Raw genomic sequence first — 72089 nt, 5'->3', positions numbered from 1 at the left:
CTCTTTTAGAATGCTTTCAACATATTTTCTTCTTTTCCTCCTTCAAAGGTCCAATTTAAGTCCCATTACTTCTTTGAAGATTTTTTTTTTCCTGCCAAAGAAGTTATTTATTTCTCCCACTTCTAATCTTCTTTTGCACTTACATGCTATTTGGAGATTGACGTTTATTGACTTACATGGTTATTTTAATGTGCATTTCAAAAGCACTGTATTTTGATGTTGAAAGGGGAATTAGATTTCATTTGGTCTACCACATTTCAGAAGATGAGCTTTCCTCCCAATCATTTCAACCCAATTGTCAAATAAATTTTGCTTTAACAGCTCTTCTGCCAGATGATTTGGTATCTTTTGATTAAGTATGTTTTACTTCTTGACATCCCTAAGAGAAAGTACTTTTTTTTAAGTTGAGAATAAATATGTCACATTACATTCATATATAGAAATTATCTCATGGTCCCCTCTGTTTGTCTTCCTTTTTCCTGGCAAAGCAAGATTTTAGGTACCTTAGTCACATTGATTCCTATTTTTGATGATATTTTAGTTTGTGCATGTGTGTATGTGTATGTACAAATACACATACAGTTGTATATGTATCTTACAATATTTAAAATGGAATATTTGAAATATTCCGAATTGAATGTGTTACTATTGTAACTTCAAGTTTGTACCCTGAAACCCATTTTATTTTTAATAATTATATTAAATTGAAGTTAATTTATAACAAATCCACATGTTGCCTTCACATGTAATTCTAGTAATTATATGTGCTCACTTAAAGATTAGTACAATATCTTTTAATACTTAATTTAAGGAATGCTAAATGATATCTTTTTATTTTTTGGTGACAGGTAGTAGGTAACAAACCAGAAAAACAAAGGAGAAAAAAGTCTCTCTTTTAAACATAATTTAAACTTTATACAATGAGAAACATAATTAATTTCTCATTTTAATTTTATATATATTTGTGATGAACTCCAAAGCAGATTTGTTGATATGCACTTTGTGTTCATATGTATGTGTGCAATTGAATTTTTGTTGCTGTAAAATTCCCAAGAAATACTCTAATACATCTAATAATCTAATTCCCAAGAAATAATCTAATGTTTCATTAGGGCTGATGGAATCAGTGTTAGAGTTCAGCAGGAAAGGAAGGAAATGGTAGCGCAAAGCCACTCACAACACGATGATCAGAAAATAGGGCAAGAGAATGTCTGTGCCTCTCAGCTCTTTTCCATTCACCTTTAATTCCAGTCAAGCACCAGTCTATGAAATGATGCTATCTTATAGAATAGGTTTGCCAACCTTTGGTCAATGTTCTCTTAAAGCTATCTCACAGACACAACCAGAGATATGTTTCCTTGATCTTGTAGACACTTTTCAATCCTACCAGTTTGATAATCCAAACTAATTATTATACTGAAAAATCTATTTGTGCATCTATTGTCAAAATGAATACTAGGCTAGGTGATTATTTTTTCAAGAATGTATGTATATATTATATATATGTATGTGTGTGTCTGCATATATAACATGTATATATTACATCAACATATACACACAAATCAATAATATACATGTTTGTATACATGTATTTATATGCATACAGATGTATAATGTGCTTGTGTTTATGTGTAAATATGTATATGAACATATATATATATATATCTGTCCATATGTATGTATACACATACACATTCACATATACATTCCTCTTTCTGTTTACAAATATGTTTACCTTTTGATCTGAACATTCACATTTAGGAAAAATCACATGACCTTCGTCCTTCTGATTATGGCTTACTTTTTTAAAACATGATCTTCTCCATTTTCCTACTTTTACTAGCAAAAAAACATGTTTTTATTCTTTTTTTTTTTTTTTCTGGCCAGTCCTGGGCCTTGGACTCAGGGCCTGAGCACTGTCCCTGGATTCTTTTTGCTCAAGGCTAGCACTCTGCCACTTGAGCCACAGCGCCACTTCTGGCCATTTTCTGTATATGTGGTGCTGGGGCATCGAACCCAGGGCCTCATGTATATGAGGCAGGCACTCTTGCCACTAGGCCATATCCCCAGCCCATGATTTTATTCTTTAAGGCTGATTAATACACCAGTGTGCACATATACCATATTTTCTTGATCCCTTCATCAGTGGAATACTTGTATTATTCCCTAGCTTGACTATTATGAGTAGCAACACAATGCACATGGGTGTGCAAGTGGTGTCTCCATTGTATCCTGACATCAAAAAAATGTAGATATTTATAGCTCTTTATTTGTGGATTATCTGTTTCATTAGTCTTTGTGCCTGTTTTGGTACCAGTACCAAGCTATTTTTTTTTAATTACTACAGCTCTTTATTATAATTTGAGGTCCAGTATTCTGATGCCATCAGCATTGCTTTGGCTATTCTGTGTATTTTATGCTTCTAAATAAAATATTTTTTTGAGTTTCCCTGTCTGACATTAGGATTTTTGATGAGTATTGAATTAAATCTGTAGATTACATCCCACAAATTAAAAACTTGATTTATTAAGCTTGTGTGTGTGTGCGCGCGCGTGTGTGTGCGCGCGCGCGCGCGTGTGTGTGTGTGTGTGTGTGTGTGTGTGTATACCAATATTAGATCTTGAATTTGAAGCATGAGCTCTGTACATGAGCTTTTTTCATTCACGGCCAGTACTCTACACCTACAGTTCCAATCTTATACGCATGTCCCCGTCCACTGGTTTGGGCTTTCTTTATTTCTAATATCTTTAGCATCTAATGCCATGGGCTTGTTGATTTTTAGAAGGATCATGGTGCCTTAATTTCTCATATTACCTGTATTCTTGCATTGAGATTTATGCATCTGAGATTGTAACACTTAGGCAGCATTGTGTAGTGGTAGGGTTGGAGTGTAATTTTCCCTATTATAGCTTAGTAACCAAATTTTTGCCCTTATGCTAAGGACATCAAACTTAGTCCCCTGTCTCTGAAACCCTGGAGCAGCAGGTGAACTGACCATTTAGATGTTCCCATAATGGGCCTAATAGTACTGAGAGTAATAACACCCTGGTTTATACCTGGTGGTAGAGATCTGAGGGACACAGGTGTTTGACCTGTAGGTCTCAATTCTTTCAGATCCAATCAAGTGTCATGTCATGTGGTAAGGCTGACCTTCCAGCTATCATCTACACTCCACACTCTATGCATAGAGCTCTCAATCCTGCCTGATAGCAAACCCCCAGAAACCCCAGCTGTAGAGTACACTGCCAGCATCCAACTTAGTGTTTTTTTCTGTAGAGTTCATTGGCCACTGGACATGTTCTAGCCAAGGAACTTGTGATCATTGGTCTGCATGCCCTTCATTGACAAAGATCCTGTTGCTGTTTGAATTCTCATCTTGCCTAAATCTAATATTCTTCCTCTCTAAGACATCTTCTCTGTCTGTCTCCAGGTTTTTCTCTAATCTCCTGGGTTATGGCTCCATTCTGGTCCTGCCTGGATGTAATGTGTTTTCAATGAGGTAATTCAGACTGATCTCCCTGGGAGTTCCTGAAATCTGACCTCTCAACCAGTATAAGGGAATAGCTGTTTTTTCTGGAGTGTCCTTCAGATAATGACACTGATTTCCCTAGCAGGGTAGGCCTGCCAACAACTCTGCTACATCTCACCAAGAGCCCTCAGCTTACTCAAATCAAAATTTCTTCTCTGTCTCAGCCTTGGATGGCAGTCATAAACCCAGATAACCTGGCTAGATGGCCCAGGAATTCCTAAACCCCAACTGTTTTCCAAACTCCAACTCCTCTGTTGTCAGTCCCAAAGCCGGTCTGGCCTAAGGCTGTTTCCCATCAGTCACTGTAATCTGATCATTCTATTGTCTGGGCACAGGCTAGATCTTTTTTTTTTTTTTTTTTTTTTTTAACTAAAATGGTCCTCAGGGAATGAAGTTGCTGGCTAGGGCTGCCCACTACTCCAAGTGAAGATTCTTCTAATCAGTGTCTGCTTCTGAGGAAGTCTGCCTCCTGGGCCCTGGGTTAATACACCAGAGCCATCACCAAAAGTTATTTTATTTCCAAACTCTACCAGGTTGTATCACAGTCACAAACCCCATCTATCCATAGTCAGCCAACCAGCAATCCATGTTAATTGTTCATTCTGTAATTGGAGCTCTCCACAGGCAGAAGCTAGAGTCTATATCCTTTCTTTTGTGAAATGGCTTGGCCTTAGACAATGAAGTTTCTCGTCACATGAGGAGGGGCCTAACTCTGCTGTGTCAACCTCCACCTCCTATGGTTGTCATTCCTCCTGACTGTGTGCCACAGAGCACACTGATCAAGAATTGTTTCTTTGTTTCTAAGTCTAGTTGGACCCAGGTTGTAGACTCTGGTTCATTGAAGGTAGTTTGTATTCAGTTAATGTGATCTGATGTCCTGAGTATATCACTCCAGAAGATGGTGCTGTGCATTCTATCTGATACGGTGTGTCACATTGAAAAAGTTTTATTTTTAGGTCATCAAACAAGGCTTGAAAGCCTCAAACAAGGCTTGAAAGCCTGCAGAAAGTGTGGTTAGACCCACAGCCAGGTCCCTGGTTTGTCTAGGAAGTCACCTCATTTACCTTGGGTTGGTGTCTTCAGTTTCCTCTCTCCAGGGGATATGAGGTATAGTTACAAATGGTTCCTAGTTTTCTCTCTTTCCTTTCTGCTTCACCGTATACTTCCATTACCCTGTCCCTTTCTTCTGGTCCTCTGTTAACTTCCTCGGTTTTGTTCTTCCAAACAGAATCTACTTCTTTCTCAGGCTTGTCTCATTTGTAGATTCTGGTGGAGAAAGCCTCTACAATAGCATTTTCCCCTTCTTCTCTTTCTTATAAATCAGAAAAGAATGAAAGAGGTTAAGTATCCATAGTCTCTTATAACTTGAGCCAATTAAATGAATTCGTGATGTCTCTTCTTTGATCTTGGTAGAAAACAAAGGTAAACAATGATGTTTTCTGAGCTGGTTATTCCCAAGTTCATCTCATACTCAGAACATAATGATTAAGTAATAATTTTGAAAGACAAACAATGCATGTTTTTGCACTTAACAAACACACCATTGCAAGAAGTGGTGTTACAGAGAACAAACTCTGTCCTAATTTAAAGAAAAAATAGATTACTCAGTAATAAATTAGTAAGATGTAAAATCAGAAGTTAACTATAAAATTGCAAAATTACCACTATATCTGCCATTCTAGATTTACACACTTCTGTCATAGTCGGCAGTAACAAAACCTACATTTTGTGTTCTGGCTGTAGTTCCAGGCAGAACAAACTATCTTCTACAGCACACAGAAAACAAACTTGGTAGGAGAAGTTTGGTATGGAAATTCAGCAAGCTAGTCTACATTACATATCACATTAAACACTTATCTTCATGTAGAATGATATTGAAAATAATCCTGAGTGTTAAGAAATGTCTATTAAAACTTAAATAATTATATCAAAAGTAAAGTGTTCAGCCTTTCTAAACTGTTTTGTTTCCAAGCATTGTTTTCTTCCTTATGGAAGGAAGAGACTGAGACTTTAAGGACAATGCCATTCTTCACAGGAGAGGTCAAAGAATGTGCTATAAATATGAAAAAAAAATGTAGAGTCAGTAGTCCAATGGCATCAGAGAAAATTGAATGAGTGAGAAGGAAATTAGGAAAAAATGAATCCGGAATGGAGTAGCAGATTAGGTTAAATTTAGATTAAGATTAAGTTAAGATTAGGTTAAATTAAGTTAAATTTAGATTGGGTTCATCATCTTTAAAGTTATATAGAAGAAAATATTTAAAAGAGGACAATTTTGTCATATAACACCAACAGTTATTATGAACTAAGGTTGAGATATAGCTTCTGGTTTTATGTATATGGAATATATTAATGAAAATAAATATAATAATTTCATTGGACTGTTTGAGACTAAAAATTTGCCTACATTATTTTGAATAGAGAGTGGGAAGGGGGAGTTAACATGAACATAGTAGCTGCTTTAAGAAGTTATCCTGGAAAATAAGTAAAAATGACATATGATATTTATAAGAGAAATAGCTCCATAAGATTTCTTCTTGTTTTGTTTTGTTTAGATTGGGTGTTATGCCAAGTCGCAGAACGACCACCAAGAAGGCCACCGAGACTCAGATGTTCCGAAATGCAAAAGCAAGGCAAGGCTTTATTCAAGCGAGCTGCAACTCGGGCCTGGTCCTACCCACTGATACAGCGGAGGTTAGGAGGAAACCTCGAGCTGTGATTACACAGGGCTTATAAAGACAAAAAACAAAGTTACAACAATCAGGTGTTCAAGCACGCAAGATTAGGACACAGGTACGAAAAATCTGATTGGGTCAGGGCTCGAGGCATTCTGGGGGCAGTTAGAGTTAAGCATTCCCAGTGGTTAGAGTTCTTGACCGACTGGGCCCTCATAAGCTTGTCCTGGGTTTGCTCACAGGGCCTGCTTATCTCAGGTTCACGTGGTAAAGTGGGGTTCGTGTGGTAAAGTGGGGCCTGACTTTAAAGTCTGGCACTTCATTTCCCCCTTTTCTCTTTGGTACCTTGGGAGCCAATCATGGCTCCATTCTGTCCATTTCAATGTCTTGCATGTCTAGGGTATGATATAGAAATAAGGCATGGGCCAATAGGGCCCAAAGTAGTAACCTAAAACAACTCTGGTCCCTTGGTTTTAAAGGGGAGCTGAGGGGTGAAGATCATCCATCTTCTGTAGCTACTTCAGGCTAACTGAGGGACGTTGACCTTACCTAGCCAGGAACCTATACTTTACCAAGGGACTGCAGGATCAGATGTCCATTAGGAGCTTTACTCCAAACTGGAAATTATACCTGTATTCCTGAGCAAGCCCCAAACTACCAATGCCTTCTTGCTTGCATGGGACTTTACAGGACTCCTGCTAGTTGCTAAAATAAGGGGGTCACCCCACTTTGGAGTGAGCTGCCAAAATAACATCAACATTAGCCAGGGTAGCAAGGAAAGAAGGCAAAAAGAAAATTGTAACAATATTCAGTATAACTTTCTTTTCTTGAGGTGAAGGTGAAGTGGCTGAGTCGGATGCTTGGAGACCTTCCATGTTCCACCATGGTAGTCGTCATCCAGGACAAAGGGGTCAGCTAGCCTGGCGTGGGATCAATGGACCCAAGTGGCGATGCCGTCTATCTTGAGGGCCGTGGGAGTAGTCAGTAGCACTATGTAGGGTCCCTTCCACCATGGTTCTAAGGATTTGGGGTTATGCCTCCGGACGAACACCCAGTCCCCTGGTCTGAATAAATGGGGGGTAGGGACAGAAACAGAATCATATAATGCCTTAAGTTGGGGCCACATATTCTTGTGCACGAGCTGCAAATAATCAAGTTTACACAAAAATTCAGCATCATCCAAATCAGCAAGCAATTCAGTCTGAAGGCTAGGGATAATGGGCGGGGGGTACCCGTACATTATTTCAAAAGGAGTAAAGCCAAGCTGATAGGGAGAATTTCTTACTCTAAGCAGAGCAAAAGGAAGGAGTGACACCCAATCTGCACCAGTCTCTAAGGCCAATTTAGTTAATGTCTCTTTTAGAGTCCGATTCATTCTCTTTACCTGTCCTGAACTCTGGGGTCTATAAGCACAATGCAATTTCCAATTCATCCCCAGTGCAGCGGCTATTCCCTGACTTACTTTTGAGATGAAGGCCGGTCTGTTGTCCAACCCAATAGTGGATGGGAAGCCACACCTGGGTAGGATTTCTTCCAGGATCTTCTTAGCCACTAAATTTGCGGTCTCATGCTTTGTTGGATAAGCTTCAACCCATTCTGAAAAGGTGTCTACAAAAACTAGCAAATATTTGTATCCAAATTTTCCAGGTTTAATTTCTGTGAAATCTACTTCCCAATACACGCCTGGCCTATCCCCTTGGAGGCAAGCTCCTTCAGTAACTGGTTGATTGGGGGCATTGGTGAGTTGACAGGCCTTACAATTTTTAACAATATTTTCAATAAGTTGATCTCCTTTCTAATTTTCACTTTGGAGTGTAGGAGCAAGTCCTGCATTCTTTGGGTTCCCATGTGAGAAGCTTGGTGGATTCTTTTAAGGATCCCCTTACCCAGCCCTTGTGGCAAGATAAGTTTCCCTTCACAAGTTTTCCACCAGTCATTGTTTCCTTCTCGGTCCAGGGGTTTGTGGGCCATGGGAATTTTCTTTATCCACTCCAAGTCTTCTTGGGAAAACTGGGGCACAGGAGGCAAAGCTCGTGGCTCTGGGTCTACTAGAGTCAATACTTCTCTGGGCTGAAGGGCTGCTTCCTTAGCTGCCTGGTCGGCCAGATTATTCCCTCTAGTCACCAAATCAACTCCCTTTTGATGACCCGGACAGTGCATAATGGCAATCTTTGCTGGTTCCCATAGGGCCCGGATGAGGCTTAAAATCTCCTGCTTGTTTCTAATGGCCTTTCCTTCGGCTGTCAGTAGGCCCCTCTCTTGGTATTCATGTCAAGTAGGCCTAAAGCAGGGGCTTCCAGAAGGCTTTTCTAGATTGCCTCAAAGGCTTTTTGCATATGCTCAGTCCAATGAAATTCTGGGAGGTTTTTGGTGGCTTCATATAGAAGCTTGGCCATCTGAGTGAACCCAGGTATCCACAGCTGGCAAAAACCTGCTGTTCCCAGGAACTCTGACTTGTCTGGCTGACTTAGGCACAGGGATTTTCAGCACAGTCTCTTTACGTGCATCTGATAACCAATGCTTGCCCTCTTTTAATATGAAGCCCAGATAGGTGACTTCAGGTTTACAAATTCGTGCATTTTAACATTCTAGTTTGTAAAAGCTTTTTCCTGACTGGCTGGGGAACTGATCTCTGATGACCTAAAAAAAAATTACCTTTGCAGGCCATTAACAGATCTCAATAAGGACACAATCTCAGGTCTACAAGCTTTCTTTCCTGAACAGATGTATCAGCTTAAAATTCTCACTGCCAGTCAGGGCTTTGAGTAGATGCGGGGGCTTGGGATTTTAAACTATCCTCTCATTTGACAAACTTACCCTTACTACCCACTATCACAGATGACTGGCAAGTTCCTGCCCAGTAGACAGACATGGGCATTAGTAAGGCATGCTTACGAACTATTATTCTAGGACTTCCCGGCTTTGATTAGCTTTTGAAAGGCCAAACAGGAGTGACGCTAGGATCTGACACCATCTCTGCCATCCAAGCAGTGGCTTACTGCCTCTGGATGCTCTATCACTTTTGTCTCAGGAGTGACTTTCCACTGTACTTTGACTCAGGGCCTGAGCACTGTCCCCCAGATCTCCAGCTTAAGACTAGCACCTTACCACTTTGAGGTCCACACAACTCCGTTCCCAGCACTCTGCTGGCTGATTAGAGACAAGTCTCTCACAGGGACCTTTCTCTGCCCAGGCTGGCTTCAAACTGCAGATTTCAGATCAGTGAGTCTTACAAGAGGCCACTTTACTCCAATTAAAGAAACAAGGTGGTCCACACAGAAGTAGTTGTGTTTTTTTGTTTTTTTTTTTTGGCCAGTCCTGGGGCTTGGACTCAGGGGCCTGAGCACTGTCCCTGGCTTCTTTTTGCTCAAGGCTAGCACTCTGCCACTTGAGCCACAGCGCCACTTCTGGCCATTTTCTGTATATGTGGTGCTGGGGAATCGAACCCAGGGCCTCACGTTTATGAGGCAGGCACTCTTGCCACTAGGCCATATCCCCAGCCCCAGCAGAAGTCGTTTTTAAGCATGCTCTTACCTGGAACTTATTAAGTGCCAGTATTAGATCTTGACAAACTTGTAGGAATCACCTGTGCTTCTCTGTGGGCCTGCTGGAAACTGTTACAAAAAACCTACAAAGAAGCTGGAATGGCAATTAAACATTTTGATAGCCATAATTCTCCTTTTCTCACTTTGCAATAATTATTTAGGACAATTTTACTTCCAAATTTCTTATCTAGAAATGTATTCTTGATTTCCAAAGCCATTTTACTAACCCAATACTTTAGCTTTTATCTGCATTGGAAAAACTGAAGCGCACAGGTATTCTGAAACCAGGTGCCGCCCTTTGCCTACGGATTGCTTGTTTCAAAAGAGCCTCTTTTTCTTTTTTTTCTTCAGTCCCAGTTACTGCATGGCATGAAGACCTTTGAACTCAAATGACAATTTTTCCTTAATGCAAGAATTATAATTAGAAATACTTATCCATTCAACTTTCCAATATATTAGTGAGAAACATTGGCCCATTTTTGCCATTTCTTCCTACATACATACAGTTAATGAGAGTTTACTTCTATCCCCATTAGTTTAATATATATCCTTTTACATCCAAATTTCTGACACTTAGCTTTAATTTTTTTAAATTAAACATTTTTTAACTATAGTTCTTCTTTAAAACAATGCAATAATCCTTTAAAGCATTTGGTAATGCCCAAACTTGAGGACCATTTGAATTTAAACTTAAATTCACTCAATTTTACATCATACTAACAGTCTTGAACATGTTCAGACTCACACATGCACACACACACATACATATTCAAAAGATCTTAAAGTGCGCAAAATAAACATCGGCCGTACATTTTCCAGTGGCATGGGATATTTTTGCCAATCTTACTCCTGCAACACGCAAATTTTAAGACAAAAGCTTTAATATATGATTTTAGCATTCTCCAGCCTCATTTTCCAGGGCTTGATAGTCTTAGTAAAACATTTTTACACTCATACTGAATGTGAGCTGTCGCCTGTACATCTTTCCAATGAGCTATGCAGGTTTGACACAAAAGAGACTGTCAGACTTACAAACACAGACACGACAGTGCTGCTTGGTGCAGTCATTCCCTGACACCTGTGGATGGCTTGGGCTGGCCCCGTGTCTGCCCCTGTGGGCGGCTGCAGGTCAGGACTCGGGGCCGACGCTATCCCGGACGAGTTCCCAAATGTTATGCCAAGTCACAAAATGACCACCAAGAAGGCCACCAAGACTCAGACGTTCCGAAATGCAAAAGCAAGGCAAGCCTTTATTCAAGCAAGCTGCAACTCGGGCCTTGTCCTACCCACTGATACAGCGGAGGTTAGGAGGAAGCCTTGAGCTGCGATTACACAGGGCTTATAAAGGCAAAAAACTAAGTTACAATTAGGTGTTCAAGCAAGCAAGATTAGGACATAAGTAAAAATCTGATTGGGTCAGGGCTCAAGGCATTCTGGGGGCAGTTAGATTTAAGCATTCCCAGTGGTTAGAGTTCTTGACTGACTGGGCCCTCCTAAGCTTGTCCTGGGTTTGCTCACAGGGCCTGCTTATCTCAGGTTCACGTGGTAAAGTGGAGCCTGACTTCAAAGTCTGGCACTTCATGGGGTGGTCGGAAGTCACCACTGAATTGGTCTGAATATTGGTCTGAATATCATCTAGTGGAAGAGAAGCTTGATGATGCAAAAGTGATTAAAAATAATCATAGACGTGATATAACCTTAATGCAATAAACACAGTATAATTTCTTAGAAGTGATATTCTAGATTAGATGCATGGATAGTTCCATACAATATAATGTGGTTTGTGAGTACAAATATAGAGTAACTTACAAAATGGTGTTGGAGCCTGTGAGAGTCAATTTAAAAAAAAATAGGAAGTAAGATTGTGAGCTGATAGCAAGGATGGAGAAGACGTTTCAGGACATATTAAAATGAAATACAGAGAAAGATACATAATATTCTAGGCTGGAAAAGTAATTGACCGTGATGCTATACTAGTAATATCAGGCCATATGTATAGTCAACTCTACATTAGTGTTGAATAATTTAACAACAGTGACTATGTTCATAATTTCATGTGATCTTTTATGTTTAGCTGTATAAAGGAACATGTGAAATATGGAGTTTGACTTTAATTAAGATCACTCTTTGATCAGAGTATTATAATGAAAGAAAGAATGTCAGTGGGGTTAGAAGTTTTATGGCTATCATTATATAATAGCCATATTAACCAAACTAACCATCAAACCACAGATATCACTAGAAGTTATTATGGAATAAGCACAGTGAAAAAGGAATAAGGTTTTTGGATTGTAGGTCTTGCTAGAAGTTAAGAAAAAATATTAGTTGTGTATTGTAGAGTGTGAAGCTAAAACATAGGAGTAGAATGAGATGCTAAAACACAAAATTTTACAAAACCTGTCATTAAAAAATGGCAAGATTAATGGAATGGCAGGCAAGAGAATGACTTAGGAGTGAGGTATTTATTGAAGGCATGATCCAGGAAATATGAGGCTAGGGTTTTAGAAAAGTCATCAAAATGAAAGTAAAGCCATCAACAATTCAACAGAAATAATGTTGAAGAGAATGGCATAGCCCAGAATTCAAGAGTTGCTAATGACTGGCAGCACATTAAATAGCAACCTAAAGAATGGGTGAATGGATGGTGCTTTTGTGATGATATACATCTCTAATCGTGGCATGTTAGGAATAGATACAAAAAGAATCCAATGTGATAATTAACAGCAAGTTTATAAGGCGTAAACTCACTCCAGGCCCAATACCAGGGGAAAAAAGAAAGGGCTCACAGTTACCAATGGGCATGGATTCAGATAGGGAATTGAACTGAAAATGAGGCTAGTTTAAGAATGCAAGGATAACTTCAATAGAAGTGGTAAACATAAAGAGAATGTTATAAATGATTCCAAGAATACAGGAAATATTACTAAAATATGAGGTATACTATGATTAATTGGACCATTAAACACAATCTATGTCTAGTTCCATCTTCTGTAATCATTAAACACATTATAGATACTTAATCAGTGCTAATTAAATCATATTAGTATAGCACAAAATAGAATATCAAAGCCTCAAGAGAAATTGAAATAAAATAATAGTTTTAATGTAGTAGTGAAAAGGCCTCATTTAGCTACAAAGCAAGAAATAAAACAAGAATCAGAAATGAATAATAATCAAAGGTTTTGGTTTTGAACACTTACAATTGAAAATCTCTATTTATTATCTTTCAAATCTTCATACTCTGGCTATCTAAAAGTCCACTGTTTTTTGTGGACATCCCAAACTTAGAGCTTTTCTTTCCCTGGTGCTGAGTAAATGAACAAAGGGCACAACTGAGATGCACAGAAAAAGAAAACAGATAGGAAGATATTCTATGGCATATAACTGTTAGAAAAATATAATTGAAACTGAGTTGAAACCTCAAAATAGGTCTGGTGGAAATGAGATTTAATATCAACTACTTGAAAGAATGTGGAGAAACACTATTACTTACCCAGTTCTGGTGCGAGTCTAAAAATGATTCAAATACAAGGGGAAATAATTAGCCAGTTCCCCAGTAAGTTAAATATGAAATTGCTGCACTAAACAGCAGTTGCACTGTTGGGCAAGTATAGCATCAAAAGGAGAAATTGTGGGGCTGGGGATATGGCCTAGTGGCAAGAGTGCTTGCCTCGGCTACATGAGGCCCTGGGTTTGATTCCCCAGCACCACATATACAGAAAATGGCCAGAAGTGGTGCTGTGGCTCAAGTGGCAGAGTGCTAACCTTGAGCAAGAAGAAGCCAGGGACAGTGCTCAGACCCTGAGTCCAAGCCCCAGGACTGACCAAAAAAAAAAAAAAAAAAAAAAAAGGAGAAATTGTATTCATACTAAAATTAGTAAATGAATGTCCATAGAAGACATTTCCATAACAGCATAAATCAAAAGCAACCAATATCCTTCAGTGAATGAGTTCTTCAACTCTGCAAAATTCATTTATAGGAATGCTGCACAACAATATGGAAGAAAGGTCCATTGTTGTAGAAAATCTGGATGAATTTCAAAAGAATTAAACTGAGCAACATGTTATTTCATTAACAAAAAGTTAATCTTTGGAGATTTTATACTTTATAATATCTTTTATATAACATTTGTATGATGGAAAAATTTTAGATAAGGAAAGCCAGTTAACTATTTGCATGTGTTAGAGATGGATGGGGCTTAAAAAGGACAAGAGAACCTTGTGATGACCAGAAAGAATGAATTCTTTCTTGCCAAGCATAAATTTTCATGGCTGTCACTTCTATAATAAAAGACAGGTTGACAAGAAAGACCATAATAAATGCATTTGATCATAATTTCATATGACAAGAGAGCCTTCAGATTGGAAATCTAGTGGTCCCAGGGTAAGCTATCCACTTCTGTCCTTTGGTTAAAATATGATTGACAGAAAGAGCATGACTTAATACTGATAGCATAGGTAGGGAGATCTAGCAAGGCCTGTGTACTCAGATTCTTCTTGTTTCCTCTTGTGTAGGAGCAGGAACCATGGGGCAGGGTATTATTTTCTATGCTAGCTGAAAAATTAGTTTAGATAATTTATTTATTGCCAAATCCTACATAGAAAGATTAGGACATATACAAAAATAAATAGATACATTGATGAATCAATATAGATATCAATACAGATAGATGATAGATAGGTAGGTAGGTTGGAAGGAAGTAGGTAGATAGATATTGATAGACTGTGTGTGTGTGTGTGTGTGTGTGTGTGTGTGTGTGTGTGTGTCATTCTCTTTGGGTGGAAAAAGGTTCTGGTATTATGCCATAGTTTGGATAATAAGAATTCAATGTTTTATTGGTTGTCTCAGAAAAGAAGATGCATTTGACACTTCTTCTGGTGCCTTTATCACCATCTACTCTTTATCCAAGTCTCAAAACTGTCATTATATATATTAATGTTATAGTGAACATACAAGGATACATGTGTAACAAATTTTATATAACAAAGGACAAGCACACACAGAAGAGTACAAAATAAATCTTAATAGTAGTGCATTGAACCAATGTCACTATTTTATAATAGTACTGATGTTATTCTATAGTTTCACACAATGATACAGTGAGGGACCTAGCTGCAGGGTACACTGAGGTCTACCAGCATTATGTCTTACAATTACAAGTGAATCTATAATTTCTCAATACAAATTAATTAGTTATAAGAAAAAACAAATGAAGGAATGGTAATTTTTTGCAAGATAACATTGGGAGCAAGAAGAAACATGTAAGCCACAGTATAGCTCAATGAGAAGTACTGATTTATAGATAGTGGTAAGTACTGAAGTGTAAAGGTTTATTTTATAGAATTTTATTTATTTAAAATTAAAGGTAGTAGATCTTTTAAGTGCTATTTAAAAATAGAAATAGACCTAACATATTGGAATTTAGCTGACGCAATCTAGCAGATTTCTCTGATTATACACTGACTGTAAATTGATGTATAATATATAATTTCTAACTTTTGAAAAAGCTTTGCTGAATTAAGCTATTCATACCATTTTAGATACAATGATAAATCTTTAACGTCTCATATGGGAAGACATGAATATTAATAAGACACCCTAATACAAGGGGTGTCTCATAGTTTTCCAAGGCTTTATGGCTTCAGAGAATAGGTCCCAAGCAAGGAAGTGCTACTTCTGAATGATCTGCACCAAAATTAGTGACCCTTGTAGGAGCTAATCATTTAATAGGTCATTGACAACATTTTTCACTTTATTCGATTTATGTTCATGCAATGCTGAGAGTGATTTACAATGGCTTGTTCATTCTTGAAAGAGAAAGTAATGAAAAAACATGTACAAATCTCTAAATAATAGCATCATTGGAGTCCTCTGTCTTACCAAGAGTATGAAATCACAGGAACTATAAAATTCAGTTATATATAGTATGAACTGAAAGGGTTAAGCTTACATAAAAATACAAAAATGAGAATTCTTGCTGCAAGAACCACATTTTACTTAAATTTGAATCTGTAAGAAATGGAATCAACACACATCCACAGTTACAAGTAAGTTAGATATCACAAAAACAAGTTATGGAAGATCAGAAGTAATGTGAGATAGAAAATGTATTCATGAAGAACACAGATATACTCAATGATAATCTAAATGATGAAAGCATAATGGATTACATTTCTTCTAAGAAAGGTGTGGGGGTATCAAAAAACAGAAGCGCTCCTTAGTATTGGGTTTAGACAAATCAGTGGCAAATAAAACCTGAAGCATGAAATTAAGAACAGGCATCTAATGTTTGTAAGGACCCACCTTAAGGTTCCTAGAATGATCACATACTCATATAATAATCTTAGCAGAAGATATTCAGGAAACATGTAGTTGAATAGATAGATAGATAGATAGATAGATAGATAGATAGATAGATAGATATAACTTTTATCCATTTATCTTGAAAAAAGAGATATTAAAGGAAATAATTTTGTGATCAATGATTACTAGTACATATTTTCTCTTAACTTGAAAATGATTAAGGTGTTATATTCATAGAAAATATCTCTCAAAGATGAATTCAGAAAATAAATATAAAGTATTAAAGCAATAAAGACATAGCATTAATGTTTTTTTATTTTTTCAATTTGATTTTTTATAAAGGTGAATTACAGAGTGGTTACAATTCTATAAGTAATGAGTGTAATTCTTGTCAAACATTGCTACCCCCCTCCAGCTCCCACTTTCCCTCCCCCCTCCCTCCTGACTCCCCATCCCACCAAGATGTAAAGTTCACTTTTGAGTGAAATGTAGTGGAAGAATGTCAAGAGAAGTTTACTGATTTGGAAACCTTAGGCACTTTACTCAGAAGAAAATGGCAGCAGGTTTTAAAAGATGATGGTTTATTGTAGCATCCCCACTACCTCCTACTCCCTAAAGGATACAAATTTGCAGTCATCATTTTCCTTGTCTACAGAGATTCAAACCGTATCTAACTTCAAATTTGTGATGCTTAAATGAATTAATCGATAGTACTTTTAGTAATCTGAGGTATTTAGGGAAGATTTGACAAGTGTTAGCTAACATATTGTTGATTATTTTTGCTCTTCTAAGCTATTATAAGGGAGCACTCTAATGTGTTAAGGAGTAATTCTGCCTTCTATATTATGTATAGTCAAGATTATTTGTTATTTATCTACGTTGTTTGAGATTATAGGTTAAATGCTGAGCTAGCAATAGTGGAGTGCATATGAAACCTTTGTCATTCCGAGCATTCTGATAGGGCATATATAGAATTAAGGAAATTGAATCCGATGAAAACAAATGTCCCAAGGGACTCAAGTGTGGATAAAAGTGGTTTAAGAATCAAATCTTTTCAAGCAGTAATTTCAAAGATTTGGTCCAGGATTTGTTGAGCTAAGAAAGCTTTCATTAAGAGGTTAGATGTCTTCGTTACTGTTCTTTTCTTAATCCCATTAGTCTAAGGGAACATAATTTGAAAAATGACATGTAATATAATGAATTATGATAAGAATTATGGGAGCAAAAAAGGAAAGAACCTAACAATAATTATGAAAGTATACTGGGAAGAAGGAATAGGATGTAGGACATCTTGGAGAAAAAGAAAGGAAAGAATAATGCCTTTTGCCTTAAAATTATTTTGTAGAGCTTTTCTAGAAATAGTTCACTACAGTATATCATTTAAAACCACGCATCTATTAGGAAAATGGGGGAAAAGGCTAATACAACTAAATTACTTTGGTCAATAAGTACTCTGATGGGTTATTCAGGATGACTTTGAGTCTTTTGAAAAATAGATAAAAATGTATGAACAAATGAAAATAGGAGAATGAGGGTATAATTTCATTCAGGAGTATACTGTTTTATTCCTCTTATAAATTCTTACATTACTATTATTATTATTATCATTACTATGACATTTATTTAAATTATATTCCCTTTCCACAATCCCACTCCTTCCAATGAATTATGACTCATTTAATAAAATTTAATTCATACATAATTAAAATATATTTTAGCTAAGAAGATGTCACCCTGAATAAATCATACAGAAAAGATGAATCAACTTGTAAAATTCATAAAACTACAAAAACTAGAATTCTTAAAAATAAACATAATAAAAATTTAAAAGTATGTGTACTTCATTTATTTCTCCAGTTCCCAGTCTTCCATGCTGTCTCATGAGAAGTGTATTATGCTAACAACACTCAAAGTCACCTAAAAAGTAATTTCAACATTTAAGAAATCTGGTCTGTCGTGTATTTTGAACCCAACATAAAAAAATGGCAAAACATTAAATATTATGTGTCAAGTGCAGGAACACTTAAGGCATTATTGCTGAGTTCTTTCTCTTAACCTTTAAACTCCCAGTGTTTGGATAATAATTTATTCATTATACCATTAACTCCCTTTCCAGGAGGTTTTGCCTATGAATTTTTAACTGGGGCCAGTCCTCCAGATGTCTTCCTCCTCCAACAAAATTCTTGCCATTTCTTTTTTATGCTGCCCACTGCTTGCTTCCCACTATCAATTACTAGTTGACCCCTAAGAAAGGCCAGTTCGCATACCTCCCCAACTGAATGTAGTAGCATTCTGCTTTTATTTATTTTTTTTCAGATTTTTATTATCAAACTGATGTCCAGAGAGGTTACAGTTTCATACATTAGGCACTGGATACATTTCTTGTACTGTTTGTTACCTCGTCCCTCATTCCTCTCTCCCTCCTCCCCCTTTCCCTTGACCCCCATGAGGTGTTCAGTTCACTTACACCAAACAGTTTTGCAAGTATTGCTTTTGTAGTTGTTTGTCTTTTTTTACCCTGTGTCTCTTGATTTTGGTATTTCCTTTCAATTTCCTAGTTCTAATACCCATATAGACGGTTTCCAATATACTCAGATAAATTACAGAGATAGTGTAGATACAACCACAGGAAGGTGATACAAAAACATCATCAATAGTAAAAGCTACAGATACACATGGGATGTTGAAAGCAGTTACAACTGTGATATAACAATTGTTTCTATAACATGGAGTTCATTTCACTTAGCATCATCTTATGTGATCATAAGGGTATTGCTATTGGGCTCTTGTGGTCCCCTACTTCATTGTTGGTGGGGATGTAAACTGGTTCAGCCACTCTGGCAAGCAGTATGGAGATTCCTCAGAAGGCTAAATATAGAATTCCCCTATGACCCAGCAACCCCACTTTTGGGTATCTATCCAAAAAACAAAAACAAACAAAAAAAAAAAAACACAAACAAAATCACACTAAAGCCACCAGCACAACAGTGTTCATCGCAGCGCAATTTATCATAGCTGGAATCTGGAACCAACCCAGATGCCCCTCAGTAGACGAATGGATCAGGAAAATGTGGTACATATACACAATGGAATTTTATGCCTCTATCAGAAAGAATGACATTGCCCCTTTTGTAAGGAAATGGAAGGACTTGGAAAAAAATTATACTAAGTGAAGCGAGCCAAACCCAAAGAAACATGTAGTAGCATTCTGACTCCACCTCAGCCTGTGCTCTTTGGAACCATAAAATACCTCAAACTCTGTCCATAATGTACCATAGGTACATGCTCATTTAATTTTTGCTTCTGTTGTAGTTACTATAGTTTTCCCAATAATTCAGTAAAACAAAATGGCATCTTAATCCCATCTGCAATACAGTTTCATGTTACAATCATTCAAAAAGATCCAAATTATGATTATTCTTTCCATAGCCACAAAGAGAAGTTCTAAGAAAGATCAGTGAAATTACAGACTGACTACATCTTGTGTGAGTTACTTTGAATTGGACACTGTTATTTGATTATAACAGAATGTAACCTCCGTTTTGTGTGAGTGTGTGTATGTGTGTGTTTGTGTGTGTGTATGTATGTAAAGGTCCACCTCATTTTGCTCCTTACTTCAAGATGTTTGTGAAGATAATTATAGTTGTTAGTTTTCTGCACTGATAGAACTTGTTTTTATCTTGGTGATATAACTCTTTACACTACAAGTTCATTTGAATTTCTATAAAAAAAAGATCATTTCAAACATTTGTAGGCATTCATGAAGCCGTGTGTATTTGTGTGTGTGTATATACACATGTTCTCAAATCCATACATGTATGTTCATATATAGAAACCAGTACTGAGAGTCCAATCTAGGTGCTGACACTACTAGGGTCTTAGAAAGGTTCCCTTTTGAGTAGCTGAATTTTCGTTAACTAACTTCTTCTTGCAGGTGTTCTCTATTTAATAAAGTCCACAGTTCTGTGTTATTTCTGTATTTTAAAATTTTTGTTACACTCTTCTCTGTGGTGACTACAGTTAATTAATGAATAAAGCTGCAATGGATAAGCAAAATCAATTTATTTTAATAAATGTACTTCAAAATCTTGTCCTATTTTTAAATACACAACCAAAAAGAAAAGTAAGTTTATAGTAACCTGAGTAAATGGAATCAAGCTATCTGGTGGTGCCTATTATTCAACAAATTATTTTGTTTCAGTGTCATCCCTTAAATTCTCAATATTTTTGTTTTAGAAAATAAGAAATGTGAGTGTAGTCACCCTTTATTTCTCAATTCTTCCATTTATAGAACCTGGCGAACAATATAATGCACTTAAAAATGTGTGGTTAGAAAACAGATATGGCTATTTGTTTTTGTCTGCTGAATAATGGCTGGTGACAACACTGATGATAAACACAAAATATTACAGGGATTAATGCATAGTGCTCTAGTTTGCATCCAAGGTCATGTGCAGTGCAAACAATCAGTTACAACAAAGCAGTCAGTTGTGGCAATTAAGGACCACCTAGAGTGAGGGTGAAGCTGAAGGTGGCTATGACCCCAGGAGGTCTGCATTTACTTCACTGTATCTCCTTGGAATGCCATATTGTTCATATAAATTAAGCAAAAGTGAATTTTCTCCCCTTCCAGGAACAAACAATGCATGCATCAGATACTGCACTCCAAGCAGTTCTTCCTTTAAGAACCGCAACAGAATTTCCACTAAATAGCAATTAGCATTTTAATAGTATTAATAACATTTGTGATTTTAACAGTCTGAAGCCCACTGCTTTTTATTGATGTATTTTGTTGCAGTTTTGTATTAAAAGTATGCCTAGGGTAGCAAAATATAACCAATTAGAACAATGGCCAAATTGCAAAGAAGGTGGTTAATTTCAATGCCACCCAACTAAACATTTAAAAGTGGCTGTATGATAAAAGCATTACAGACAGAAAGACCAGGGCTTGTCTTGGAAGTACAAGTGGAACAGTCCCTAAGTTACTATTCTCCTATAAAACTTACATTGGTAAATGTTTCATGCCTATGAGATTAGAAAAATCAAAACTGGTTGTCTCATACAGTTCCTTGAATTGACAAAATTTATAATCATAAACAGAAAACATATTATTAGTGGAAATCGTTGTGGAGACTTCCTTAAATTTCTAATCTAAATAGATTCTCTGATGATATATTCTCCTATTACTTTGTTTTTTTTTTTTTTTTACTTTAGGTTTTTCACTATGCCCACTCATCTAGATTTTAATATGATATCATTGAGTGATATTTATTAATTAACATAATAACATGTGTGAGCCTGTGTGCTAGGCTATTTTGACAAATTGTGTGTGTGGAAGGGAGTGTGCTAGACAATTTTGACAAATTGTGTGTGTGTGTGTGTGTGTATGTATGTATGTGTTTATTTATTGTTGATTGTGGAGATTGAACTCAGTTCCTGAGCTCTTTGCTCAAGGTTAATGATCTAACACTTTGAGCCACAGGGTTTTCTGGTGGTTAATTGGAGATAAGTCTCATGACTTTCCTGCCTGGGTTGCCTCAGATCTCAACTACCTGAGTAGTTAGGAATACAGATATGGGTCAACAGGGTCTGGCAAGTTTTCTCTTTAATCAGTAATAACCCCTAGACTAAAATTAAGTATTTTGCATTTTAAAAGACTGTATTACTATTGTTTTTTTTCCAGAATTTTTAGTAGCATCAATTGGTTGTACAAAGGGTTTTGACTTTGACAGGCCAGATGCCATAGTTTGATAGATTCATCTTCCATCATTCTTCCTCATCCTCTATCCCCTTCCCAAACCAACCAAAAGAGCTTCATAGTTCCACTGGTCCATTGTCACACCCATACATGAAACATTTGACCATATTTACCTTCGTTCACCTTCTACATTCACACGCTGCCCTGCCCCTAATATATTTACCAAACCTTTTTTATCTTCTTGTCATTCTTTTTTAAAGTCTATACTTATTGTTCAAAGCAGTTTTCACTATTATTTTTTCATATAATATAGAATTTTCATCAGATTGAATTCCTCACTCAACTTTCCCATTTCTTTTGTAGTCACAGAAGATTGGATATGTTATTTGTCCAAAGTTAGGCATCTGACAAACAATAAAACAAGGACTCAAACTCAAACTCAGGTGAGACCATATTCAAATTTATATTTGTCTCATTGTTTTACCTTTCTCTTAAAAAATAATTGAGCATATATCAGGGACAAGGCTCTAAAATCAATAGGAAGATTACTTCTCTTTATATCACTGTTCTTGTACTCTAAATTACTTGTGATCCCTGGTGGGGAGGGAGGGACCCAGTGATTTTGGAGGAATAAATGGGTGTGACAAAGTTTGTATTGTTTAGTGAGAAAGCGTAGGTCTTTGTTGTCTGTTTATAATTAACATTATTTAGTTATAATTTACAAAGACTATGATGTATATGCTTTAAGAATACATATCAATGAGTTTTTGTAGCTTGATGATCTTCTTGTATCCCCTTCCTGTGGTTGTACCTGCACTATCCCTGTATCTTATCTGAGTATATTGGAAAACGTGTATACTGGTATTAGAACTAGGAAGCTGAAAGGGAATACCAAAATCGAGAGACACAGGGTAAAAAAGACAAATGACTGCAAAAGCAATACTTGTAAAGCTGTTTGGTGTAAATGAGCTGAACAACTCATGGGGGTGAAAGGGAATGGGGGAAGGGAGAGGGGAGAAGAGGGAGGCGGTAACAAACAGTACAAGAAATGTTTCCAATGCCTAATGTATGAAACTGTAACCTCTCTGTACATCAGTTTGACAATAAAATTTTTTTAAAGTGTATATGCCAGGATCACCACATTACTCATTAAGGTACAGAGCATTTCCAGTACTGTGTGTCAACTTCTGACTTATTCAATATACATGCCCTCATCCCCTCCTTCTCCTTCTTGTCTTCCTTTTCTTCTTCTTCTTCTTCTTCTTCTTCTTCTTCTTCTTCTTCCCCCACTTTCTTCTATTTATTATTTGCTGAGGAATTTTGGGGTTTGAACTTCATGCATTATGATTGCTTTTCAGTCAGGCAGGCAGGCAAATGCCTGAGCCATATCACCAGCCCTTTTTGCTTTGTTTAGTAGTTAAGGTGACATGTTTTTATATGCCTGGGTCTTTCATAACTGAGACAACAGGCAAACACCATTGAACCTAGTTATTTATTGGTTGAGAGGAAGTTACACAAATATTTTCCCATGCTGTCCTCAAAGCACAATCATGATCTTATCTAAATGAGTAGCCAGGATTACAGGTGTGAGCCACTATGAGAAGCAAAGCTTTCTCTTCTTGGTTAGTGTGATTAAACTTTTCTGTGATATTGATTCCTAAACAAAGTCTATATAGAAGTTTGAGTAATTATTGATATTTAAAATTTTGGCTACTTTTTCCTCTAGGTTTATGTATGTATGTAATATGAATATATACGTGTATATGCATGTATATATATACATCACAGTTCATATATGTGAATCATTTTTTTTCTTTTTTTCTCTTCTTGTATTGAAAACTTCAAGTATGCCCTTAAAAAGAGTCTCTTCCAGCTAGAGACCTATTACTCATGTCTGTAATCATAACTATCTAGGAGGCTGAGAACTGAGGATATTTGTTCAAGGACAGCACAGGTAGGAAAGCCCATGATATTCTTATCTCCATTTAAACACACACACACACACACACACACACACACACACACAAACACACATACAAGCTAGACATGGAGCTGTGGCTCAAGTGGTAGAGTGCTATCCTTCAACGAAACAGCTCAGGGACAGCACCTGAACCCTGAGTTCAAGCCCAGGGCTGTCGCAAAGTAAATGAATAAATATATGAATACACAAGTAATAAAAATAAACAAAAGACGCTCCCGTACTAGTGGCCATATATGCACCTATGCTTACTGAGAAAGACATAATAGTTTTAAACAAAATATTTTTGGAGGAGTTCATTGTTTTTACACAAATGTGACCTAATTCAGCTGAGAATGGTAATATAAAAAGCCAAGTTAAAAATAATGGCAATCTTGGGGATGGGAATATGGCCTAGTGGTAGAGAGTTTGTCTCACATACATGAAGCCCTGGGATCTATTCCTCAGCATCACATGTATAGTAAAAGCCAGAAGCGATGCTGTGGCTCAAGTGGTAAAGTGCTTAGCCTTGGGCAAAAAGAAGCCCAGGACAGTGCTCAGGCTCTGAGTGTAGCAATAGGACTGGCAGTAAATAAATAAATAAATAAATCTGTTAAAAATTTAAATCATAAACATTACATATAATGTGTATAATATGTAATACAATATAATGTATATTATATAATATAATATAATTATGTATAATACAAATATTATGTCTATACTATATAGTATACAATACATTATTGTATACACATATATGTATATATATATATGTACACATACACACACACACACACATATATATAGTGTTGCCATGGTAGGATAACCCCATGAATAATAGACTAGGGGAAAAAATATACCCAAGACAAATTAAAAACAAATAAGAAAATGAGTGGATCCTTGCTTCCTTGCTTTTCATGAAAAGCAAGGATGCCACTAAAGAGTACAATCAATTGCTAGGACCTTCTACTCTTTGGTAGCCATGCTTCTCACAATTAGACATAGGGTCATATCAAGAGCTTGCTAATGCAGAGATTTAAGGGCTAGAATAGCATACTTCTAATTTACCTGTGGTAGAATTGGTTAGTTTTTTTTTTTTTAACAAGTTCTGAGAAGTTTCCAGATGATGCAGAAATATCTCACTTTAAGCGGCACTGAAGAAGAGTGTAATGGGGTTAAAAATCATATGCAAGGAGTCATGTAATAGTTCAGTTAACAGCCATCTGGTGACTCAGCCCCAGCTGATCAATCACTTGGTGCTACAAGATGCCAATGGAGCAGTGTGATACTCTTGAATATTCCTCCTGAAGAGAAATTCATAATTATACAAGCTTAATAAATGAACTTCTTTTAAAGAAAGCAACTTTGCACCAAAATTTCATATTTTTCCTGGATTATGAATTCAAATATAGAGATTTAGCTCCTGGTCTTAATAAAGACTAAGCATAATCAAAGTGGTCTTTATTTAAATCTTTGCAGATGGCAATTTTATTTCTATTCGATCTCTTAATCCTGATGTTTGTTCAATTGGCACACATGTGACACAGGATACCACAACTGACTTCATCTTTGATTTACTAGGCTTTGTCTTTGTAAATATACTATCAAGAATTTCTGGAAGCAACACCATGAAAATTGTTAGCAACATTTGTGTTATATACTTGCATTGTGAAAATTAGTACTCAGTCCCTCATTAGATCATAGCTCACAATTCAATGTCCAAATTGAAAATCTAGCAACAGAAAAAGCAGTTCAAGGTGATGTCCTCCATTGTGATTCAATATGTGGGGGGGGGAGTGGTTTCTCTAATTCTCTCAGTACAACCACATTTTACCACCCAATGTCATAGACCTCACTGAGTTACCCATGGTTCTACTGAACAGAAAGCTCTTTGGTGGAAAAAATATTTATTTCTAGTGTATATTATACATAATATGTGTAATATATAATATATCATTTATATATCATACATATTATACAATTTATTATTTATTGTATATTTATATATTAATCCAACATAAATACTACATCTCTGTTTACGAAATCAACCCATCTTCTTTTTCGAAACTTAACTCGTACTGTTACTATAATTTATCATAATACTTGAGCACCTCCAAATTCAATTGAAAATCTGTTGGGAAAGAAATGATTAAATATCTTCTAAATTCGAAACTTCCTACGTTTTGGATAAAAACTTAAAGTGATATTGTATTTTTCTCAATAGAGAGCCATGGAAATACTTATGAAATTCATAAACAAAATTTTTCTGTTCAACTTGGGACACAAGCTTTTATTTTTCACTTTTTTTCTCACTAAGTTTTCCTAAGAAGCTTTGTACATACCTTGCTACTGCTGTGGGATATATTAGATATTTCCGATTTCACACATGCAAGACCAACTTGTTTAAGACTGATCATTAATGGTGACTCCCTGTTGTGAATAAACTTCCCATGAGTGTGTAAAGAGCTTCTCAGCTCACATGTTCCCAGTCTTCTAAAGGTTGGTCAACCTTCTAAGTCAATAGTGCCACATTAACAGTTCTCTGTTTCTAACATTTTTTTTTCCTCCAGCGTATGGAATTATAACTGTTTAATGCATGGCTAAGTACTCAGGTTCTGTCACCAGTTGTGTTGGAGAAGGAATTGTTAAATCAAATAAGATTTCAAATGAGATTCAAAGTGTGAAGGAAATCAGTCACTTATTTTGACTCTTATAATGTCAACCTTCAAAGTAATTCATAGAATCGTAAAATAAAAAGCTATCATTAGGATGAAAAAGTATAAGTAAATCATGTTTTTATTAGTCAGGTGTATAAAATATCCTCTTAAAATAGTAGATAATGTATTGGTAGCAGAGAGATATATTTGTTCTACATAATATGTCTCCATACTTTCAAAGTTGAAGTGCGAAGAATTGTGGCAGTCTAGGATAGTAAAGTTTTAATGATTATTAATAAAATGGTTGACAATAATTCTAGGAAAGCAAGAAATAAAGATGTAAATGTGCTCTATACACAGTAACACCCACATCCTTATTTAATCCTTAATTTTCAACTCATAAATGTGAGTTATTTAGAGTGTACATCAAGAACAAAATGAATTGTTACAAAGTCTGTCTTCTTTTGAAAGAGAGGGATGAATAGAAACTATTTTAAAAATGTTTATCCTGCAATATGTAGAGATAAAATCTCACATGAAGTTATTAATATTTTAAGCTATCCAGGGTTGGGTATTTTGGCTAAGATCACTATAAAATGTCAAGAATTTTTTGAATTTACAACATTGAAAGTTCCTTCCAGGAGCTGGTAGCTCATGCCTATGATCCTAGTTACTCAGGAGGCTGAGATTTGAGGGTTCTCTTTTTTAATTTAATTTAATTTAATTTAATTTTTTATCATCAAAGTAATATACAGAGGGGTTAGTATTACATAGGTAAGGCAGTGAGTACATTTATCAAACTTTTTACCTCCTTCATTTTCCTCCCATCTTCCTCCCTCCTTGGTTCCTTCCTCATGTTCCCCTGTTGCATTGGTTCGACTTTTACCCTCCGTATCTCCATTTTGATGTTCTCCTTCCCTAGTTCTGATAAACATACATACAATACCCATATGATCACATAAGATGATCCTCAGTGAAATGAACTACAATATTTGGAAATAAGTGTTTTATCTTTGATGTTGTTATTGCCAATGTACCCTATGGAATTATGCCTTTTTCTTTAGCCTTTCTTCCCCGTGCTTTTACCCCTGTTTTCACTGTAACTGACTGGTACACTGGGTATTGTATGTATGTTTAGCATGAGATACTTATGACCAATTAACCTCTGAAACACCAGAAGTAAATTTGTTCTCATGTGTTAAATGCATGACTCATCTAGCAATATTTAAGGTATAATTTAAATGTTAAATTTAAAATGAAATGGACTTAGATTATTATTTGTAATGTGGTTATTTTCGGTTGCTTTCTGTTGTTGTTTGTGGTTTTTGTTTGTACAAATCTTGGGGCTTTCACTCTGTGCCTGGGCACTGTTCCTGAGCTTTTTTGCTTTGTTTTTTTTGTTTTTTGTTTTTTTTTTTTTTACTTAAGGCTAGCACTCTGCTGCTTGAGCCACATTTCCACTTCCAGACTTTTGGTGATAAATTGAAGGCCTGAGTTTTATGGGTTTTCTTGTCCATACTGGCTTTGAACCACAATCCTCAGATGTCAGCTTCCTGAGTATCTAGGATTACAATGTAAGTCACTGACACCCAATTTTATAATGTGATTCTTAAAACTAACAATGCTTTGAGGAAACCACTCAAACCTCACATACTGTACTTTATGTGCCTTATATTTCCCAGTCAGGACCATCTTAGTAACTTTCAGAATGGATGTTTAATTCTTTGCTTTCAATTTACAATAATCACAGAATGGTACTGTGTGTAAGAAAGTACACAAGATCTAAATATAATAATTTAATATATTCAAACCTAAATTTGCCATTTAAGTTGTATCTCTAAATTGTTTGTTGAAGTAGTTTTAACTTAAATTTTAAACAAAAAATACTTTCTAGGAAATAGAGAATGGAAATCTTGCTAGTTTAAAATGTGGATCTGAGCCTGGCCCTGGTGGCTTACATGTGTAATCCTAATTATTCAGAAGGCTGGGATCTGTGGATGTGGTTTGAGGCCAGCCTGAGGAAGATAAAACCAAAGGAAAGAAAATTAAGCATCAAGAAACCTGAAAGTGAAGCTGTGGTTTAAGTGGTAGAGCACTAATTAAAGTTGAGCAACAAATTTTAGCAACAGTGCCCAGGTCATGAAGAGAAAAAGAAAATCTGAATTCAGTGTACATGTTTGTAATTCCAAATATTAGAGAGACTGGGGTGGGAAGGTTGTGACTTCTACATAAATCTGGGCCATTTATTGATGTCTGTCTCAAAATTAAGAAAAAATAAACAAATATATGGGCAGAACATGCCTGAGATCAAACCCAAGTCCTTACACATGCTAAGTATATGAGCTACAATTTGCCAAGCCCATCCCAGTTACAGCAACCAAGTCAGAGAGCCCAGGTGACTGATCTGCTACTCTTAAGGAAGGAATGATCACACTCTACATCACAATTATAATGTAACAAATTTTTTATGGATTACATAATTATAATGTTAATGAGGAGACTGGTTTTTATTTTGTTTTTGTCTTTTCTTTCAGGAAAACACACCATTTTCTGTTGCTTTGCTTTGTATAGTTTTCTTTCAGTGAAATTTTGGACTTTCAATTTTTGTCATACTCTGGATATATATATATATATATATGTTTTTCTTTTAGTGTTTTCTTATGTGCAATTCCTAGTTTCTCACACAAAGAGGATCCTGCATAACTATAATGTTCTTTTGATATTCCTTAGTGAAGTCAGTATAGTTGAAAGTCTTATGTCTATTTTAATTTGCTGAATATGTGGTTAAATAGTCTCAAATTGGCCATGTAATAAAGCCATGGGAATTCTCAAGTAGAATATGGATACCATAATATTTCTCTTGCTAAGTAGCCCCTAGTTAAATAAATAAATAATAAGAAAGAATTTAAAACGTTGCTAAGGCCATAATACATTGCATAGCTCTAGGATTGCTAGGAAATGTGGAATACTAACTGCTCCTTCAGGAACAGAATGCCTTGTTCACTGATCTATAACATGCACACACAACCAATCCAAAATAGCAAAGAGACCAAGGAGTAAAAACTTCTAAAAGAGAACTGTCATCTAATTCATTATTTGGGACAAGAAAACTGGATGGATGACAGTGAGGCTAGCAGGCTGATGGCTTTTCCCACAATTGCATTAATAATTAACCTTTTTCTTATTAATAGTATATTTTGCAAGGCTCACATGTGTCTGTTAGTTCATTCCCATACACTAAACATTTTATAAATAGATTGAGGTAGTTGTCATTTGATGTAAGATTTGCTGACATTGCTGAAGGGTAACTTTTTTTTTTTTTTTTTTTTTTTTTGAGATCTTCCCCCAGAGTTCAACCTTTTGGGAGGAAGTGGACTTAAAAAGCCATGAAACCCCTCATGCGGATATGCGCGGGCAGAGACTCATGTAGGGCTGTCGGACAGGCAGATCGATGGCTCCGAGGGCCATCAACCACACTGTCTCGTCCTAGCTCCGCCCCCTTCTCCTTCTAGCTCTGTGGCCTTCTGTGAGTCACACGGCCTCCCTTGGCCTCAGTTTCCCCATCTGTAAAATGGAGTCATCCTCCGGTGGCCTCTGGCTCCCGATCAGTCATTCTCCATCTAGGGAATAGGGTCTGCCTACTACGGCCAGCCCTGCAAAGGCAATCTTCTCCTCACACCTGGCCAGGCTCGTCCCTTTACCGGGTGCCTGGGACCGTGTTGAGGCTGTACTTTCAGACCTGAATAACTGCAGCAGAGACCGAAATAAGGACTCTCCAATCCTTGATGGCTCTGAGCGGCTCTTCTATCTTGCCCCATGCAGTCCACAGGGGCAGTGCAGCAAGGGTGGGATTCCTAAGCACGCACATCCCCAGTGTGGGAAGGGGATCCCTGCCAAAAGTGCTCCCCCCCCCCGCCCCGCCCCAGGTCCTAGAATCAGTCCTCTGACCTACCCCCAAGGGCAGGACAGAGTGCAAAAGGCCCTGGGTGTGTTCAGAACCGTATGGCCGTAGACCGTGGACCAAGGCTTTGGTTTTAGGACTGCAGTCATTTGTCCAGGAACTTTAAAGGCGCAGTTTCAGAAGGAACTTTTGGAATAAATAAAAGAAGACACACACACACTCTCTCTCTCTTGCTGTTGCTGCTGCTAAAATGTCGGAACCATCAAGCTGTCACTCCTACTGGGGGCGGGGGGGGGGGGAGGAAACAGCTCTGCTGGTGAAAGATCAGAGAAGTGGGAGGGATCCTGACAATATTACCATTACAAGCTGAGCTTCGCTGAAGGGTAACTTTTTAAACAACTACTTAAAGACAATAAATTTGTAAATTTAATATCAAGGTTTGTATAGCAAAGATCCTTTAATTTAGCTTTAAATTACTTTTTCAATATAAACTATTTAGTTTTCTGTAAAATATGTTAGCATTTCCCCCACATAGGTCCTCAGCCCCTCCCATTAAAGACCAGCTCCACCCACACATGAACTCCTTGTCCTAGAGCTCCCCCCATCAGGACAGTTGAACACTCTTTCAGCCCAGACTTCCCTGCCTCCACTCTAGCCCCTAAATTACAAGCTACCACATGGATAAGTTTCAGATGCCATATTGTTCTCTCTTCCTTGGCAGATATGGCCCCATTAACAAACGTTCTTATAAACCTTCTTCTCCTATCTGACTGTCTCTGTGTGGTCCTCTGGGATGACTGGAGCACATTCTTTCAATATGTTTATATCTCTCTTCTCTCATTATTCAAGTTTTTATGCAGTGGGTAAGTGGCAGACATCTATCTGCTCAAAATTGAGTATATGAGGATATATGTTATTTAAATTTACAAATAAAAAAAACTTTTGATTAAGAATATTTATTTGAAATAACACAGATACTGTTATTTCAAAGAAAATCATAAACCATGATTAGAGGTATATTATACAAGTTTCTATTGGGCCAGATAATACTACTTAGACGTTAAAAAATGAATGAGAAAGAATTATTTCCTTGCCCTGTTTTAAAAGCGATATATATATATATATATATATATATATATATATATATATATATATATGGCTTCTTCTATTTCCTTTACTTCTGATACAATGAGTTGAATATATGTAAATTCTAAACATCATTTCGCTACTCAAAGATATTTTGGTTTCTTTGTTGATCTAATGGGAATTTAAAAACCACATGCACATAGTGTAAGTAAATTAATTATTCATTGTTTAGAAAGAGCTTTGAATTATTATGAAACTTTCAGGTATTATGCTAGAATGTCACTCATTAAATAATGCAAGTGAAAATTATTAAATCACAATGAACTAAATACTAAATGAGTTTTTCAATGTGAAAGAATACTTTTCTGTTATTTTGATTAATGTGCTATTTCATTAATAGTCTCTTCTATTTATCCTTGAATCATTGGAGTTCTGAAATAAAAGAATCAATTAAAATCATTTATTTCTTTCTGTGGGAGTTACTTTATTTCTCAAGTGAGGAAAATGTAATATATTCACATATAGACATAATCATTAGCAGACAATTTTGCCAATAGGCTCACTAAAAGCCAAAGTTCCTTAAATCTGACAGAATCTTTCCAACTCATGTCCTCTCCTGGTGATTAAAGAGCAGAATTTTTAGAAGCAGGAAGATCACAGAAAGAAATATCAAAAGCCAAGGTTGATGTCAAATCAATGCTCAGGTTTAGTTGATTTTTACTATATTTGGATTCAGCATTGATCTAATGTAGAAAGTGCTGTACTCACTATGAACTCTAAACATTGTGCTGTTTATGTAAGTAATAGTATGTTTGGTAAAATATTGAAGAATGTATTAAAATGAAAAAATTTTTCAAAACTTGAAAGATAAAGAAGTATCTTCTTGAAAATTTTGTTAGAGGTTGTAAAATTGCTCTCTTTTTTTATCTTATCATGGAGGACAGAAATTACCCCTTAAAAACAATTATGAAATTACTTTTCTCTTTAGTTTAAAAATCTAGAACAGGGTTATACACCAATAAACTCATCATAAGTCGTATTAGGATACATTCTTAAAAAAATGTATAGTACCCAAAATAGCCAACTTTATAGTTTAGCCTTGTTCCCCTTAAAAGAGATGCAAGCATTAACCTACAGTTGAGTGAAATCACCTAACACTAAGACCATTTTCTTATGAAGTACTGAATAACTAACACAATTAGTAAAATATTGCAATACAACTGACCCAAATGGTTTTTATGAGTTTACAATTATTCAGTTGTAAATTTGAAAAATAACTAGAAGCCATTGTAAACTGGAAACAATTTGTTTTATTATAGTGTCTATCAAATTTGAGACATGAGATAGATTTTTTTAATTTTTATTATCAATTTTATTATAATTTTTATTATATTTTATCAAATTTTTATTAAATTTTTATCAATTTTTATTATAATTTTATTATCCTCCCATCCATGAGTTGTACAGTTGGTTTACACCAATTGGTTTTATAAGTATTGATATTGCAATGGTTTGTCTTTTTATCCTTTTTCCCTCGATTTTGGTATTCCCTTTCCTTTCCCTAGTTCCAATACATGTATATACAGTATCTGGGGTACTAAGATCAGTTACAGTGATAATAGGAGTAAAACCACAGTAAGGGAATATAAGAGAAAAATAAATGTATGGTTCCACATGGCATGTTGAAAATAAGTACAACAATGATATGGAAACCACTTGTTTCCATAACTTGGAGTTCATTTTGCTTAGCATCACTTACATGTTCATACGAGCATAGTTATTGAGCTATTGTGATCTTATGCTATGACTATCCTAGACATGTATTAATTCCCTATGAGAGAAACCATAGCCTCCCTGTTTCTTTGGTTTGGCTCACTTCACTTAGTATGATTTTTTTTCCAAGTCATCCCATTACCTTACAAATGGGGAAGTGTCATTCTTTTGATAGAGGCACAGAATTCCATTGTGTATCTGTACCACATTATCTTGATCCACTCATCTACTGAGGGGCATCTGGGTTGGTTCCATATTTTAGCAATGACAAATTTACCTGTGATGAACATGGTTCTGCTGGTGGCTTTAGTGTGATCTTGCTTGTAATCTTTTCAGTAGATGCCCAAAAGTGGGGCTGCTGGGTTGTAGGGGAGCTCTCCATACAGCTTTCCAGAGTCGTTGAACATTTTTACATTCCCACCAACAATGTAGTAGGGTTCCCTTTTGGCCACATGCCCTTCAGCATTTGTTATTATTAGTTTTCCTGATAGTGAACATTCTTACTGGGTTGAGGGGGAATCTCAGTGTTGTTTAGATTTGCATTTCTCTTATTGCCAGTGATGTAGAACACCTGTAATATGTCTCTTGGCCATTCTCATTCCTCTTCAGAGAAGTCTCTTTTTAGGTCTTTAGTCCATTTGTTGAGGGAGCTATTGGTTCGCTGAGGATTTTTTTTTTAGAGGAATTTAATTTTTCGAGATCTATATATATTTTAGATATGAAGCCTTTGTCCATTGTATGGCTGGTAAAGATTGTCTCCCAATCTGTGGGTTTTACATTTATCTTGCAAGTTATGTACTTTGCCGTGCAGAAGTTCTGTAGTTTGATGCAGTCCCATTTGTCCAACCTTTCTTTGATTTGTTACATTTTTGGGGCTTCATGAAGGAAGTTTTGTTCTGTGCCAAGGAGTGCAAGTGTTTTCCTATTCCTTCTTGTAGTGTTTTCAGGGTATCTGATTTTACTTTAAGGTCTTTGATACATTTGGAATTAATTTTGGTGCAGGGTAATACCCAATTATTATAAAAGCATCGGAGAAAGTAGGATTCTAGGGAGCATTCATGAATATAATAAAGTGTGTCTATGACAAACCCAGAGTAAGCATTATACTTAATGCTGAAAAGTTAAAGCCATTTCCTTTAAAATCAGGAGCAAGTCAAGGTTGTCTGCTCTCTCCTCTTCAACATAGTACTAGAATTCCTAGCCAGAGCAATAAGGCAAGAGGAAGACTTAAGGGGATCCAAATAGGAAAAGAAGGAGTTAAACACTCTCTCTTTACAGATGACATGATCCTATATCTAAAGAACCCCATTGACTCTACTCCCAAGTTACTTGAGCTGATCCAAAGCTTTGGCAAAATATCAGGATGTAAAATAAATCCTCAAAAGTGAGTGGCTTTTCTATATGCCAACAACCTGAAGAGTGACGCTGGAATCAGGAAAGTGACTCCTTTTCCAATATCCTCAAAAGACATAAAATACTCAGGAATAACCTTAACCAAAGAAGTGAAAGACCTCTATGATAAAAACTTTAAAAACCTGAAAAAGGAAATTAAGGAAGAACTAAGGAAATGGAAAAAACATTCCATGCTCCTGGATTGGGAGGATTAACATTGTGAAAATGGCAATATTGCCAAAGGCTATCTACAAACTCAATGCAATACCCATCAATACCCCAACACCATTCTTTAATGAAATAGAGGAAGCAATCCAGAAATTCATATGGAACAATAAAAGACCCCAAATAGCAAAAACAATTCTAAGTAGAAAGAACAGTGCTGGAGGAATTTCAATACCAATCTTCAAATTCTATTACAAAGCTATAGTAATAACAGCATGGTATTGGCATAAGTACAGGCCTGAGGACCAATGGAACAGAACTGAAGACCCGGAAATGAACCCGTAGACCTATGAGTACTTAATCTTTGGTAAAGGAGCTAAAAACATAGGATGGAAGAAAGACAGCCTGTTCAAAAAATAGTGCTGGCAAAACTTGTTCAACACCTGTAACAAACTAAAACTAGTGAGTACATTTCTTGTCAAACTTGTTACTTCCTCCTTCATTTTTCTCCCACTTCCCCTCCTCCTCAATTGTGCCCCCCAAGTTGTACAGTCGGTTTACAACATAAGGTCTTGTAACTATCACTGTTGCATTGGTTTACATTTTACCCTTTGTCTCACCATTTTGATGTTCCCCTTCTCTTCCCTAATTCAGGTAACTGTATATATAATTACCAGAGTACAAAAATCAAACACAGTGACAACAGGGGTTTGAGCATAGGGAAGGAAAATGAAAGAAAAGGCTAATGTTGTATAGTGCATTGAAAATCATTGTAGTTGTTATTTTCAACATACTATAGGAGAGATACTTTGCAGTCTGTAGTGAGAGAAATATGTTGGTTTCTTTTAGATTTTATCGACAACTATCTCCTTATGCTATGGAAAGAATTTCAGACATGCAAATAACTGGTCTCTGATCCAACCAAATTTTGAGAATTAGTTTTTAGCTAATGAACAAGTATAAAGACTTCCAGATTTTACAGAAAGGGTGAATAATCTATTTTGGTAACTAATGTAGAAGAAAATAAAATTGCTTCCTGGGTTTTCTGTTTCTCCTTGAGTTAAGGATTCTTTTGGGAACTGTCTTTATATTGAGCTTTCTCAATTATTGAAGTGCAATTTATTCTATAGTTAACAAAATCTAAAAAGGTGAAAGCAATGTGTTCAGAACTGGGAATCATGTGATTTTAGGCCTACTAAAAATGCTTTACAAACAAAAATATAAATGTCCAACCTATTTAGTTAATAACTTTAATGTTTATTCTCCCTAGTTCAACAGCAGAAGGATTGATTTTGAATATAAAATTATTTCAGGTAAATCTATCCATTTTTAAAATTCATCATATATTATACAACAATTTCAAAACTCTATTGAGAAATATTTTCATCTTTATTATAAAAGGTAATTTGTATGTTGTAATATTTAATTATGACAATTAAGACCAAACTTTCTCCTAATTGTCATCATGTTCAAAAATTAATCTAAATGCTCTCTTTATCTATAAACAATGAAAATGAAGGCAGAAAACAGTAAATAAATAGATCTAATTGTGTATGGAGGCAGAAAGAGTGATGGACTGACTAATAGGAGGGGTGAGAGGTGCTGTCGCACATGCCCTGAAACTTATTAAGCAGCAAATGGACATTGCTATGAATTGGGCTGGGTGCTTGAACCACACAAAGAAACCTGAGGCATCTAGTTCTCTTATGTCAACGATATCGTCTTGGCCACAATGGAACTGCTAAAGTATCACCAAAAGGTGCTATACATTGACATTGATATATTCACTTTGAATATTTTTATATTGATTTTGGATATTTGCATATTGAATATTTGGATATTTGTATATTCACATTGATATTCACGGTGATAGCAAGGAAAAATCCTTCTATACCACAGATGGCGACCAGAATGTGCCCGTTCATAACAATGGAGAATACTTCCCAGAAACTTAGGTGACTTAGGAAATTCTGGGACCAGCAAACTACCAAAAGGACATCAAGGATGAGTTGTATGAGGCCATTTTAAAGCCTGTCTTGTCTAGAGCAATGGAGATGCCCAAGCCTAGTACGGTGGCCTTACAGCTTATTCTGAAGATAGGTGAGTTGCTTCAATCTGACCAAGAAAGGGCACGCCATGTGTGTGGAAATTGTCAAGAGTTTCAACCAGCCCGTGCCTATGCTACGAGGAAGCGATTGCACCACTGAAAACGTTGCCAGTACTGGACGCATGAAATAGCAATGGCGATGGACACAGAAATTCTGAATTAGCTGCCATATAATGACGACTTTGACTACTTTGGACCAGACTGCAAACTTCACATCAGTTCTTCTAATATGACTAACCAGAACACTAATGAGTACCTGGAGAAGATTAGATAACTGCTCATTGAGAACCTGAGAATCCTACCCCCTGCACCTGGGGTCCAAATGCAAGCAATTCTTGACAATTGCCTCTCAGAGAAGAGTGGTGCTGAGGGTGAAGACCCTGACAAGCGCATCTCCATCTGCTCCTCTGACAAATGAATTTGCTGTGAGGAAAACTTCTCCAATGCACATGAGGATAGAGATAGTGGTGACAAGACTGCTTCCAATTAAAATAAATAAATAAATAAAGCCAAGAGAGTCAAAACAAAGGATGAAATAGAGAAAGACCCAGAAGAGAAGGAATAAGTTACAAGAGAGAAGAAAACCAAAGAGAAGAAACCAGAAGCCAAATGGGTCACAGAAGAGGTCAAGCTGGGGCTGGGAATATGGCCTAGTGGCAAGAGTGCTTGCCTCCTACACATGAAGCTCTTGGTTCCATTCCCCAGCACCACATATATGGAAAACGGCCAGAAGGGGCGCTGTGGCTCAGGTGGCAGAGTGCTAGCCTTGAGCGGGAAGAAGCCAGTGATGGTGCTCAGGCCCTGAGTCCAAGGCCCACGACTGGCCAAAAAAAAAGAAGAGGTCAAGCGGGCCTGAGTAGACCTCTCCAGCTCTGTTTTGTTCAAAATTCCCTACCTTTCTTCTCATCTCTTCAAATTTTATATTTCATGTTCTCTAAGTATTTATATAACATATATTAAATGTAAATATCCACAGGGACTAGATTGGAGGCAGGGCCCTAAGCCCTGCTTAGGCCCTAAGCAATGCTGGGGGAACTATCAGTAGCTTCCTTGTCCCCATTCCTCCCCAAATCCTAGTTTTGAAGCATGAAAGGTATAGTTCTGATTGAGGGATGCAGCTATGAAAAAAATCCTGAAATACCAAGTGCCTGCTTAGTAGTCCTGCAACATGGTCTTATTAAGAAATTGTGGCTGGGTCTTCAGACACCCCTGTTCTAAGTGATAGTAGCCATTTTTATACTGGTTCTATTTTCATAACTTGGTACTGGGTTCAGGTGAGCCAAGAAACGAATACTTCCCTGTCTTCCCCAATTCTGTAGATGACTGGTAGTTCAGCTTCTTCTTCTTCTTTTTTTTTTTTTTTTTTTTTTTTTTTTTTTTTTTTTTTTGCCAGTCCTGGGCCTTGGACTCAGGGCCTGAGCACTGTCCCTGGCTTCTTCCCGCTCAAGGCTAGCACTCTGCCACTTGAGCCACAGCGCCGCTTCTGGCTGTTTTATGTATACGTGGTGCTGGGGAATCGAACCTAGAGCCTCGTGTATCCGAGGCAGGCACTCTTGCCGCTAGGCTATATCCCCAGCCCCTCAGCTTCTTTTTTGAGATACCATTTTCATTTTTGTGACTCTTTGTAATACATGGTACATTTTGATCAAAATAGTGTGTGGATTATATATATTATATATATGTACATACATTTACGCATGATATGAACACATATTATGCAGACATACACTCATTATGTATATACTATATTATATAATATTATATAAGTTATATTATACCTAGATATCCTTATTTTTTCTCTATTGAATTTCTCTTTGCTATCTACCCATTTTGTTTACCTAGATCTGAACATACTACATGATAGAATGATTTCATCCACTAAATATGTCTACCAAATACTTACATGTATCCCAAAGCAAATAGGATTCTGACTGATGTGCAATGATTAGTATTGGATGAAATTCAGTTTTATTTTTGTAAAGGGTATACAACATTCCATGGCTTTTGGAATCACAATATCCAGATGATTTCTCAGGGGTGGTAAGTTCACTTACTGCTACTAAGTGGTTAATGTCAGTGCAATGTCTTCCAAGCAACAATAGTAAAATCAAACAGAAGGCATAACTACAGCTTTGGGGATAAAATCTATAGCTCTGCTGTTATGATATCTTTGAAAGCCAGTTCTGACCCTGAGAAAAGGCTTGTTTGTATGTAGTATGCTTTTGACAAACAAAACTGTATTTTCCATTTAGAGGAGGTTTTACAAAAACTAAAATGATAGGTGATATGGTGGCATATGCTTATAAATCCAGTGAGGCTAAATAGGAGACATAAATGGGAACATCATGGGTTAAGGTTACCAAAAGTTAGGTTTGAGATAGTGTCTCAAACCTAACTGTGGTGGTAACATGTTTTCAATGGAAGACATTCTAGGAGAATCTAAAGGCTGCTTTTGGCAAAAGCGTGAGATCCTTTGTGAAAACTAAAGTAAAGCAAAAAGCAGCGAAGTGGCCTTACATGGTAGAGAATCTGCCTGGCAAATGCAAGTACCTGAGTTCAAACCTAGGTATTTCCACAGTCAATCAACCAATCAATGATTCATATAATGAATAGAAAAGTAAAATTTCATTCAGAGAGAGAATGACAATGAGTCAGCAGCAGACAGTGATATTTAGAGAGGCGATAACCATAGCTTCTATTGTTGATGATCCTCTTGTATCGCCTTCCTGTGGTTGTACCTGCACTATCACTGTATCTTATCTGAGTACATTGGGAACTGTATATACTTGTTTTAGAACTAGGAAAGTGAAAGGGTATACCAAAATCGAGAGACACAGGATAAAATGACAAACAACTACAAAAGCAATACTTGCAAAACTGTTTGGTGTAAACCAACTGAACAATTTATTGGGGGGAGAGGGACAAATGACAAAGGGCAAACCAATGCAACAGTGATATTTACAAGACAATATGTTGTAAACTAACTGTACACTTGGGAACGTTGGGGAGAAGGGAAATTGGGAGAAAAATGAGGGAGGAGGTAACAAGTTTGACCAGAAATATACTCATAAATTATGTATGTGACTGTAACCCCTCCGTACATCACCTTGACAATAAAATTATATTAAAAATAAAAAAATAAAAAAGGAGTTAAATAATTATTGTTGATTTAAATAAATGAAAAAAGGAATTGAGAAAGAAAAATAGAGCCGCCTTTACTAAAATATTTTTACATAATCTAGTACTACAATGAATGTTAGATTCATCAAATTTAGTAAAAAAAAAAAAAAAAAAGAATCTTGAATAAATTCATCCTTGCTAAAAAATTAGTGATCTAGATTCAATCAACTTCAAGACTTAAAAATTTCCATACTGTTGATTAAATATTCAAAATATGTAAAGCAAGGGACTGTCTTCTTTAAATGGACATTCATCTATATGATAATTAATTAAGATATTAAAAACTAAATTGAAATTTAACAAAATATTATTTTATGGTTTTTCTCTGAGAGGATAAGACCAGGCATTTTTTGTTTGACAGTTCTACATTGACCCATGTATACAGACCAACTTGTTTTCATGCATGAAATGTATAGTCTCAATCACAGTTAATTAGAATTTGTGAATCATTTTCTGTCATCAGTTCATAACTTTCCAAAATCATATGTGGAAAGAGAAGTTATTTATATTCCAACTTCCTCACTAGTAAGCATTTGCTTTCTCATTCTAGAGGCCAATAACGAGTTTCATAGGAACTGAAGGTCATTGTTTTCCAAAATATAACACTGATCACCTCTTTAGACCATTATTCTTTCTGCTCTGTTATGACTTACTACTATTCTCAGCTAAATACTGTGTTCTATTTGATATTATTGATAGAAACTGTTGGCTGAAAGTTAAAATACAGTCAAATTTTCTCATTAATATTAAACTTCAGAGAAGGAGATAATTATGTTGCTGAAGTAAACATTTCTTTTAATGATGAAGGAATTTATATATTAGTATTGAAATGATAATTGAAATCATATTCAGCCATATGAATAATGAAGAAATTATACTCATGTATTCCAAAAGAAGGGGAAATCGGGGGGCTGGGGATATGGCCTAGTGGCAAGAATGATTGCCTTGTACACATGACACCCTAGGTTCAATTCCCCAGCACCACATATACAGAAGATGGCCAGAAGTGGTGCTGTGGCTCAAGTGGCAAAGTGCTAGCCTTGAGCAAAAAGAAGCCAGGGACAGTGCCCAGGCCCTGAGTCCAAGCCCCAGGACTGGCCAAAACAAAACAAAACAAAACAAAACAAAACAAAAAACCAAAAAAGAAGGGGAAATCATGGATCAGAAGAAAAAGCATGTTATCACAGAGTATGAAAAGACTCATGCTTTAACCAAAGTAGTGAAAGAATGAATAAGAGTGCTATTGTGACCATCTATTATGGTTCTTAATGACCATCAAAAAAATGGAATAAAGAAAAAAAGTAGTCCAGGCACCAGTGGCTCATGCCTGTAATTCTAGCTACTCAAGAGGCTGGGATCTGAGGGTAGTATTTAGAACACAGTGTAGGCAGGAAAGTCTGTGAGAGTGGTAGAGCACCAGCTTGAATGAACAAGAGAAGGGACAATACCCAGGCCCTGAATTCAAGCCCCCAGGCCCTGAGTTCAAGCCCCAGTGCCAGCACATAAACAAGCACAGCTATATATAAATTAAAAGTATATAATATATAAATAAATGTACAAATATAAAATTTATATATGTTACATATTTATCAGTCATTGAAAAGACAGTGAACATTGCCATTTCTATGACAACATAGGCAAGGGTAATTTGGCTGTAAATGATATTCCTTGCCCACTACTCTGTAATAGATTTTCAAATTATTGTAGACAAAGTCCAGATTGAGATGAGGCAAAAGTCAGATACTTATCTCTGCTTTCCCCTGAAAGGCCTCCCAGTGAGGAGGTCCCAGTGAGTTCAGAGGAAACTGAACATTGTGGGAAATCTAAGATCTGTTCTTAGGAGCTAAGGAGAAATGGCATTCCCTTATTTAAAAAAAAAAAAAAAAAAAAAAAAAAAAAAAAAAAAAAAAAAACTCTTCTTTTTGTGTGTGTGGCATAAAATCTAGAGGCAATTTTCATTTCTTTCTCTACCTCAACTCAAAAATATTCCTTTGAAGTCAAACATGGGTAGATTTTTTTTTTCTTTTCTCACAAAGTTTTCTCCCCTGCCCCCTCCTCCCTTTGGATATATTCAGTGCTTTTGAAGTAGAAGGAGTTTTATTTGGAGGTAAAAAAGTCATTTAGGTGAAAAAGAAAATGAAACCTTAGTTTTCTTAGATAATGTCTAAAGCTATTGAAGTCCACTTTGCTGTCAACCTAGCATTGCTGTAGTAAGATTGTGTGCACACTGAGGCAATTTACCTTCCAAAGCCAATCCATTTACTAATAACTAATATCAGTCAAAGTCATCAAAAAGCCAGTCAAAGTTACCGAAACACACATAACTTGCTTCTTATCATTTTCAAAACAGCAATATGTTAAGTTTAATATTTTATTGTCTTTTTAAATAGAAGAAAATTAAATTTCAGACGTTTCTAACATGTAGCAGACATATGTCTTATGCACATAATTTCTAATTTAGCTCCAGGATTGTTTCTATCCCATAATTTAAATGCACTTTTACATTGCAGTAGATGTTCTTTCTTACTTATTTTTTTCAATTTACCTGCTAAGGAAATATATTAAAAAGTATATGCCAATATTCTTGAAATTAGCTACTTCTTGGGCCTGTTATTTCCTGACTGAAAATTTATACACATGTTAGAAATAGGAGAGGAGGGGCTGGGGATATAGCCTAGTGGCAAGAGTGCCTGCCTCGGTATACCCGAGGCCCTAGGTTCGATTCCCCAGCACCACATATACAGAAAACGGCCAGAAGCGGCACTGTGGCTCAAGTGGCAGAGTGCTAGCCTTGAGCGGGAAGAAGCCAGGGACAGTGCTCAGGCCCTGAGTCCAAGGCCCAGGACTGGCCAAAAAAAAAAAAAAGAAAAAAAGAAATAGGAGAGGGGCAAGGATGTCAGGGCAGTTAAGATGAGTTTCAGTATTCTTTGCTAAATGAAAGAGATTTCAGTCTCTCAATTTCTAAATTTCCTCAATAAAATTAAATCCATTAATTTATGTCACAGTGATTTTATGGAGACTAATTAAGGTAAATGTTAGCCTTTACCCCATAATTGTGCCCATAATTGTGCCTTTAACATGAAAAATACTAACATTATTGTTATACTAATACATCATTATTCTTATGGTTTTTACTGAAGTTATTATGAACATTGCTATGTCATTTTAACCCTAGGCATAACAATGTTCCCATATTTTATTTTTAATTTAAAAATTGTTTTATTACTTTTAAGTAACTTTACAAGGGAGTTTATGTCAATATTTCAGTTTACAAGTACAAAGCATCTTGGTCAATGACACCCTTTCCATCATTTTTCTGTTTCCTTTTATATGGTGTCTTCCAGGAACATTGAAATGAATTAATTTTCAGGACAGAATTACTTGATGTGGCTATTGGTCTACAGTGAATGATGCCAGTAGGCAAAGTCTTCCCTTTCTAAAATTACTACTAAAACATTTCTCTTTGTTAACTACTATGCTTTTTCATGTCTTACACGATTTCAAGCCATCATACACGCTCATATTTTTTATAATTTATAATTATTATTGTTATTCATTTTGTTGTTTGGACCATCAGAAAATTTCACTCCAATAATTTTTTATAAAACTATCTTAGTAAAAGATGAAAGAGTTTTACAATCTGAAGAGAAACCAGTATACTAAGTGAAGTGAGTCAGACTCAAAGAAACATGGACTCTATGGTCTCCCTCATAGGGAATAATTAGCACAGGTTTAGGATAGTCATAGCAGAGGATCACAAGAGCCTAATAGCTATGCCCTTATGAACGCATAAGATGATGCTAAGTGAAATTAACTCCATGTTATGGAAATGACTGGTATATCACTGTTGTAATCACTTTCAACATGCCATGTGATACCATAGCTTCTATTGTTGATGATCTCCTTGTATCCCTTTCCATTGGTTATACCTGTAATATCACTGTACCCTGGATACTGTATATACTTGTATTAGAACTAGGGAAGTGAAAGGGAATATCAAAATCGAGAGACAAAGGATAAAAAGACAAACAATTCTAAAAGCAATACTTTCAAAACCATTTGGTGTAAACCAACTGAACAACTCATGGGGAGAGAGGGGAAGAGTGAGAGAGCTGGGGGGAATGAGGGAAGAGGTAACAACAGTACAAGAAATGTACCCAAGGCCTAACATATGAAACTGTAACCTTTCTGTACATCACTTTGACAATAAATGAGAAAAAAAAAAACTATCTTAGGTGAGGAAAAGAAAGGCACAATGCATATGTACACCCGGATATATAAAATAATATTTATTGAAATGAACTCCAGGAAATGGAAACAAGTGCTTTTTTTTTTATTTGTTGCTTCTTTTCTTTTCTTTTTTTCTTCTTTGTCTGTTTTTTAAATATAAGGGGGGCACAGAAAAAGAAGGATATAGGGTGAAGAAATGCAACAGTGGTACTCACTAGACACTAGGTTGAAGTTGAACTGTAAAACTTTTAGGTGGGGATGAAAAGGAAAAACTGAGAGAATATGAGAGATGGAAGGGACAGAATTGTCCAAATAGAAATGTACTCTTTACCTGACTTACATAATTCTAACTCCTTTTTCCATTACCTTTGTAGTAACAATAGAAAAAGAAAAAAAATATATATATATAGTTAATGTAAGGGCGAATGATAAATAATGGAGAATGAAAAATAATAATATATGAAACTCTCAGATATATTTTTACAACGTAAAGTTGGGCTGTGCTTTACATAAAGTATAAACATCCGTGGTTACATAAAATATTATTCATTGTTGTATAGCTATGAACATTTACAGTTGGTAGGTGGACAATCAGTTGATATACTTAGAAACACTCTAAGAAATATTTTTATTTCTTTTCTCTTTTTTTAAAAAAAATTTTGGACCACGCCAGGGCTCAAGCTCAGTACCTGACACTTTTCACTCACTAATTGGCATTCTATCAAGTGAGCCATGCAGCCAACCCTTCTTTTATGAAAGTTTATGCCATTATATCAGCTCAAAAACATATTTAACTAATATGGCTTAACGTAGTATATATATAGTAACCTCCTCTGAACATTTATTTACCAACCTGTTAACGTTTAGTCATTTAAACATGTATTGCCTTAAAGTTTTAAAGTTCTAAGAAATATAAAACTGATTGAACCCTGCATAAAAACTATGAGAATCTTCAAAGAACTACTGAAGGAATGTTAAAGTTCACGCTTACTCTGTAAAATTAATGAGAGGAGAAAGAACCCTGAAGATAACTATATATGAAAAAGCAATGATGGCAAATCATTTACATAGCTTTCCTGGGTCAGCATGACAACCCAAATCTCAGTAATATCTTCCTTATTGTTTTTCTTTTGTACTCTGAGAATATCTTCCATATATTGTTTCCATTAAACAGGAAAAACATGAGAACTGATTTGTTTACTCCAATAGGACAGAAGAAACAGCATATATGGAAAGAATTACTTACAGTCCAAGGGCTGATATGCCAAAATACTAGAGAGATCATATCTCAATTAAAAACCAAACAAAAATTGTATGTACTGACCTACACTTGTGATCTGAGCTTCATACATAAGAAAACCATGTCCTCAGAAAAATCATAAGACACTTTCTGAAAAATAACCAATGCAAAAATGAGTTGGTGCTATGGCTTGAGTAAATACCATCAGAGGTCTGGGCTATAATACTTGCCTAGTCATCCTCAAGTCCTGAGTTCCAACTACAGTATCACAAAATATATGCAAAAACATAACTGAAACATAATAATATTAATAAGATATCATTTATTTTGAGTCCTAGAAATTCACATGGGTTTTCTCTTTTTATCTGCAAGTTATTTTTGTCAAGTTGAAGGAAAGAGTGCCAATAGCTACAAAATGAAAAGGCAGTGAGCTAGTAGTTGCAAAACTAGTGCTCTCCAGAATTTATGTAGATATAGATGGGAATGGAAAAGAAAATATTTCATAAATAAAAATAAAGAATAAGAAAATGGTGAGACATGGATAAAGGGTGAAACAATGCAACAGCAATACTTACAAGACACTATGTTAAAAATGAACTTTAAAATTTGGGGGGAAGGGAGTTGGAGGAAGGAAAGTGGCAAAAAAAAAACGAGGGAGGGGATAACACTGTTCTACAAGAAATGTACTCTTTGCCTCACTTATGTAACTGTAACCCCTCTGTACATCACAGGTACAACCAAATAAAATATTTTTAAAAGAAACACAAAAATTAACTACATCCATGTAATTATAAACAATACCAATAAAATGCATTAAAAGTGACTACTTTTGGTTGAAATATAACTTTTAAATGTTAAGCAAAATTAATTTTCTTGCTTCCAATAAAAGGAAAAGCATGCTTGTCAGCAAATATTACTTATAGATTAATTATATTAATATAGGCCTTAAATTAGAAACTATACCAGTTGCTGAACATTTGTTTACCAATTGTTAAATTTTATGCATGGATTTCCTTAATGTTTTAAAGTTGTAAGAAGTATAAAACTGATTGAACCCTGTGTAAAAACTATGAGAGCCTTCAAAGAACTACAGATGCAATGTCAGCATTAATAACCCCAGCTAGTTGCCAAATACAAGTCTCTTGCCGTTACACAGTCCAAGTGATGATTTTTCACTCTGAAATTTGAGGATCTTGTTTGAAGCTAGTCCAAGCACAAAATTCTGAGAGGCTCTGGCCAAAAGTAACCAGCCATAAAGCTGGATGGGAGGTGTGACTTAAATGACAAAGCACCAGATGTGAGCAAAAAAGCCAAACTAGAATGTGAGGTGAGGCCCCAAATTCAGTCCTAGTGCTTGTAGAAGTAAACGTATATATCACACCTGTTTAAGGCCTTTTTATAAACATTTTAAATTATGTAAAATAGTATTTTGTTAGTATACAATTGAAATTATTTTTCTCATGTTTTATAACTTTACTTTTTGTAACAGGATAGAATTTGAGAGTTACATTCCAAAATAATTAAAAAATACACCTTATAAATTATTGATTTTTCCAGATTATCAGGTATTAAGATAAAATATATTATGCTTTTACTCATAGGTGAACAAAGACAAGTTAAAATGTACATATAGTGTATATAATCTCAATCTCAGTAGATGTGTGTTATAGATTCAGAATTTACATTTTTGAGCACATAATACCCTAAAAAAATATGAAAGCTATTTAAACATGTATACATAAATAGCAGCTCAGAAAAAAACACCATTTGTCTTCACAAAGACCAAAAGCATATCTGATTAATTTCCCACCAAATAAAGTACTCACCATATGAGTAAATCAACGATAAATAATAGCTGTAGTCTATTTTGACTTTGCCTTTTGTCCTATCTGAGTTGCTTTCCTTCACACTACATAGTGAAACACAAATTTGACAATGTAAATATGAAGGAGAAGTCAGTTTGAGTATATGTCATGTCCAATGTATAACTAAATTGTTACAGGTAACTTAGGAAGCACAATTCAGGCATTAATGCCTTTTACAAATTTACCTTGGAATACCTATGTAGAAGAACAAACTTTCTTACTTAAAAGAGAATTCTTCAGCTTAAGAGTAGAGAATTGCTTCAGAAGGACTCAAGCAAACATAGAAGCAGATGGAAGTCACCATCCTGAGCCATCCTGTCCTTAGTTTTTTTCCACATATTGATTTTCACTACACCAGATGGAAAACACTTTTCTTTAATATACAGATAAAAAAACGACAAAGTATGGCTTTTTCTCTAAGTCAGTATGTTCAGAGACACTGAATGGAAATAAAAACTAAAAGTAAATGCTCCCAATTTTTGTATGCTTTCTCTTCCTGAATTTAAGAGAGGAATGATAAAGCTGTGGCTACAAACAGAGAACACCACCCCAGAACAGAAGAAATAGTTCCACTGTGAGGAGGTAGAATTGGCAATAATCCTAAAAGTACAATCCTGGGTGCCAAACTCTTTATTGTTTTGTTGTTTTGTTTTGCTATGGATACTGGGGCTTGAACTCAAGGCCTCTAATACCTGCTTGGCTTTTTTGTTCAAAGTTGTTGCTCTACCACTTTTACTACACCTCCACTTCTGACTTTTTGTTGATTAGTTGGGGATAACAGTCTTTTGGATTTGTCTTCCAAGGCTTGCTTTGAACTGTGATCCTCAGATCTTAACCTGCTGAGTACTTAGGATTACAGCTAGGATTAAGTAAACAGTGCCTGGTCCAAGTGCTAAATTCTTTTTTTTTTTTTTTCAAATTTTTATTATCAAACTGATGTACAAAAAGGGTACAGTTTCATACGTTAAGCACTGGATACATTTCTTGTACAGTTTGTTACCTTGTCCCTCATACCCCCCCTCCTCCCCCTTTACCTCCCCCCCGCAGAGGTGTTCAGTTCACTTACACCAAACAGTTTTGCAAGTATTGCTTTTGTAGTTGTTTGTCTTTTTTTACCCTGTGTCTCTCAAATTTGGTATTCGCTTTCAATTTCCTACTTCCAATACCAGTATACACAGTTTCCAATATACTCAGATAAGATTACAGAGATAGTGTAGGTACAACCACAGGAAGGTGATACAAGAACATCATCAATAATGGAAGCTACAGATACACATAGGACGTTGAAAGTACTTACAACTATTTCCATAACATGGAGTTCATTTCACTTAGCATCATCTTATGTGTTCATAAGGGTATAGCTATTGGGCCTTGTGATGCTCTGCTATGACTTGCCTAAACCTGTACTAATTATTCCCAATAAGAGAGACCATAAAGTCCATGTTTCTCTGGGTCTGGCTCACTTCACTTAGTATAATTTTTTCCAAGTCTTTCCATTTCCTTACAAATGGGACAATGTCATTCTTTCTGATAGAGGCACAAAATTCCATTGTGTATATGTACCACATTTTCCTGATCCATTCGTCTACTGAGGGGCATCTGCGTTGGTTCCAGATTCTCGCTATGACAAATTGTGCTGCAATGAACATTGTTGTGCTGGTGGCATTACTGTTATTTTGTTTGTGGTCTTTTGGATAGATACCAAAAGTGGGGCTGCTGGGTCATAGGGGAGTTCTATATTTAGCCTTCTGAGGAATCTCCATACTGCTTGCCAGAGTGGCTGAACCAGTTTACATTCCCACCAACAATGAAGTAGGGTTCCCTTTTGGCCACATCCCCTCCAACAATTGCTATTGTTAGTTTTCTTGATATATGACATTCTTACTGGGGTGAGATGGAATCTCAATGTTGTTTTGATTTGCATTTCTTTTATGGCCAGTGATGTAGAGCATTTTTTTCATATGTCTCTTGGCCATTCTCCCAAGTGCTAAATTCTTAACGTCAACTTTATAATAGAAAAAATCTATAAAATTATTAATTGTCAATATCCAAAAATATATAATTCTGGAAAAAAAATTTTTGCAAAAAATATGAGTCAAGCATTATTAGAATACAGCAAATGATTACAAGACATTTTAGAATTTTGAAAATAATATCCACACAAATTAATGGCTTTCAAAGCTCATTTTTAAAGGGAATTTAATTTAGAAGTATGCAAATATGAGAATATGATAGATTAAGAGCCTAAACTAACCACACTTCAAAAGAAGCTTTACATACTTTAAGAAGTGATACTAACAAGCAAAAGGACACACTACTAACAGTTCCATGGATCTACAAGTTAGAAGCAGATGCACCACACCCATAAATGCATAGGTCAAAACAAAATATATGTCACTAGTTGTTAACTACATGTACTCAACTATATGAGTGCAGTCATCTGAAATGTGATGACTGAAACATGATGATTTACATCTTTAGTTCACCTGTTTGTTTATTCCCCAGGCCTCAAGCTAGGGTTCATTATAGAAATTGAGCCTCCTAATCTCCACCTCCAATAGCTAGGATGGCAGATGTAGACTACTGTTCCCAGCTAAGCCTGTATCTTTTCATGAAATAAATAAAACACAGCAATCAGTCATCAGAACATATGCAGTCACTGAAAGACTCAATATCTTAAGTAAACAGGAGGTAAAGACCAGCAGCAAACAACCACAGTTTAAATAGGCCCCTGCCTGGCTCCAAGATCTGGGGAAGTTCTAAAGCTGAATAGTTTACACAGTCTATGATAGAATCTGTGGTCTTTGTAATGCTAAGAGCAATAAATCTTTCTCAGACTACTCTCAGCCTTTTGAGAGTCAGAAAATGGCATTCAAATTCTCTTTGGCAGACCTCATGGCCCTGCATTTACAGGTTTCCACACATTTCCTTTTGATGATTCTACCAAACCTTCAAATAAATGCTAATAAATTACTTTTTTTTTTCTCTCACACATTAACATGAACAGATAAATTGCAGAATTTTGGGGATCCAATAAGAGCATGGATTATATGTATTTGAAAAATAAGTAAAACAACTATCCAGAAAGTTTTGAAAGTGCCTGTCTTTTAACAAAAATGAAACATGTACTAATCTTGTTGCTAGGTATACCGGAAAAATATCACAAGTCTATCTTCTTTAACAGTCAGATCCATAACCTAAGAATAGCTCACCATTGAGTATATTTATAACACTGAAGGAGTATATATATATATACTAGTTTTAAGGGTTACTGAGCTTACTAAATTTATTTTATTCCCTGACAAAGGGCATGCTTTATAGGCAAGAACCATGCTGTGATTGAAGGTGCAGATGGGGTGCACAGGTGAATAGTTTGGCAATGAGAGTCCTTGTATTTTTGTTTGCATTTTTATTCCTATGATCTTTGGAACCCTTATCGTACTTATATTTGGAAAGTGGTGTGCTCTACAAATTTTACAAGTATATGCTATCTCATTATTACTTTGCCACGGCAAATAAATGACATTTTTGTGGTTGGAACAATTGCCTTTTACAACTTTCTCTTGTACTATTAAATAGCTTTATACACTTAACTCAGTCACAGCCTTTTCATGTGGAAAAATCACATCAATGTCTTTTCTTGTACTGAAAGGAATAAAGGAAGAAGGGAGGCTAATCAGTTTCCCCAGTGACCAATTTGTTTCAATCAGGATGCCCAGGTTATGTATAATAGTGATTTATATATACAGAGAGATGAGAGGGAAGTTATTAAAGGTGCCATATGCACCTAGATATTCAGTCCAGATTTGAAGGCTTCAGAACCAGGGGTGTCAATGGTACAATTCAGTTTGAGGTTAAAAGCCTAAATATTTGGGAGGTCATTGGTGTTAGTTCTAGAGTCCATGAAGCTTGAACTTCTGATGTCCAAACCTGTAGAAGAGTCCATCCTTTCCCTTAATCACATATACTTTTCCAGCCTTTTGCTGGTTAATTGGAGATAAAACTCTATGGATTTGTCTGTCAGGGCTGGCTTTGAAAGTTGATCCTCAGATCTCAACCTCCTAAATAGCTAGGATTGCAAGGCATGAGCCACCAGTGCCCAGCTTGATATGTCAAGTTTTCTATATACAAATACATTTACATATAGAATGCTTTACTCTGCATTTAATATTGAATTTCTCTCATCTATTAAATCCAGACATTTTAGAGATTGAAGCTAATCATTATATATATGAAAAGGGGTTCTACAAAACATAATATGAACCTGGCCTACATATTACAGTATCAGTTTTGGTACTTGAACATGGTTATTATTCCTGACTGCTTGTTAGAATCATCTAGAAAGATTCTTAATCAGTATTTAAAATAACAATGATGATGTGACTTATTCTAAAAATAGTAATTTAATCTCCCAGTAGAATAGACCATAACTGCTTACAAAGATAGAAGTAAAACTCATTGATTTTCTTAATTGAAGGAGTAGTCATGAATAAAATTTGAGTTATTCAATAAAGTTGTGGAAAGAGTAATAGACCTTGAAGTTATAATAAATAAAAAGTGTAAAAAGCATAATATTGTCACTTAAGCTTCCTCTCAAGTATAGGTTATTTATGAAAGTAAAACATATTTCTAAGTGAAATATTCATAGTGGAATATATAGAGAATGCCTGCACATATGCAGATAAAGTAACTTCACCATATTTCACAGATTCTGCATTTGCAATTTTTCTATTGGGTATAATTTATTAATAATAATCAAATTAATATTTGTGATTTATATAATCACGTGGGTATGTAAAGAGTGACAGAAAAATATGAATTATCCAAAACACACACACATGCATTTTAAAAAAACTGTAACTTAAACTATTGTGTTACTTATACTTCAACAGAAAGCCAATTTATAATGTTTTACTGTTTATTTATTTTTGGTAGTGGAGACTTATTCTTGGACAAGAAGAAAACTGGCAAAACACCTTCTGAACTTTTGGGAAAAGGCTATAAATATCTTATAAATCACGTGGGTGGGAGAGGGCATGGGATAAGTGAAGAAAGATTTGTTGTAAGGAAACTGAGTCACAAGGTTATCAGGATGGGTAAAGGCAGAAAGAGAACAAGCCAACAGGCATTAATTCGGGAGTGAATCCTGAGAAGGCCGACCAAGTCTCCTTCAGTGTGGCTGAAAGGGAAATGACATCCCACTCTCTACCCCTTATAACCAAGGTTCTTATATATCAAGCATAGTGAAATGGGTGGAGGACAGAAGCAAGCCAGGTGAGATGCAGGTAGGATGCATGGGCAATGTTAATTTGACAGAGGAATTTCTCAACAGCCTCTGCTTCCATCAGGGGCATCAGAATCAGAGGAGGCCTTAGTCTCAGGTTCTCTTCTCCAAAATGGCTGGGTAGTTTTATTCACAGGGATTAGGAGGACAGATGGCTCTGCGGGGTCTGCAGCAAGGACAATTCAAAGGGGATGGTGAGTGCTTTAAGTTGTCACTTTCCATCATTTGTATCTTTCTGGAAATGGAACCAGACTTTCTAGGCGTTCAAACACCTCCAGTTTTCTCTTTTGTAATTCCCTGCCCCAGTTGTTATGATAATTGTCCTTGACATAAAATAGGCATTAGAAAGACATAAAAGAAAATAATGAAGAGCCCAAAGCAACTAGGAGCTTTCTTCTTCATAAGAAGTGGTTTTCACATGGGAAGCAGGGCTACTCGCATCAGATAGCTTCATTGAGACCAAGTCTGTCACATGATATTGCCCCTGAAATGGTTTCTTTTCCCAACATGGAATTATGGAACTGATAATACAGTTGAGTCCTAGTTGGGCAGGAGATACTTCACCATTTCTGGCCAAGAATTGGAAGAGTGAGAGAGAACTCACAAATCAGAATTTCTCTGTGTGTGAGTGTGTGCATGTGTGTGTTCCTTGGGCTGCCACACAAGCCATTGCACACATACTTGCTTTTCTTAATTGCATATTTGCTTGCTTGGTTTAAGTCACATTTCAGTCCTGCCAACGTGAGTGACACCACCATTCTGGCATTTTATGATTTTGATAATAAAAACATGCAGGATGTTCTGTTCAAGTTGGCTTCCAAAAATGATTCTCAGCTTCCTGATTAGCTAGGATTACAGGTGGTAGGCACTAACACTTAACTTTCTCATTCTTTTAAGAGAGTCTTCAAGCATTGTGTAAACATTCATAAGTTTTAAACATGTTTTTATTATAATTAGATAGATAAATAGTTTAAAAGTTACATGAGTAACAAGACAGAAGTAAGGATGAATAAATGGATGAATGAATGGAAGGACGAACAGACACACACTTACAGACATTCATACAGACACACAAATACAGAAGTTGTGTGTGTGTGTGTGTGTGTATTTCAGTCCTGGGGCTTCAGTTCAATGCCTAGACACTGAACCTGAGCTTTTTTGTTCAAGGATAATTCTTTGTCATTTGAGCCACAACTTCACTTCTGGTCTGTTTGGTAATTAATTGGAAGTAAAAGTCTCTCATATTTTTCTGTCTGGGCTGGCTTGAACAGCAATCCTCAGTTCCCAATCTCCTAAATAGGTAGGATTATAGACATGACCCACTGTTGGGGACAGCTGTGCCTTTAAGAGGCCACAGCTGGCTTTAGCCCGACCCCTCTTCTTCTGCCTTTAACAGGAAGAGAAGCCCCCGCCCCCGGGGGGCGAACACGTGCGTGCCACCATGGCGGGAAGTTCTACAGAGACCCAGCTCTTGGGGGGCTGTAGCCTCCGCCCATAGAGGAAGTTCATGACATCACCATGACGGACACGGTCTTTAGCCTATGACTGGCCCTTTGGCCAGTCCCCCTCCTTTCCTGCCGTTCCCGTTATATAAACCCCCTCCCAATTAAATCCTGTGAGACCCGTTCAACCATCAGGCTGTCTCCCCGAAATTTCCTTCCTGCGTCGGACATGTGAGGGGGGCCAACGGGGAAGGGGATTTTGGCATTTCTCCTCAACTCAGCAAAGTCCACAAAGATACGCCTTACTCCTTCTGCCGGTGGGAGGGGTAGGGCTGAGTGTCTTTCATAGTTTGGGTTCAGGCATTTCCCCCAGGAGACAGGGGAAAAGGGGGTCCAGAGCCCCCCAACAACCCACCAGCTCATAATGCTTTATAATCATGACTTTTCCTGAAAGATCAATTGTTGTTGATTTTTTTTTTACACATCACCATTATTGCTTTTGTGCTATGCATATACTTTGTACTAAGTTTATGCTCAGATTTTCTTTTACTTCAAGGCAATATATTATTTGTATCAAAATGTAACTACTATTAATTAAAATTGTACCCAAACTTCTTTGTTTCATTTAGTATTTACTAGATAATAACAGTTCAACTTGAAACATTCAAATGCTAAAAAGTTTAACGAATTGGTGAATTGGCAACTAAAATTAACATTTAAAAAACTTTGTAGTGTTTCTTTTGAGAATCTATTTCTATGTCAACTTTATTCTTTTAAACATATACTGTCAGTCACATGTCAGTTATCTAAATTGAATTTGTTTATGATAAGAATAAACAAAGGCATAGCCAATAGAGGCCTTTGGGAAGTCATGAAAGGTTAACATCCACATTTTAGAGAGCCCATTCTGATACTTTTCATTGGTGTTTCAATATCTGCAGTGGAAACAGACAAAGGTCATACATTTTCCTTTTCTTGTGATCTTTGACTCAGGAAAAAGGAAAGATAATTATTGGTATAGTGTGGGAAATGCTATCAGCTTTCAGCAGACATATTACAGTATGTTTGGTTTTTCAAAACATGCTGCATGTTTTAACTGGCTGTCTATCGAAGCTCATGGATCATGAGGTCGTATAAACAAGAGAGGATATAAATATTGTGTGGAACCAAAGCAAAGAAAATGAACATCAAAGTGATTTAGTTTACAGCTTTGTGGAAGGTGAGGTCAGGGTCTGACTTCTTCCTTGATGATACTAACCATAATTTTGCAAATCAGTACATTTGTGGTAGTGAACTGCTGAAAATAATTTTTAAATTATAAAGTGTTATCCCGCTTATTTTTTCTAAATTAATATAAAAAGTAAGATTTAAAAGTGGAACTAATTTGTAATATTTTCAGAAGATAGAAACTTCAGAGTCCATAAGTTTCAAGGAGGGATGGATGGAAAAATAACAGAATAGAATCTTTCATTATCTTCACTGATGAGTACAGGGATATTTTTCCCACGAAAATAATAGAAGATAATTATTAAATCAATATTCATTATGGAGCAGGATATTCAGATTTGGAGATGAGATTAGAAATGTTTCTGAAAGAAATTAAAATGCTTCCAAAGTTATAATATTACTTTAAAATAAAAATGATTTTAGTTTACAAACAAGGACTCTACCTTAACACCATAACTAACAGACCAAAAATGAGGGCATATAATTCAAGAGAAAGCCCATTTACTTCCCTGTCATAATTTTTAGTCCACTTCTCCAACCCCAGGCTCTACTTTCTTTCAAGGCTTCAGGAAATTCAGAGTATCTCCTTTGAATTCAAGTTCTTGCATATGAACTCTGCTAAGAGACTCATTGGGGGCACGATTCCTTGCAGTGTACTGAAAAAAGTTGAGAAAATAAGCAAAAAAAATGTTGTAGTGAAAGGATTCATTCCAAGTGAAAAACTGATTTTACTTCACTCATTAGAGGGAATCTCCTCTAACATTTACTTCCCTATCATATCTGTTCCTTTTTCTTCCAACAGTACATTTATAATTGCTAATCTTTGGTGGTTCATTGCTATATATGGTCTAGTCACTAATATCTTAAGAGTGTGTGTGTGTGTGTGTGTGTGTATTTTAGGTGAGTCTGTGCTCACACAATTTCCAGAAAGCTTCTTAAAATATTGCCTAGCCTAGGCATGTTTGGTTATTTCCTTTATTTATTTTTATTAAATTTCTCAGTCTTCATATACGCAGCCTTTGTTCATACAAGCTTGGACATAGGAAGAAAGGTCCTCCCAAAACATGACAAATGCATGAATTTGAATGTATTCAAAGTTCTCCGATACTTGGTAATCTATAGTGGTTACAGATAAGCAAAACACTCATTTTTATAAAAAATATAATTAAATTTCTATCTTATTTAGGCTAATCTCCTCACCCACCTTTTTTTAATGCAGACATTGAATTTTTCATCCAATGTATGTTAATGGGTACAAGCATCATAGGTTTTTCTATGAGTCTGAGAGCTTTCATTTTTCTAGCCCTTGGTTTAGAATTGATATTCTTTATTATAATCATCAATGTTATATGGTAAAAAGATCTGTGAGAATTGACCTTTATGAAAGTAAAGGGGACCCAATAGGTCCTAGGTGTATTGATAGAACAGCTTGAGGAAAGTGACTTGGGACTTCATGGCAAAAACACTTAAATATAAGGTTAGGATTATTCATCCTGTCTCCCCCCCCAACTACTTCTGCCAATTAACAAAACACACACACACACACAAACACACACACACACACACATCATATTTCCTTGGCATTTACTTAAATGTTTTGGTCATTATGTCTAAGGAAGGCTAGACATATTACATCAACACTCAAAACTTCTCTGGGAAGAGGTTTACTTGCCTTGGGCATATAGACAGATTTGCTTTTGGAAAAAAAAGTAGGGTTTGTCATTGTTTAAATGATATGACCCTTCCAAGTAAGTAATATCCTTAAAATCCAATGACCTTTGATCATTTTCTTTGTTAAGTTAAATTCCAAAGACCATATAATATTATTTTAGAATGCAAGAGTAGAAATGTGAGCTAAATATACACTATCAAATGTGTACTGCTAGATACCTTTTTCTTTCTGAGCTACATTGAGATCTTTTATTTTCATAGCTAGATCTTCCAGAAACAAACTTTTTCACCTTTAAGATGGCTGCTAGGTAGGATATTTTATAGAAAGTTGATGTCATTGCCTCCACACTTTTTGATTTTTGAATGAGAGCAAACCATCCCCCACTAGGCCCCAACACCTCATGGCTTTCCCTTAGACAGATCTGACTGAGAGGCACATGTTCCTGACCCTGTGTACTGGGTGTGTCCCACAGCTCCCAGGATGAAACAAGCAGAGAAGATCAATGTCAAAGAGCAAGATTCAGGTGGGAGCACTGGCAAGGTTGTCTTTTTCATAGTTTTATATAAAATATTTCTGTGAACTAAGAGGAAAACACAGATTGAGTAGAATTTTACAGTAGGGAGTATTGACAATGCTAGAGTTGAGTTTCCCTTTCATCTTTTATTTTAAATTTGGAAGCGTCTGCTTATATGTGTGAAAATGACTCACTTCTGACAACAAATCTCAGGCGGTGTCCTGGAAGGTTAAAGAAAAGATAGATAAAATTATTTTCCAGCTTTTCTTATTGTATTTAAGTGGTTTTCTACAAGGAAATTATTGTCATTAAAATATATCTCCCTTTATCCTGTTTCCTTTTCTAAGTAAAGTGTGTAACTTAAGGAAAAAATTAATGACTGTATTTTAAGAGATTTTTTTCCCCAAGAAGATTATGCCCCAGGTAAAGCCGAAAAGGTCCTACATGTCCCACGTAAGCCTTGTGCTCTCATGGAGCATTGCATATCTGTAAGAACTAACATACAGTGTATTCAATTGTTTTTTTTTTCAATTGCTGTTAAGTAGTAATAAAAAAGATGGTTACAAATTTATATGTCAGGCTAGGAGTACAATGCTTCTTGATCAATGAACCCTATCCTTTATTCTTCTCCATCCTCCCCCTCTTATTTTATAGAAAATTGCAAAGCTACCTACTCACTACTAATAAATGTTTATTAAACATTAATAAAAATATTTCAGAGATGAGAAACTAGTTTTCAATTTACTCCCAAGTTGGTGTCTATAATTTTTGAAAGAAAGTTAATAGATTATATAAAGAATAATTAAGGAAGAATGGGCACAGATTGAATATCAAAGGGTAAACTGTAGGCTAATGAAACTTTTATATTTCTCAAAAGGAAAAGTGCCTAATGATTACTCTTTCTTTCCTTCTTTCCCCACACTTCCTTCAAATACCGTCAGTTCTATTTCTGTATCTCTCTCTGATTCTGTATCTCTTGGTGTTTCTGTATCTGTCTTGTCTCTGTCTCTGACTGTCTCTATTACCCTCTCTCTTTCTCACCTACATATTTCTTCAGGTGAATGCTGAATTCCCTTACCTGTTTATACAAAAATAACTTGTGTAGTCACATGCCAAAGGCAATAATTATACAAAACTCACGGTCAATAAAGGTTATTCACACTTTTTTTGACCCTTTAATCATCCTTTATTCCAAGCTGAACACAGAGAGAGAGAGAGAGAGAGAGAGAGAGAGAGAGAGAGAGAGAGAGAGGAAGGAGGGAAGGAAGGAAGGAAGGAAGGAAGGAAGGAAGGAAGGAAGGAAAGGAGGGAGGGAGGGAGGAAGGGAGGGAGGGAAGGAGAGAAAGAGAGAGAGAGAGAAGAAGAAGAAAGAGGATAAATATCAAGGGTCTAGGCTGCCAAATTCTTAAAGAAACTCATATCCTGTCAAAAACAAAACAAAACAAAACAGAAAATAAATGATGTCACCTAAGCTTTTTTTTAAAAAATGAAACTATTTTGCTATAGGGAGAAATGACCTTTTCTCTCCATCTTATCATGACAGGTGTTCTCATTCAAAATGAAGTTAAACCTTTGATCTTCTACCTTGACAATGATCCACAAAGTAAGAAACGATGAGTAGGATTACTTTAAAATTGTCCTTTGAGGAGAATCATCAATTTGGGGTATCATTTTAACATATTTCTCATATTTTCTCTGAGTTCATACATGTTTCTGATGGTGGTCTTAGCTTTTCCTCATAACTTGTAGGACAAGGTTTATTTTGACTCACAGTTCCAGAAGTTTCATTCCAAAGTCTGATAGATCCATTGTTTGGAATCTTCTTTGTTTTCTTATTATTTTTATTGTCAAGTTGATGTACAGAGGGGTTACAGTAACATATGTAAGGTAGTGAGTACATTTCTTGTCCAACTTGTTACCTCCTCCATCATTTTGGTAAGGAGGGAAGGTGGGATCTTCTTTTTTATATTTTGATTTGGACATAGAGTCTCAATATTGAGTATCTAACCTTGTGATGCTGCTACCTCTACCTCCTGAGAAGCTATAATTGCAAGTGTGTAACACATCTATTCGATGAAGCACATTCTTTCCTTTTCCCTTCCTGCCTTGTTTCTTTTTCCCTCTCTTTTCCTTCCTTCCTTCCTTCCTTCCTTCCTTCCTTCCTTCCTTCCTTGCTTCCTTCCTCTCTTTCTCTCTATTACTTTCTTTTCTCTCCCTCCCTGCCTTTTTTTCTCTCTCTCTTTCTCTTATTATCTTTCTCCCTTTCTCCCTTCCTTTCTTCCTTTCTTTTTCGTCTTACTGTTGTTTGTTAAGTCTTGATCACTATCCCTGAGCTTTTTTGCTCAGAGCTATTGTTCTACAAATTGAGCTGTAGCTCCACTTCAGGCTACTGAGTGGTTTATTAGACATAAGTGTCCCTTGGACTTTCTTGACTGGACTAGCTTCGAACTGTGATCCTCAGATCTCAGAATCCTAAATAGATAGGATTACGGGTCTGAGCCACCAGAGCCCATCAAAGCACAGTCTCTGAAAAGAACCATATTCCAAAGATGCTTTTGGAACCCCTTTTTTTCTCAGGGAATGTCTTCATGTTGATCAAAAACTAACACAGTCCTACTGCTCTAAAAGTTAATAGCACTGTGACAGATCAAGACTAGAGATACAATCCTGCTTCTCACTCCTATTTAAGTATGTATTTTTTTCTTCCATATTTCTTTCCTATGGTTTAGCCCCTGTTGTCACTGTATTTGATTTTGGTTACCTGGATATTGTATATTCATTTTTCTGAATTAGGGAAGGGATGAGGAACATCAAAATGGTGAGATAAAGGACAAAGGGAGAACCTGTTGAACCTGGGTAACTGCAGTCGAAATCAGGACACGGGGGATGCAAGGCGAGTGAACCAATGCATACTTTATTCCAAGAGGGCCAGGGTTTATATAGGGTTAGAAACCAGTTTTACAATTACAGGGTAAAAGATCAATACAGCATGACATTTGTCTCAAATACAGAAGTGGAGGACATTTCCTATTGTGAGGGCAGGAACTTGATACAATGCCTTTCTAATTACAGGAGGTAGTGACTACAAAGATTGTTGATAACAAAGCAAGGAATTGTATACAACCTAGGTAGAACTATAATTATCTACTAGCTACTATCTCAATCTTGACTTCTCAAGTACTTGTGAATAGAACAATGAGGAGACTTTTCTGTTTATTGTGATAATCTAACATTAAAGGCAGCTGGTCAAGCAAGTCTCCAAGCAAGTCTCCAGGCAAGTCTCCTAGTGGAGACTTGCTAAGTAGGGGGGAAAAAGGAGATTCTCACAACAACTGGTGGCTACCTTTGGCCCACAAACACCAGAAACTCCTTACTGGGAATGTTTTCCCAAGGGCCTATTAGTGTGCTAATGAGGCATCGGAGTAACCGTGCCGGGGCCAAATTTTTCCACTGGTTGGAGACTTTAATTCTCCAACAAGAACCAATGCAACAGGATTAAGTACAAGACAATATGTTGTAAATTAATAGTACAACTTGTGGAGGGAATTGAGGAGGAAGGAATGTGTAAGAAAAATGATAGATGGGGTAAAAATTATGACAGGAAAAGTACTCACTACTTTACGTATGTAACTGTAACCCTCTGAGCATCACCTTGACAATAAAATAAAATTTAAAAAATTATGAACAAGTAAACAAAAAAATCAGAAAAGCTACCTTTGCACATAAGGAGACACATTTTCAGGACTTCATTACTTGAGACATTAGCTTAATTTTAAAAGGATTATAGTTGAGAACTCATCTATTTTTAAAAGAGTATTTATGATTGTATGTTAGTTATGTGTATTAATTATTTTCATTTGTAAATGTGAATTCATGTAATTAAATCAGGGAGATATTTTGTAGATACATTTCCTATTATTTGTAGGGGTTTGAACACAAAATGTTTACTTTGACTCCTTGGGAACAATTTTTAGAATAGTTTTAGTCAGATTTAAAATGCTATAAAAGATGATCCCTCTTCATAGTAGTGTTTTAAATAGGGAAACACTTTATTTCCAAAATCTAAAATCACTTACCCTTTAGTTAGTGGGTAATGTGTAGTCTTATGATAAGCACGTTCATGGATATGATAAAATACTACTCACTTAGTCAGGGGATACTGTTCAGAAAATAAATTAAGAAGCGTTTTCAAATTTCTTCCCACTATTCATTTTCAAAGATTGTTATAGGGGTACTTTAAAAGTCATGAGAGAAAAGATAAGTTATTTATGCCTTATTTCAAGGTGATTTTTACAGATATTGAGTCTTTATTTTAAATAGCCTTTTATAAGTATATTTGCCATTGTCTTTTCCATAGTAAACATTAACCACTTGCTTCCCTTTTGAATTGAGATGGATTTTTTTAAAATGGATAAGTTCTATATAAGAAAATAAAAGGTCATGCTTAATTTCAAACCACAAGCCGTTAAAACCTGGTACTTTCCTGGCCCAGTCATTTTATCCTTTATAAGTAACCCACTTGAGGAATGAGGCTTGCAGATACTTTCACCGACTGAATACATTCTTTGAAGAAATATATCAAAACTGTTTATCTCCCTGAGTGCTACCCTAAACCCTGTCAGTACTAATGATATCAAGACATAGATTAAATAAATCCCTTTGAGAATGAGTGACTGGTTGTTTCTGCATCCAAATCATAAAGACAGGGATTTGGATTGTAAAAGTAGGTCCAGGTATTTCAATATGCAAAGCATTCACCTCAGATCAAAAGAGTTAGCAGAAAGAGAATTGTTCCAAAAAATATTTGCTGACATTCTTGAGTCTAATATACAACCACAGCCTTGCCCAAGTCAGAAACAAAGGCACACATTTCATATGAGGATTGTTGCAGTGTAGTAAGACAGAAAACAAAGTTACAGCTATTTTAAAGTGGTGAATGAAAGATGCTGTTCTCTAAGTGATAGAAATGAATGCCAATTGTGTCTTCTGCCCATCTTCTGTTTTCTCACATCCTAAATGAGGATAGACTTTAATTTACCCCTTTTCTATTGAAATCAGATCATTCAGGGCTTCAGGAAGCTGGCATCTGTGAATTCTCCTATTACCCTTATTTGCTGCATAATGATGTCTTTACGTTTCTCAATTCCAAATGGATCAAAGACCTCAAAATAAAAACAGATACCCTGAAAACACTACAAGAAGGAGTAGGAAAAACACTTGGGCTCCTTGGCACAGGACGAAACTTCCTTAATGAAGGCCCAGAATTGCAACAAATCAAAGAAAGTTCGGACAAATGGGACTGCATCAAACTGCAGAGCTTCTGCAGGGCAAATGACACAGTTTGAAAGCTAAGCAGAAAGCCCACAGATTGGGAAAAGATCTTTACCAGCCATACAATGGACAAAGGCCCCATGAAAAAGGATTCTTAAACAACTGAAAATTTTCAATATAGTTTTCTACTTATGAAATTGCTTATTTTGAAAAAAATCTCAAATAAATATTTAATAGGAAAACCTTTCAAACATAATTTGCATGACTTTTGTGTACAGTTTTCATTACAAATGAAAGGGATGTTTAATTACTTTTTTCATTTATTTCATTATGAGATAATTTATCATATTGTAAGTGACAAATCAGCATCAAAACATCATACTTAATGTATATATTAAATATAAGAAGTACTAACCAATTTTATCTCTAATGGCTTTTAGGATTATGGTATTCATTCACCTCTATTTTATAGTTTGTAATGTAATATTAAAGTATGACAAATTCTCACAGTTGCTACTTATATTGTGGAATTACTTGCTTAATTTTTAGAAATTTCTTTTTAAACAATATAAAGGCTATATGTATTTTACCTAATTATGTGCAAAGTTACTACATATTCATTTATGCATTGCCCAAATGGAGTTTTTCTAAATTATAAATCCTAAATTATAAAACCTAAGGAGTGAGATGTACCAAAATGGTACAGCAATTGCCTAATCTTCCCAATTCCTCAGTTCAGTTCACAACACCAAAAATAAAACATAACAATATGAAAATACTATTTGTTAAGAATGACTCTATCAAAGTGAAGTAAACGCACAAGGATGCCTACATACTTATTCTAAGTCATACAGAAACACCGCCTAATGGTTATTTGCAAGAATATGAATCTAATGTTCACTTGCTTGACAATTGCTAAAAATTGCAAAATGCTTTTGTAGAATATAATTTATGCCTAAGGGAAATAAAAAGGTGTTCCAACTCATAGATTTTTCAGAAAACAAACATTGCATATGCCATAAAAAGAAAAAAGAAGTTGAGACTATTCAGCTACTAACAATTTTATCACCCATTTTTAATGTTTTAATGAAATACACTAAATACATAAATCACTCAAAGAATGGAAATAGTAAATCATTTTTCTTTGTAAACTTCTCCTTTGCATCTTACCTTTTAGTAATAGATCAATAAAGACTTCCTGTAAGCTATTTCACAATTGTGTCTAAATGAACTAACCAGATAATCCTGAAAACACTTTATCTTATTATATTTAGTATTATGAATTACCATTACACATGGAATAATGGGAAGTCATTGGATGTATAAAGTCAAATCAATATATACATAAACTATTTTCAAAATTATGTTCAAAGTGTACAAGTAAAGGGTGTACTATGTTAGAAGTGCAAGTATAAAATATAATTTTCAAACTATCCCAAACAGAACCTATCAGTGTGGATAAAATGGACAAATTTAAAAAAAGAAAGAAAGAAAACCTTCACAGATGGCTGTCTAACAGCCTATTAAACCCGAGCTGCTCTTTCTGCTACCACTGACTCTTTGAAACTTATATGGCACAGACTAGCAGTCTTCAGTGGAAAAAAAGGAATTCACAAACAAACAGCACTTTATTTATTTACTTATTTATTGGTATTCAGCTATTCAGAATTAACTTCTGAACAGAGAAGAAACTCTAACAGAAAGTGGATTCCTTTTTGATTACCAGCTAGCTTCAGCCCAAACTGTATTAGGGTTTTGTTTGTTTGTTTGTTTTGTTTTGTCTTTTTTTCTTTTTAAGACAGTAAAGTTGATAGGCTATATTCTTTAAAATTTGTATAAGACTACCTGGATAGTATCCAAACCCCACTAGAGTTTAAATATTTTATCTGAACTCTAAAGAAAAAATATTCTGGGCTGTAAAACTTAAAATAGGGAATACATCAATTCTGGGATTAAAAAAAATAGTGGAATTTTTCAGTGTGCTTTTCTTAAATTATTAAGAAATGATGTCTTTGCATTTGTTTATCAAACAGGTCTCTGTAGTATGTAACCTGTTCTAATGTCCGATGTATATAAATCTCTAATGATTATAAATCTTAAAAGTAATAATTTCACTAAAATAAGGAGAATTTGTTTTTTCTGATACTATCTTTAGAGTTTACTACATAAGTCCTATATATTACTATTTGATTCCTCTGGTTAAATAATCTAATAGCATGCTGTTTTGCTCATTGGAGTCAACAACTCACATCAAAACTCAAAGGAGGAATAAAACAAGGAATAATTAAGGTTTTGAATTTTTGTCTTGTTCATGATACTGAAATTTTATTTAATCAATACTCTGTGCATTCATTTTTGTTTTCATTGAGTGCATATAGGATACATAAAAGATGATTAATTTCACCCTTTGGTCATAGCTGATTTGTAAAAAAATAAAATAACCTGCTGACACATGTGTTATAAACTTGAATAGGAACTAAAGATAAAGTATCTGTAGTAGCAAGTCTAAAAGACTCAGTAGTAAATTTAAAACCTGTGGAAGTAATTCATACAAGACAGGGAAAACTGCTTGTGACATGTCCAGTCTGCTCATTGGGTCCACACGCAATATCTTTTTCTATTCCAATAAGTCTCCTGGATATCAAAATACTGCACAAGCATTCCAATGTACATTTCGACACATGCTATCAATATATCTGCATATCTCTATATGTGCATATGAACTGCTTGTTTATCATGTTGTCGTGCATATAACATTAGGCAATATGACTCATTACAAGGAAAAATAATGGTATTTTAATATGAATTATAGATCTATCCATATCTTGAAGGTTAAATGATGCTTGACTCACTGTACTTGCAATCTAGAAAGAAGCAGGAGGCTTCTAGCATTTTCTGGTGTATACATGTCTCTTAAAAGCATGCCAGGAAACAACATCTAGGGTTAACCTCTGAAATCTTTTATTTGCAAACCCAAAAAAGACACAAAAGTACATCTTTATGCTTCATTACAAACCAAATACTTCTCATATATCTCTGAATATGGCTATAGAATCATATATTTTAATTTCAGTTTAGCACATGATAAACATAAGCAATTTAGGGGCTTGACTCTAAATAGAATGCTTTAGTGTATAGTGTTCAAACTTACATATTTTAATAGATTATTATGTATAGAACTCAAACTTTACTAGAGTATAATAATGAATAAGTAGTGGCCACTGGTTATAGTAGGTTAATGAAGACTTATTTTATTATTTTGTGTTGATTGCTGATGATATAAATTTGGACCTTATGTAAGCTACTCAAGTGCTCTACCACTGAGCAATACCCTGCAGCCCTTCATTGAAAATTTATAATCATACAAATGGTGGATAAATATAACTCGCTTTTTATCTATGCAGGAGAAGATACTGTAGCTTGAAGATGACAAATATAGGTGCAGTATTGTTGCGATACCTTAGGTTGCAATAACTTAGGTTTTACTGGTGATGTTTTTTCTTATTATACCCAGGTAAGTGAATTAACTTATAACACATAGTTTACAGTGAAGTTATCTAGATCTTAAGATGTCCAAATTTCAAGAACAAATAGAACTAAACTTTTAATTAATTATGAATTGATTCTATTTTTAAGCAAAAATAATTTTCAAGTTTTAAGTCTTAATTTGAAGTTCTGTTCTTATGCTATGTTCTTATGCTATGTAATTATTGTTTTGCATATCAATATTAATAAATCATGAACATTTATGAGAGCATAATCCATGAATTATAATTTTGAAATATAAATTTATAACTTGAGCTCATAGGCACCTAATTTTTCCTGTCACAATGTAAAATTTTCAAAGCAGATTACACGTAATATAAGGCTCTGAGAAGAGCATATATGCAAAAATAGTCTTAGCATAACAGAGTATTTCTGCATTTACTTTACCGGTTACTCATAGGAATCATAAGAATATTTAAATCAATGCAGTATGTGCCTTTGAGTTCTATATCATCTATTCTAATTAATATGCATCAAGTCCAAGGTTTGAACAATCACATCATTCCCTTCTCATTTTTCATGTGAAAAGCAAGGACATGTTATTTGAAAATAACATTAACACAATGTCATGATTGAGTATTTAAATAAAAAAAAGACAGGAAAATCATTTTCTCATTTGTCTAGAGCTGTAACTTGGCAATACAGTATGTTTCTTGCAGAACAAAACCAGTAAAAAAAAATAATTAACCATGAAATATTCCCAAATAAACAACCATTCATTTCATTGTCTTTGTAAATATTTTTAAAAAGAAAAAATAGGTCACCTAAGGTCTTTAACAATTCAGCAAACCAAATGAAAAATAATTCTTAAATATTTCTAGTGAATTCAATAAAGCTTTGCCTAAGGCATGTACAAACATGGATAGTTGTGAACAGAAATAAGTAAGCCACATGGGTATGGAGAAAATAATTATAATCTGATGATCCACCTGGTCTCTTGAAATGAATATTTGTATTCAATATTTAGTAGACTGCTTGGTGTTTTCCCATGGATATTCAATATTACTGAACTCAACACTAATTCAATGACTGAAGTGGAAAAATTCTTCTAGTGTTTCCGTTTATCTGATTATCCCCTTGACTTACTGAAATATTCTTATAGCATAATTTGGAGTGACACTAAAAGAATTGTATTTCTCCATTACTAGATAGTTCTTTGTAACCTATATTTCTTCAAAAAAAGCACAGAAAGAAATTTTGATTTTCATGATTATTTTGTGAAATTTATATCCCAAAACACATGCAATTACTTCTTCCTAAAAGACTGTAATGTCTGGACAATATTGTTTGACAAAATACTAAAATAAAAAATTGAGTCATTTAAATTCTAGTAAAGCTATTTTCATGATGTCCCACTGTGAGTAAAATATAAACAAATAATAGTGATTCATAAAGACCATGGTAAGCTTAGCCCAACACAATTTTTTTCTAATATGCCTATCAATAAGTTGTTTCATATTCAGAAAGTCAAGTGAGGAGTGCATCACAAAATTTTAGAGAGGGAAACATTTCAATATGCCATTGTAGGAAAAACAAGAGAGTAGATTAAGGATTTGGAATAAAAAATAAGTAACATAAAAAGAATAGAGTAAGATAAGAGTTTTTGGTTCCCTATGAAAGTTCCATTAAAGACTAAAATCATACTATATTTTAGATCTGAGTAATTTTTTAGTAACAAAATATACCTAGTTTTATTTAATAATCAACATCTTTTACATTGTTGAGCCTTGGAAAGATTTATTTAAGAATAACTAATACTCTGTTATAGTATTTGTATTCGCCAGAATGTATTTGAAAGAAAATAGTTATAAAATTTAGAAAATAAGAACAATCAGTGACAAACTATTTAACATGTCTGAATCACAGACTGATTATACAAAGTATGTGAAAGAAAAAAGAACTAGAAATATTAATGCAAAAAAAAAATATTTTTGAGCCGGTCACTGGTGGCTCACGCATGTAACACATGTAATTACAGCTTCTCAGGAGGCTGAGACCTGATGATAGTGGTTCAAAGCCAGCCCAGACAGGAACGTTTGTGAGACTCTTATCTCCAATAAACCAATCAGAAAACCGGAAGTGGCTTTGTGGCTCAAGTCATAGAGTGTTAGCCTTGAGCTGAAGAACTCAAGGACAGTGTCCAAGCCCTGAGTTCAAGCACTACAACCGATCCAAAAAAAAATAAAAATCAATGTTTAGGAATTTATACATACAGTGGCTATGAGAAATTATTGAGAAATTTTTAGTAGGCATCTGATATGATCAGATCACCCTTTAGAAATATCCTTAACAACAGAATTTAAAATATAATTAGATGAGCAGAGTTGGAACTAATGAAAGTGAACTCAAAACAACAATTAAAAAAGAAAAAAACTGAAAGAATAACACAAGCTTGGGATTGAAGTGAAGAGAATAGAGTTGGGAGATATTAAAGGAGAAAAACCAATAGGATGAGATGGTCAAACTGAATGGAGAAGATGAAAGTGAGATTTAAGAACATTACATGATATTGAGGCAATTGTGGAAAGGTGACAAATGGCACTCTGGAGAACCAGGAGTGAGCAAGAGTAGACTTCTTAAATTGTTTTTATGATAATTTTTAAACTGAAGAATTTTAGCCAAAACATCTTGGCTAAAAGCAGGTTGACTAAAGCAGGTCCGTACTGGAAAGGTTTTTTTTGTTTGTTTTGTTTTGCTTTTTGTCTTTTCTTTTTTTTTTTCCTTTTCTTTTTTTGGTACTGGGAATCGAACCCAAGACCTTGCACTTGCTAGGCAAGCACTTTGCCACTGAGCTACATCCCAGCCCAGGAAAGTTTTTATATATATTCATATATTTTTTAAAAAAGCCATGCACTCGACCCCTATGGTGGCTTAAGAGGAGAATTCAACATCTATTTAGCTCTGTCATTGAAAAAAAGTGAAATTCCATTTTGTGTTCTGGCCATGTACTTAAAAAGATCTCCATTTAATGGGTTGGCTTTCCAAATGAAAAGAGTTACATTGCATTTAGAGAAAATCTTTTGGTATGGATAAATGACTACACATTAGGAGGTCTGTGGGTAAATAAAGGGGCTGTAAAGATGGACTTTCTTGTTAGATGAAAAAGCATAGAAAAACTAGAATTTGGTTTTATGTAAATCTCCATCACTCACTGAGGTTTATTCTGGTTTCTTCATCTCATCTTATGCTGTCTAATGGTATCTAAATTTCCATATTCTCTTCATTAATTTAGAACTAGTTTCAAAATAACCCTGAATCATAGCATATTTCTCTGGGAAAAAAGGCAATAGAAAGTTAGAGATTTCTTTTTAGTTCCTTTGTAGTCATAATAATAGTTTGTGCTCTCATCTTTGAATGCTACTTATGAATGATAAATAGAACTCATTTTGATGTTGAATGATTTCAATAGCTTCCTAGGCCAAGGTGGAACAAAATAAAAGTTGTCTGTGCCATGTTTATCTTAAATTTATATTTCACATATACATGCTTTCCAATAAAACATGAATAAATCATGAATAATATAAATATGAATAAAAATAACTGTCAATAAAATATGAATAAAGGGACATGGATGTTGTTTAGTTTTAGAACATTTGGCCTACCTGAGTGAGGACATTATATCAATGCCTAACAAGACATAAAATTTATATAATGAAAACCTTATCTAGAAATAAATGAAATAAACATACCTACAAATCTCAATAAAAACCCCACCTGCAGGTAATAAGTGATACAAAGTATTCTTTAATACCTTTCACACTTACAGCAATCAAATAATGTGCATATACAAGTAAATAAAAATGAAAATAATGATTAAAAGCAGAATAAAAGTTTAATTTTCTACCATCTCTTGTCAAATATTGGCTGGCATTGCCAAACTCCAGGATAGTATCTTGGAATTGAAAACAAACAAATTTTTATATGTAAGTAAAACATTACTGAGGAATTAAAAAATGAAATTACTTACTGTGATTAGTTTGCTTTCTTCCATAGACATTACTTAGAGCACATTCATAAAAGAACCATTCTGCTCAATTCCAACTTGGTAGCATAAAAGAATAAAAATATTTCCATTCATAGCTCCTAAGCTGAGAACAAAGTTATGAGAAGAACAAGATTTCTTTGAATGCTCTCAGGTAGCATGATTCTTTGCCTCCTCAAAGACTCTGCTGGTGGCCAGCAATCAACAATGATGTTCCTCTTACAAGGATATCGCTACACATCTACCATCAGAATTTAATTTCTTCCTGTTTCTCTTAGTCTATATCATGGTCTCCATGCTTGCTTCCTCCCTTATTTACATTAATAAATGGATTAATTATATAATAGCCTCATCTCCACATTAATTTTATAATAGCATCATCTTATCTTGATTATATGTGCAAATAATTTATTATCTAATAATGTCATATTCAGTGGATAGAACTCCATTGGTGAAGACTCAGCAAAATTTGAAGAACACAACAAAGTTATATATCTAACAAAAAAATTCTAAAAAAATGTGGCCAATCTGATAATTATTAACAAGATTTCAGACTAGATCATTATGCTAAATATAGTACATAAATCACAAATGCATTTGCCAACACAGTTTGATGAAAATTTAGTTGTGTTATTTTATAATCAAATTTTTAATTGAATTTGGGGTACATCTCTTAAAAATAATTTTTTAAATTAAAATTATTCTACATTGTTAGAAAAGAAGTGGAGTGATTGTGGCTAATGTCTGCCAATTTAGGTCTGTGGGATGGTGAGAATGGACGGACCATGTTTTGAAGCAAGCCTTAACAGAAAAAGTTTTTGAGACTCAGTTGTTTTCCTTCTAAGGCAGGGCATAGTGACATGTGCCTGCCATTCAAATCTAAATGAGAGGCAAACAGTAGGATTTGGTTCCATTTCAGCCCTGGCAGGAAAGTCTCTATCTTCATGTAGGTAACTTGGATGCAGCAATAAACAGCTGTGATTCTAGCAGCTACAGAAAGTCTAAAAAGTGGGCTGGGGTAATTCAGGCATTTGCTTTGATTGGAAGTAAGAGCCTATCCTAAAAAGTAACCAGTGAGAAACAGGAAGGAATTGTAGTTCAGCAATAGAGCACCAAATAGGAAGCAAAAAAGCCTTGAGTTTGAAGCCCAGTACCTCCATAAAACCTAAGCTAATCAAAACAAAACAAAAACAAACAAAAAACTAGGAAGAGCCCATGTAATCTTTATGTGGCTCTGTTATTCATAATACCTTGCAAATTATAGTAAAATACCAGAGAAATTATGAAAAGTGATATTTTTCACCAATCTTACCAAAGAGTTCACAGTGTGTTTTTGTGTGTGTGTTAGTGTATGTACATGTGTGTTATTTAGTTTTATGCATTTTTTTTAGCCATTGTGGTCAAAGTACATGACCGTTCTATCATAACTTCACAAAGTATACATCAGTTCTATCCTTATCTTCTGTGTGGTCCTTTTATAAACATATTCTGTTTCTACCACACCCCTCAACCTCAACTAGCTAACATTGTTGTGTGCTCCACTGTCTGCTTATTTTGTGCAGTTGAGCTTCCTTGACTTGCCATTTTTTTCATGTGTTTCTATGGTTTGTTTGGCCTGTTTGGGAAAAAAAGGCAATCAAATGCAAAACCACAATAGGACACAATATGAAGTAATAAAACAATATAGAGTCCTACAATTGCAGTCTTTAAACAAGAGGTTTGAAATAACAGAAAGGTATTCCCTTATCTAAATATTCCTTGAATTTGCTAGCATTTACTTGGGTTTGACCCTCAAAACCACAGGAGGAAAATTAAGATAAGTAAATAGAGTATTTTGATTATAA

The 72089-nt window shown here is 35.3% G+C and overlaps 1 pseudogene; it reads left to right on the top strand.

Annotated features, from left to right (window-relative positions):
• The first annotated feature begins 30153 nt into the window (after positions 1-30153).
• Positions 30154-52450, top strand: LOC125355712 (annotated as a pseudogene).
• The last annotated feature ends 19639 nt before the right edge of the window (positions 52451-72089 follow it).

This window comes from Perognathus longimembris, chromosome 7 (genome assembly GCF_023159225.1).
Source record: "Perognathus longimembris pacificus isolate PPM17 chromosome 7, ASM2315922v1, whole genome shotgun sequence".
NCBI lineage: Eukaryota > Metazoa > Chordata > Mammalia > Rodentia > Heteromyidae > Perognathus > Perognathus longimembris.
The sequence above is the reverse complement of the archived record's forward strand: the minus strand, read 5'-3'. Positions and strand labels throughout refer to the sequence as shown.